The sequence below is a fragment of the Sorex araneus genome, chromosome 9, assembly GCF_027595985.1.
Source record: "Sorex araneus isolate mSorAra2 chromosome 9, mSorAra2.pri, whole genome shotgun sequence".
Classification (NCBI taxonomy): domain Eukaryota; kingdom Metazoa; phylum Chordata; class Mammalia; order Eulipotyphla; family Soricidae; genus Sorex; species Sorex araneus.
In genome coordinates this window covers 52,984,524-53,056,336 of record NC_073310.1, presented here as the reverse complement: position 1 = coordinate 53,056,336, position 71,813 = coordinate 52,984,524, and the positions used below count along the sequence as shown (strand labels likewise).

The window sequence follows — 71,813 nt, the reverse complement described above, 5'->3', positions numbered from 1 at the left end:
TGCCCGCTGGAGCAAATCATGAACAATGGCCGACAGTGCTACAGTGCTGACCTTAACAGACATATATTATATATATATACAATGAACACACATTTCCAAGCTTCCGTCCCAGGAGGGAGCCTGTGGGAAAAAGCAACTCCACCGACCCAGTGCTTCAGAAATCTCGCCTGGGCGGGAAGTCAGACCTACTATTGAGGCCCCAGGAGGGATGCGGAGGGGAGCCCCAAATCAGCCCGGCGGGTGGGCGGTGGAGCAAGCCGGCGGTGGGGCTGCAGCTCCAGCCGGCCGGCGGGAGCGTCCGGGCGGGGCGCGGGGCGGGGCCAAGTGCCGGGCGGAGCCGAGCGCGGGGAGGGCAGGGCGGGGCCGGGGCGGGGCCAAGTGCCGGGCGGAGCCGAGCGCGGGGAGGGCCGGGGCGGGGCCGGGGCGGGGCCGGGGCGGGGCCGAGCGCCAGCTCGGCTGCGCCTGGGTCGGGGCCGAGGGCCTGGGAGCGGCGCGGAGCTCCCTGGCGCCTCTGCACCATTACTTTCAATTACCGAAATTGGTGCCTCGCTCGCGCCTCGGCTCCCCGCACCCCCACCCGGGGAGCCCTCGCGGGGTCTCGCTCTTCTGCCTCGCTCGCACTCGGTTCTGATGCGTCCACCTCGGCCCGCCCGTCCCAGCCTCGGGATGGAGCTGGGGGCTTCTCCCAGCCTTCGACCATCTCGGAGCGACGCTGATCCCCGTTGGGTGCAAAAGGGCGCTCGGGCTGCGGCTGCTTTTCCTCTTTTCCATGGAAACTAAGGGGGACCTGCATTAGCACGTGCTTTATAGTTTGGGTATAAATTATATATGGAATAAATAAATATATCTGAGATAGATAGGTATCATATATCTATATAAAAAAGTAGTTCTAATTTTCTCAAAAGTTCCTGGATATGCTCATATGGAAGATTCACTCACATCTAATATCCTTCTCCCTGGCTTTTTATTTTCCTACTCTTGTAAGACTTTCGCATCTTAAGAGAAACAAGAAGACTTGTCTCAGCAGACATTAACCCTGACAAAAATATAGAAACTCAGGACTTCTTTTTCCTGAGTTGTCTACATTCTGCAGGGTCTGAACTCGCTTATTTCCAGAAAACACGTCGGAACACTGCAGGATGCCTTAAAGAACTTGGAAAGAAAAGGAGTGTCAGTGCCTCCCCACCCCCGCCCCAACCAGACTCACTCACTCACTTCCTCCACTTCCTACAAGCTTTTGCTACAAGGAGGCAGGAGAGGAGTGCTGGAGGGAGCGCGTGTTGAAGCAGGAGTCTCTTCCATAATCCTTGGATCAACGGTTCTACAATGCAGGTCTCCAGAGTCCAGCACATCCATAATCAAGCTGGAGTTGGATGGGTAATACTTTCCTTGTGACTGCAAATAAGCAGCTTCAGAATTCAGAATTCCTTGGAAAATGCTACTGAATGGGAGATGGGTCAGAGGAATACTGTCACTGTGTGGAAGAATCTTCTTGGGTTTCCAGAAGACCGAATACATGAATTATGGCCTTCACTAGCAGCTAAATTTCTTGCCTAATGAGGAGTTAGCCGACCAATTTGTCTAGGCTGATTCTTGGACTATCACCAGTCCTGCGAGCTAACCTTTGTTGGCACAATTCATGCTGTATTTAGAGAGATAGCATCATCCTAGCCAGGCTGGATTGGCCTAGTTATCATCTGTGCCTCAAATCTTCAGCTCCAGGGAGAAGAAAATCTGGAAACCAACTAGGAAGTCCTGACTAGCTTGAATATATTCAGATGATTAAAAAATACACTTAACCAAAATCTTTCCTTCCTCCCTCCCTTCCTTCCTTCCTTCCTTCCTTCCTTCCTTCCTTCCTTCCTTCCTTCCTTCCTTCCTTCCTTCCTTCCTTCCTTCCTTCCTTCCTTCCTTCCCTTTCTTCCTCTCTTCTTCCCTCCCTCCCTCCCTTCCTTCCTTCCTTCCTTCCCTTTCTTCCTCCCTCCCTCCCTCCCTCCCTCCCTCCCTCCCTCCCTCCCTCCCTCCCTCCCTCCCTCCCTCCCTTCCTTCCTTCCTTCCTTCCTTCCTTCCTTCCTTCCTTCCTTCCTTCCTTCCTTCCTTCCTTCCTTCCTTCCTTCCTTCCTTCCTTCTCACACCCAGGAGCACTCAGGGCTTACTCCTGGCTCTGAGATCAGGGATCACTCCTCCAGGCACCCAGGGGACCACGTATGGTGCCTGGAAATGAACCTGGGTCAGCCACATGCAAGGCAAATGCCCAACCCACTGTACTGTTGTTTCGGCTTCTAAAATCTTGGTTTCTAGAGAAAATTGTTGAACATTTTGGTAGCAAATTACAGTAAACAAATCGTGAGATCGGCTTCCAGTTTCTATTGTCTTGGAAGTAGTTCAACCACTGACCATCTTTGTCCTCATTTAAATGTTTGTTTTATTATGAAGTGCTAGGGATCAAACCCAGGGCCTGAAGCGTGCAAGGTATGAGCTTTACCACTGAGCCACATCTCCAGCCTGCTTTGCCCTCATTTTATGGAAGAGGACACTGAAAAAATTTGATTTGCCCTGGATAATGCCCTGGCTAATGGGAATGGGATAGGAATACAGTCTCCTCTTTATCTAGGGCTTCCATATCTCTACAACTCCCTTTCCCATTCAAATTTGCTCATTCCCATTAATTCTTTAAAAACTAAAATTTATCCAGGTCTATACCATGAAAGATACCAAAGGGGACAGAGAGGATGGGGATAGTTTTTTTATCTTAAAGCGTTTACAATTTCCTTAAGGAGCCAAATAGAAAAGGAAAGTGGGGATCAATGCCACTCCTTGGGGTACTCCTGGCTCTGCACTCAGAAATTACTCCTAGTGGTGCTCGGGGAACAATATGCAGTGCCAGGGATTGAACCTGGGTTGGTTGTATGCAAGGGAAGCGCCCTACCTGCTGGACTATCTCTCTGGTTCCTGAGTTTCTTTTTTAATGTGAACTTCCAAAGGACACTAGATTATACCATTTCCTTCCTTATTAGCCTGTAAGCGGGAGAGTAAGAGATGAGTTATGTACAAAAATGTAAGTAAAATTCTGTAGAGAAGCAATTTTCCCTAAGAGTTTAAATTGAATTAAAAGTGTTGCCTGTTCTCTCAACTATCAATATGGCCTCGTAATTGACATATTATCCCTAAACCAATTTTGATTCTCCACATTGATCGAGACACTCTTCTTCACTTAGTTGAGGAGTCCATGCCTACTCCCAAACCATTAGAGTACAGATTTGTTTCTCTTGAACCTAATTTCTAGCCATTTAAATGTTCTGCCCATTAAACTATAATAAAAACAAAAGAGTTGACATCATTGTCTGAAGAATGAAAGGCTCACAAATTTGTATTCTGAGCTGTTCTGTTTGTTTATTTGGGGGCTCACATTGCGTGGTTACTCTAGGGTTTACTCTTTGTTTGGGAAGCTTTCTCCCAAAAGTACTCAGGAACCATGAATTCCGGGGATCAAACTCAGGGTCTCCCACATGCAGAACATGGGCCCAGCCATTGGAGCTATCCCTCCATCCCTGAACTGAGTTTGGAAAGGAAAACGTGTACATTGTGGAAAGCTAAAATGAATACAAAGAGATTGGGGATGTAGCACAGGGGTAGAACATTTGCCATAAACGTGTGAGGCCCTGGGTTTGATCCTTGGTGCAGAAAAATAATTTTCCTTTTGAGTAAAGAAAATACAAGTACCATAGTTTAGTTACTTTGGGTTAAATATAGAAGAAAAAATGGAAAGGGAACTCATTCAGGTTACTGCACTAACTTTCAGATGACTGGAAATTAATTTGACTTACAATTTCACTACTCTGAACTTCTTTGTCATTCTCTCCCCCACCCTCTTTCTCTCTCTCCCCCACCCCTCTCTCTCTTTTCGTGGCGGAGTAGGTACTCAGAAGTGCTGCGGGGGCGAGGGATATATATGCAGTGCTTGGATGGTACACAAGATCTACTCTATGCCAGACTGTCATTTTTCTTCCTTTTTTTTGCAGACATGTGGACTATGAATGTGCATGTCTCCTATCATCTCTAGAGATTGATCTCTGTCCAAAGAGCCAGGGAACATTCTCTGAAGTGGTCTGAGAAGACCCTTGGAAAGTGTCTTTAATAGGACTTTCACCAACAACCTCCCCGCCCTTCTTCCATTAGACAAGCATCACCAGGAAGCGCAGTTATTTTCCAGTGCTGTCTGCCTGTTCCTGGCTTCACATTTTTTTACTCTTGGAACAAAGAATTACTTGTAGTCCCATCTTCCTATCCCTGCTCCCCACTCACACCCCCCCTGACCCCTCCTCCCAATCAATTAATTTCCTCTGGGCCTGTAATGATCCGCTTTCAATCCTCATTATTCTTGGGGAGTCGGGCCCCATGTTCCTACTTCTTGGAGATCTTCCGGACTTTTCCTTCTGTGGCTGGTTATCTCTCTTTTCTCTAGACATCCTTACATTGTGCACATAAATCTTCGCCAGGGTCCAACAACACTTTGACTTCCTCTTTAGTTTCCAAAATCTTTTTCATCAGGGACACCGAGCCTGGCCTATATGGACAATTGCAAAATAGTTCAACAAAGCCATTCTGAAAGTTTCCTTTCAGCTAATGATTGACTCTCTAGTTAATTATCAGGGCATCATTACACAAAAAGTATTGTCTGTGTGAAGCCCTTACAATTGTTAACTTGTCAAAGCATTAGTTGCCAGGAAGTTCTAATCGGACTTCTTGCCAGGCTCAGTCCTCCCCATTTGAGAAGTGCCTGCTGTTTATGGGGTGACCAGAGCAGTTTAATTTCCTCTTAAACTTCTACCTTGCTTGTCTCATCTCCATTTTAGATGCAGTTCTGATCCAGTGAAATAACGATCAGAGCATCCGTTTGTGAAACTATTTTTTTCCATGCATATAAACACATTATTTTACAAAGGCAATTTTATTAGCTACATCCTGTAGCTCAGCGGACTTTCAACAACTTTAAATTACAAGGTTCACCTTATTTTTCAGTCTTCCAGACATATATTTTTCCTAGTCTTAAAGATCACTTCTGTACCTTCAGTTTGACTTTACATCTACTACCTTAGTATTAAATGCGCTTTAAAAAAAATTTTTTTTTTCTGTTTTCCTTTGACATTTTATCAGGTAGGGAACCGCTGGCTGATCTTAAAAGGAAATTTTGCAAACGATTGACTTTTCTTAATCTAGGAATTTGGGAGGAGGGGGTAAAAGAGCATGGCCCCAGATAAGAGTTTTAAGCTGAATTTCTCTTTAGAAACAAACAAACAAAACAAACAAACCAGTACCAACAACAACAGCAAACCCTCCAGAACCGCTTTTAGGTACTTCGGGGGGCCCGCAGCCCCGCAAGTCCTAATAAATGAATTAGCATCTTAGGGAGATCACTGCTGAGCTGATATTGATCAGGGTCAGCCTGTGTGTTTGCCTGCGACTGTTTGGGGGGTGGTTAATTGAGTGTCAGTCTCGGCCAGTGTCGTCTCGCTGGCGCCGGGTGCTTTTGGATTTGCTAATTTTCGTTAAGTGTCTCTAGCCGGCTTCGCGTCCCTTGTCTACCCAGGAGAACTAAGCGGCTCCAACTGATCAACAGTCTGTCTGTCTGGGCTTTATTGATCACAGGGCGGGCGGCTGCAGGCCGAGGAGCCGCGCGGGAGGGTGGAGGTGGGGCGCTGGTGTGCAGAGAAAGCTGAAAGCAGACCCCAGCGCCGGACCCTCCCGTTTAGTTCCCTCCTGGACTCCCACTCTCAGCCACACGCGAGACTGCGCCTGGAACGGCCACTCGCGCCCGGGACTCTCGGCGGTTTCCAAGGTCGCCCTCGCTCCTTTCTGCAAAAAAAAAAAAAAAAAAAAAGGAGGCTTGGAGATGGGGGTGGGAGGAGGACACTGCTCCGCGGCAGAGCTGTGAGGGTCACCGAGGCTAATGCCAGCGCCTGACGCACAGGCTGGGGCCCCAGCTAGTCGGTCTCGAAGGTCACGGACGCTCGGGCGTCCGCGAGAGGGAGCGCTGGAGACAGCAGCTGCCGCGCGCCTGCAGCAGCCCCAGACGCCGGCGCCTCTCGGAGCCGCGGGGCAGCTCCCTCCCCGCCGCCGTCTGGGCCCGCCCTCTGGCCGCGGGGTGGGGGGGGTGTGATTGACGGGACGCGAGTGGCCAATCGGACGGCGCCGCCGGGCTCCGGGGCGGGGCGGCGCCGGGCTGGCTGCCGGCGCGGGGCGCTATTTACGGCGCGGCGCGGGGCTGGCCGCGGCGGGCGCAAGCTGGAGCTCGCGCGGGCGCTCCGTGCTCCGTGCATCGTGCTGCGTGCTCCTCGCTCCTCGCTCCTTGCTCCGTGCGCTCGGGCCGCCTTACTCTGCGGCAGAGCGGAGTCGGACCGGTCTCTCCCTCTCTTTCTCGCTCTTTCCTTCTCTCTTTCTCCGCGCTCCCCGCAGCACTCCGGGCACGTCGGCGCGCCCCTGCCAGCCCCGCTCCATGCTCCGGCCGCGGCCCGGCCCCTCGCCGCGCTGCTGCTGCTGCTGCTGAGCTGCGGGCAGCACCCATGCCCTCGGCGCCCCGGGAGTCGTAGGCTGCAGCGGCGCCGCGGCTCCGGGGGGCGTCAATGGATCGCCACTCCAGCTACATCTTCATCTGGCTGCAGCTCGAACTGTGCGCCATGGCGGTGCTGCTCACCAAAGGTGGGTGCCGGCTCCGGGCGCGGGGGGCGCGGGCAGCCGACGCTTTGTTCGCGGCGCCGGGCGAGGCTTCGCCTCCCGCGCGGGAGCCCGCAGGTCGCGACAAGTTGCTTGTTGCTTGTCTTGTGTGTGTGTATGTGTGTGTGTGTGTGCGTGCGTGCGCGCGCGTGCAATAAAGGCTTGTCGTGAACTTTTGAACGTGTGCAGCGAGGGCTGCTCGAGGGCACCGCAAGCCCCAGCTCCTAATTGGACCGTGCTAGGGAGGGTGTGTTGTGTGTGTGTGTGTGTGTGTGTGTGTGTGTGTGTATGTCCAATTGGATCGTGCCTGGAAGGTGTGTATGTGTCCCCAGTTGGATCGTGCCTGGGAGGTGTGTATGTGTGTGTTTGTGTCCCCGTCCGTCCCCGCCAAGGGAACCAGTCTGTCTGCCTGGGGTAGTGTCTTTGTGGGTCTGCGTGCGTGTGTTCCTGTGAACCAGCGAGACCGCCTCCCCGCCGCGTGAGTTTGTAGCTCAAGGGTCCGGAGTGTGGGTCGTTGTCTGTTGCATGTAGCTTACTTGAGGGACTCGGTTCTGTGCCGGGTCCCGCCGCCCCACTCACCTCGTCCTGTGCTACTCAAGGAGATGGGGGGGAGGGGGGAGCAAGTCTGCTGCGGCCGATTTCCCCCTCCCCCCCAGGCGTTCAGGTTGTGGGTTGAAAGAGCGCTAGTACCGGTGGATTTCAAGGTTCCCTCACCTCCCCCCTCCTTGAACTCTGCCTACTGTTCTCTGAACAGATTTTTTTTTCTTTAAGTAGGAAGCATTATTTAGCTTGTGCACCCCCCACTTTTCTCTAATTGCCATGTAGCCCGCATGAGGTTAAAGGATAAGCTAGCCCAGCAAGAATGATGTGCTACAGTATTTATTTATTTTGGAAGGAAGGGTGTAATTAACCCTAAATAACAGCCCTTGCAGCCTGCAGAGGGGAGCCTCCTGGTCCTATCAAAGGCCGGCAGAGCAGGGAGGGACTGAGGCTGACATGAAGTCACAGATACCGAAACTATGTGCCTGATAATGATATAATTAGGGGATCAGAGATTTCTGACTGCTGTGGACTTCAAAAGCTTTAAAAGAAGCCAGTAGACTCTCCTGTAGCCATCTTGACTAAAGCAGACATTTTTGTTTAATCACTACATACAGTTACAAGAAAGGGGGGAACAGAAGAGCATTGTTCACTGTTTCAAAATACCAGTCCCCTTTCTGGCCTTTTGCATGCCATGGGAAGAAACTTTATGAAACGACAGAAATATATTTTTAATACAGTCATACAAAAGTCCATTCTCCTGGCGAAAATGTGGCTCCAATTAAAAAAAAAAGTTGTTAGAACTTTCCTAGTTACCTGTCAAAATTTTATTAAACTGTTTTGGGTCATTGAAAATGTATTATTTTAAATAGGTTCTCATAAACATTTCATCGCTGTTTTACTTATTCTTAGTTTTCTATTTTCTGTGCTTAGGTTGGAGGTTATCAGGCTCAAATGAACCTTTAATCTGTTTTATTTCTACCTTCACTATGGGTATGGAATTGGTCAGACCCCTTAGGATACCATCCTCACCTAAAATGTGCTTTAAGCAAAAAAAAGCCAGCTGGGAAGAGGAGAGAACATTCCTTGCAAAGCCAGCTTCTGACTTGACAGTTTTCTACCAGGGAGCGGAGGTTGGGGTTCTGGGACAGAGAGCCAGATTTTAGGGGCCAAGAGCAAGACCCCTGCGTTGGTATATTGGATAGTGGCCCTGGCCCTGGGGTTGTCCGAGGTCTGGCTTGAGTTGGCTTTTTTTTTTTTTTTTTTTTTTTTTTAGAACTGAAGCACTAGCAGCCTCAGGTGAAAACTGAGCTTACCGTACTGGGGCCTGGAATTTGGACACATAATTAAATGAGACACCTTACTCAGGCTTTCAAAGAGAGGAGGAGGAAGAAAGGTGAGGGTGGAAAGAGTTCTGTAAAGCAGCCGTCTCCGGGTGTTTCATTTTAGAGCAGAGGTCTTAGCCGTCCACAGAACTTCAGATTCAGGCCTCCGGGAGGGAGCTGCATGCCTTAAGTTCAATTAGTAGACGCTTTAGCTCTGGCATGCGACAATGACCGGGGCCCACGGACCAGGAGAGCAAACTAGTTGATAACTCAGACCCACATTATTTCCCTAGAAATTGAGGTTGAAAGCCTCTGATCTTGTATCTTGGAGGAAAACATTAACAGTGACTGGTAACTCACAAAATAAGTTTTATAAAGGAAACATTTAATCACTTCCTGTAGAAAAATTTGAGGTTTCCTTGAGGATTTCTTTCATTCAACCAGCAGAGGATTTTCAGTTTCAATGTTTTCCCCTTTAGATCCCATGTTGAATTACTTGTATAAAACTGGAGAGTGTAGAGGGGGGGTGGTGTGGGGGAGGGGGAAGTTAGTTTTGCAGTTTTGCTCCCCTTCTCCCGCCCCTCGTTTTATGACTTTCCATTTGGGCTGAAAGAAATTGACTTTGGCAAGCAAACCACTAATTGTAAACTGCCTAGTTCCTGTTTTACAATATACTGACTAAAAGCTCCTCTGCATGAAAAGATCTTTATAGGCAAAGTTTGCCTTTTCTAGAGAGGTTGCAAATAGCTGCCCAGTTTCATAGTTTTAAAACCTCCTGACCGGAGCAATTTCTAGATTGTTGTGTTTCTAGTTAATAACTTTATAAGGTGTTAGCTAAAGCTCTTAAATCTTGGCACAGCCCTTTGAGGTAGTAAACAATTCGGTAGTGCCCATCAGATATTTATGCGGACAAAATCAAAAGCCTAGCATTTTTTTACATGGCATATCATCAAGGATTAAAAGAAACAAACAGGGCTGGAGCAATAGCACAGCAGGTAGGGCGTTTGCCTTGCACTCGGCCAACCCGGGTTCGATTCCCAGCATCCCATCTGGTCCCCTGAGCACCGCCAAGGGTGACTCCTGAGTGCAAAGCCAGGAGTAACCCCTGTGCTTCGCCAAGTGTGACCCAAAAAGCAAAATAAATAAATAAATGAATAAGATAAAAGAAATAAACATCAGGCATCTCCCTTCTAGTAGGAGAAATTACCGTGATTGTTATTTTCCCGCAAAACCCCAGAGTACTGTTTTTTCGTGTCTTTGGTTTTTGTTTTTTGTTTTTCTTCCAAGCTGATGCTGCAGAGGCCAAAACGGAATTGTGTTTCTCTGCTACTGGGGTTAAAAATTTAAATTCTGTTTCACCCAACTTGAAATTCACTTCAGCGCTGGCGTGCATTGCTTGAAATTCACTTCAGCACTAGCATGCATTGGCAGGGCTTTCCCAAGGTCCACCTGGTTTGGTGCTGCCAGCACTCACGCGAACCTTCTGAAAGTTGGTGCCTTTGAACTTGAGGTTCTGCAGGCTCCCCTCTTGGCGAGGCTGGAGCCAGCCTCTGAGAGCAGCCGGTGACCGTGCGCTTGTCGTTTCTAGGGGAAATCAGATGTTACTGTGATGCTGCCCACTGTGTGGCTACAGGCTACATGTGTAAGTCGGAGCTCAGCGCCTGCTTCTCGAGACTTCTGGATCCTCACAACACAAACTCCCCGCTCACCCACGGCTGCCTGGACTCCCTGGCGAGCACTGCCGACATCTGCCAAGCCAAAGAGGCGCAAAACCACTCTGGCCCCATTGTGCCCACAGTGGAGTGCTGCCACGAAGACATGTGCAATTACAGAGGGCTGCAGGATGTGCTCTCTCCCCCCAAGGGGGACCCCTCAGGTAGGTCAGAGCCCTCTCGAACCCCAAGGCTTGGCTTGATCTAGAGAGCCTGTGACAGCCACAACTTTGTATGTCTGCTATTGATTTTGCTGCTAATGTGATCGGGGACAGCAGCGGGAGAAGCAAGGCTGGATGTGCAAGCTGCATCTCTGTGGAGTAGCTTTTATGTCTGCCCAAGCATTAGTTGTCTGTCTCCATAATAGGTTTTGCCTTTTTTTTCAACATTTTGAAGACATTAAGAGACCATTTACTAGTGGGTTCTGACAGCCTGTAAACAAATGTTGTTGTAAGCGTCTTTGAATATGTGTGGCAGTGTTTATTTTCGAAACTCTTTGGATTGAACTGTCAGCTGCTTTTTTAATGGAGGGGGGGGGTGCCGGATCGGGGGAGGGGGCACTGGGCACGGTAGAATGGGTTGAGCGTGTGACTCTTGACCCGAGGGGCCCGCTCAGGGTTTTTGCTCATTCTGTTTGCACTCTGGTAGGACAAGGCAACCGGTACCAGCCTGACGGTAGCAGAAACCTCATCACCAAAGTACAGGAGCTGACGTCGTCCAAAGAGCTGTGGTTCCGGGCGGCAGTCATCGCTGTGCCCATCGCCGGGGGGCTGATCCTAGTGTTGCTCATCATGTTAGCCTTGCGGATGCTTCGCAGCGAGAACAAGAGACTGCAGGACCAGCGGCAGCAGATGCTGTCCCGGTTGCACTACAGCTTCCACGGACACCATTCCAAAAAGGGACAGGTAGCCAAGTTGGACTTGGAATGCATGGTGCCCGTGAGCGGGCACGAGAACTGCTGTCTCACCTGTGATAAAATGAGACAAGCAGACCTCAGCCACGATAAGATCCTCTCGCTGGTTCACTGGGGCATGTACAGTGGGCACGGGAAGCTGGAGTTCGTATGACAAAAGTCTTATCTAGAGTGAACCTCTCAGACGCTTGAAGACCTTTGAGTTCTGCTGGACAGGAGCACTTTATCTGAAGCAAAACAAGCTACGGCGTCATCATCTTTGGAGAGACAGACTGACGTCTGCAAACAGAATCTTGGATATTTCTCCCGAAGGATTATTTGCACAGACTTAAATACAGCCTTGTATTATTTGCTTTAAAAATGATTAAAAAACAAAGAGAAGACTCTGCACAACTATCGCCAGGGTTATTTGCATCAGGGGGAGCTAAAGTGGAGTGCCCGAATAAACTAAACTGTGCTCTATGCAAGTTCCTACATTTTGATTTATTGTAAAGATTTTAAAATACACACACATATATATTTTTTGTCTGAAATTCAGCGATGTCTTGTCCTAAATTAAAAATGAAGTGGGAAGTGTAAAAAAACTACATGTTAATTATACAAATTAAGATTTGTTGTTGTTCTTGGTTTGTTCTTGACTCTAGAATTTGCCTTAATTTCCCCCTCCCCCCTTTTCTTTTTTCTTTCAAAAAAGACCAAATTTTGTTTATTCTTTGTATGGAGGATTTCTGAATGTGAACTGCCCGGTGTTCAATGTCTTACACATACCTGTTATTGGGATAATTCTGGGTTGATGGTTTTTTTTTTTCCTTTTGTCTATGAATCAGTCTTATTTATACTGTCAGCTGTGACTGCTCAATTTTCTCAGTTTGCCTTAGCAAGGGTAATCTATTAACCCACTTGCTCTGAAATACTTTTTAAAATGTCTACCTCCAACTTTAAAAAAAGTAGGCTCATTTTTGGTAGTGAGTCCCTACTTTTACTGTTGATAATTTGTTTATTCTCAAACCAGATGAAATATTTTTGACCCAAAGTGAACCATGTTTATTGTATGATTTTCCTAGTATTCAAATCTTAACACAGTATTAAGTTTCATTGAATTAAAAAGTTCAGGAAGGGGCCTGGGTGATAGTACAGCTGGTAGGGCATTCACCTCACACTTGTCTGACTTGGTTTTGTCCCCTGAACCCCTCCAGGGGTGATCCCTGAGGGCAGATCCAGGAGTAATTCCTGAGCATCACAGGGTGCAGCCCCAAACACACAGACACACAAAAAAGTTGCAGAAAAGTTTTCAACAGTGAACCTAAGATACCAGTTGAGATCGAAATAACAGTGCTCTACTTGGTTGATTGATGCTCGAATTAGTATAACAAATGGAAGACTGGCTTTAGTCTAAATCCAGAGAAGTAACAGCGTTTTCCAGTTTCCATGCTTCGTGACTTCTTATGCCTGGTAACTTTACCAGCTTGAATTTAAAGTCTGGCCACATTTTTGTACTTCCCCCACCAAATGGGTCTTTGTTATTTTAAGTGTGAGTATCATTTACCTTGTAGGGTTTTTCCTCCTCAAATCTTTTGTATATTTGAAACTTTTGCTTAAAAATTAACTTATAGGCTAAACTTTGTGTGTAGGGTTTTCCTTAATGAATATTAAAGGATTATTTTCATACTTTCTGATAAATATAAATGGGCACCCTTTAGAGAGACATATTAGCTGAGTTGATGGAAGACTCTGAGTTGAAATCACTCATCTTAAAATGAGTACCTTCATTATTTAAGAGTTGACAGACCACAGCTCCTGACAAATTAGGCTATGGAATAAATAAGCATTTTAATAAATGACAGGATTTGTAGTTTGCTTTTTAAAGTTGACAGTTCTTGCATATCTGCTTTTACTTATAAAAGATAAAAAGTTTGGGTGTCACCCTCTTTGGTAGCTAAAAATAAAATGTTTGGATCTAACTATTTGCACCTGCCTAGAGAAAGACATTGATCAAATTGAAGTTGATGAAATTTCTATTTCTTTGTAGCTCTTATGTCAATTTGCAGTAATTTTGCAGCTTGAAGATAATAAGACACATTTGTGTCTTTTCATTTCATGCAGGTAAGTGATTTTCAAGCATCCAACCTTTTTAATAGGCTCTATGCAGTTCTCTTTATTTGGACTTGCTTTTATTTAGTTCCTGGGCATCTCATTTCTCTCTAACACCTGTTAACTATGAACTCAACAAATTGCTGGAAAGAAAGCAAGCAATAGAGTATAAAACCAGATCCATTAAAACAGAAATCTAGTAGATTCTGCCCAGCAGGAAAGTTGGTTTAGCCTAATGCTACCATCTCAAGAATTACTGGGAATTGAATGCAGTTTCCACGTGGTTCTGCGATTGTTAATCTGCCTCTAGTTCTTGGCTAAAAATTCTCAAGGCTGTTTACACCTCCCTGTTGGAATGTGAGGAGAATTTGTACCACATCCTGGTCCTGCTCTCCAGGATGAGATTTTCTGGGGCTAGGTTCTAGCTAGCTAATAGACAGGTCCCTGTTTCATGCAGTACAATTTCCCCTGTCTTATCCCTCATTCACAGAGGATTTGCACACACTCCTGCCACTGGGATATGCACATCCCTGACCTTTCGACCAAAATATTGCAGGTTTCTCAGCTTTGTTTTTTATTTTTTTCTCAAATTTGATTTTTCACAAAAGTCTAGATTCTGTTTGCTTTCTGGTGATTGGAGGTGTTGCTAAGAATAGAGATAAAATGGCCTTCGTGGAATAACTGCCTACCTGATCGAAGAATGAACTGATATTTCATTTGCTTTTCCCTCCCAGATGTATACTGTTATTTGGAGGCGTTGGTGCAAGGGCCCTAGTTAAACAGGAGCAGCCCTTGTTTGATAATAGTATAGAAACTTGTCCCCTACCAAAGTAATTTTCCATTCTAAGTAGAATTTGCCCAAACTGGAGACAATTGGAATCAAATTTGACATTTTTCCGTATCTACATCCCTATATCTCCTGTCCCTGTGCCAGACTGTCTTAATTGGGTCCCCTCGGAGGAGGGCAGATTGAGTTTCCCTCCTGGTTCCAAGCAGAGCCCCGGCAGCCAAAAACCTCCAGAACCCAGTCACGGCCATACTCAAGGCCACTCTCCATATGCTCGGATGAGCCTCATGCATGAGGGAACTGACAGGAACCCAGGGATGCGGGACCTGGGGCTGAGATCTCCAAGCCGGCTGGGATCAGGACTGGGCCTCTTTCACCCAGATCTCCAGTTTTCCAGTAGCTTGGCAGTCACCCACAAACTGCCCCTGGTGCCATGTAATCTCATCAACAGCCAAGATCCAGAGACTATAAAACAGTTCCCAGAAGAGAGCGATGCAAAAATCTCACATGGCAGAGTCTGGCAAGCTATCTAGACTTGGCATATTTGATATGCTAAAGACAGTAACAATAATGGGCTCATTCCCCTGACCCTGAACGTGACAGGGATGAATGGAGACATTACTGGTGCCCACTTGAGCAAATCGATGAGCAATAGGACGACTGATACAGTGGTACATCCCTTCCATTTTACCCATTGAAAAAAAATTGATCTGTGCTCGATTGTATTTTTTATGCTACTTTCCTTCCCTTATTTTGAAAGGCTCAGACACTTCCTAGAAATTGACTGGTGTGTCTCTAATTTCAGCTGGACTGATTTTATTAAAAACACTGCACCATAGGGGGTTTGACCTTCTAAAATACCAAAGATGTCTGCTTTAGAAAATCACAAAGCTCGACTCTGAAGAATTGTAAATCTGGTTTTAATATGGGTTGATTATAGGCTAAAAGCTTGAAAGCAGTGGCATCTAGTATCATGAGTTTAAAACTAGCCTTTTTTTTGGGGGGGGGGGCAGGACAGCTTTTTCCCCTTATAACCTCTAATTGGTCCTCTTTGTTCCTTAGCCTAAAAGAACCCCAGACCCTTACAAAGTTCCGGGGTGTGATGGCCTGTCCAGGGTAGTTCATTGCCGGAGTTCAAGGACTGCCTTTGTCCCTGCCAACTCTCTGACCCTGGGCAAATGCTTTCAACTCAGTTGCGCTGCCGATAAATGGAGGAATAATAATACTTTATAAGATTACTATTGGGAAGTGTAATAAGCATTTCTACTAATACGCCTGAGAGAAACTGCAGGAGCAGGTGGGTAAGAAAGAGGACTGACTGTAACACCTGCTAAGTCCAGGCCTCAAACGGTAGTTCTTGAATCTGCAAGAGCATCCCAGGAGAGAGCCAGAATGACAGTTAATTATTCATAGAGCATCTTTAAAAATTTTTCTTGTGCTAAGACCCGGTCCAGGACCTAATACATGCAAAGCATTTAACATATCTAAATCACAATAATAGTCCTGTTATATCTTTTGGAATTATTTCTTTGCAGGTTGCTGTAGGGCCTGCTGTATGTATGTATGTGTGTGTGTGTATATATATCTAGTTTTTGTTTTATGCTAACTATTCAAATGAGATGTAGAAATACGACTCCTATGTCACTTTTATTTCCCTTTTCCCACTTTGTTGTGGCATTATGGTTATACATATTGCATGTTTCAGTATTAGAAACCCAATAATGTAGTGTTAAAATAATTGTCTATTTTTATGTCTTTTGAAAAAGCAGAGCAAAAGAATAGTATAGCAAATATATATATTATGGAGTTTGCTTTATTAACTTTATTTATAACTTCTGATCTGGGTTCAATTCCTCTGTCCCTTTCGGAGAGCCCAGCAAGCTACCGAGAGTATCCTGCCCGCACAGCAGAGCCTGGCAAGCTACCTGTGCCATATTCAATATGCCAAAAACAGTAACAACAAGTCTCACAATGGAGACGTTACTGGTGCCCGCTGGAGCAAATCGATGAACAGTGGGATGACAGTGCTACAGTGTTACTAATACACCTGAGCCTCTGCGATGAACTTGCAGTGTTGCTTATTAGCCGGGTGCAGATTGTGCCCTGCCTCCAGCCTTGATTTCCTTCTGTGATTCCCCATGCCCCCCCCTATTTACGCCATTTTCACCGGTGGCCCCTTTGGGATATCTTGGGGATCACAGAAGGCCACAATGGCCCCTGTTGAGAAATGCTACCCAGGAGTAGCCCAGTATTTCTCAAAACTTGAGACTTTTTGCCAGTTCCATATGTAGTGGATATTTGTACTTGACATTTTACCATTTCAGCTGGTTTTGTGTTTAGATCTGCAGGCTAGATTTCACTTTGCGGGGGCCAGTAAGGGTTGGGGTCTGCTACTCAGGGACTGTTCCAGACTCTGCCCAGGGGTCACTCCTGGGGGTACGCACCTATTGTGTGTTTTGGTAATCCAGAGAGTGACACTGTTAGCCTTTTGCCTGTGGATGCCCATCTCCTGAGGGTAGCAAGAGACTCGGATGTTTCAGAGTGACTCCAACTGTTAGTGTCTGAGCCTTACGAAGTAGTTTTCAATTGCAACCTGCCACATAAAATACTTCTAAGCAAACAAACAGTTTGACAAATAATTTGGGGTTATCTTGGTGAGTGAAAACCTAATGAATTTCCTTGGCTAAAGTGAGTTCGCACAGCGGGTAGGGCATTTAACTTTCATGCGGCGGACCCGGGTTCGATTCCTCCATCCCTCTTGGAGAGCCTGGCAAGCTACTGAGAGTATCCCGCCCACCCGGCAGAGCCTGGCAAGCTCCCCTGTGGCATATTCAATATGCCAAAAACAGTAACAACATAACAAGTCTCACAATAGAGACGTTACTGGTGCCCGCTCAAGCAAATCGATGAACAACGGGGACGGGACGACAGTGCTACAGTGCTAAAGTGAGTTTAGTGACTGTGAGTTCCACAATGGGGGGATATATATATTTATATACATTATATCTCATAACTTGTCCTCATCCTGGCAGCAAACTGGGCTGGTAACAGACCTTAAGTGTTAAAGCACAAACCTAGCCCTAAGTTACATCCCTGGCACTACATGGCTTCAAGAGGATGCTAGGTGTGGCCCTGGTGACACTCAGCACTGTACTTCAGGCCAGGCATTAATTCGCCAGGCCTGTACTTCTATGCCAAGCTTTGCTAGTGTGGCCCCAGTAAACTTTTCAAAGACCAGGAATGTGGTTCAGTGGCAGCCCATTTGCCTTTCATAAGTGAGGTCCTGGGTTCGTGATTTCGGGCACCACCAAGAAATAAATAAGCAGAAAGGCAAGTAGTGGAACTGGAGCTAAAAATTCTGAATCAAGTGAAATAAAATAGAATGCTCTTTCACACGTGGACAATCCTTCGTAGTTTGGTATTCCCAACTAGTTCTTGTGAGTCAGCCAGCACAGCACACCTTGTTTTCCTCAGCCTTTGTTGTCCGTGCGATGTTGGGGAGCACTGGTTGTGGTTCTCACTGGGGATCCCAGCTGGAGTGCAGGGCTTCTCAGCGGAGGGCATGGATCAGCTTGCAGGAGGCCTCACCTCTTGCTTTTATCTGTCACACTACCTCTGAGCCACAGCCCTTCGGCCTATACGTGGCTTTGCGGCACAGTGAAAAAAAAAAAAAAAAAGAGCTTGTCTTACTTCTTGGAGGATTGAAAAGAGAAATAGGAAAGCGATAGAAATAAGTACAATCAGAATGAGGCTTACTTCTATCAGCAATTTCCCAGGTGTGTTTCTGACTGGGGGATACTTAGCTATCAAATTACTGAGGAACAAGATCATCTTGGGACTATCTTGGAAGAAGCAGTTAGGGAATACTCCAGGCAGCTCTCAAGACTTTTAGGAGATGCATCTATTCGGGTGGCTGGCTGGCTGGCTGGCCCTTAGGGGCAATTTCAGGTTGAATTAACCTACCTAGATTTTGCAGTCTAGATTGATCTTGGGTTGATTAATGCTGAGTAGAATCCTGGAAAGACCAGCCGATCACTACCACCTGCCAGAGTGTTCCATAGATGCCAGGTCAGCTGAATGATCTTGGTCATGGTGGAGGAATTTTATATTGAACCATTTTCAAGGCAGTGTAATTTGTCAATTTTGGAATTTGTGAAAAGTTAGCAATTTGTTTTCTGACATGTGAAGACTAAGTTAGCGGCAATGAATTAATAAACTTTGAGACTGTTGTGTAAATTCACTCTGAGAGATCTCGCATTACAAACCTAATGGAACAAAAATTGTTTTAGCAGATAAAAGCAAGAGAAATACAGAAAAGCTCTTTATCCCTGATCTCTTCCCCTTGGAATTTCCCTAGGGAACTAACAAGGACCATGGAAAAACACCACAAGTCTTGAAACAATTCCTTACTTTGCAAGTGTTGGTGTCTTTATATTTATTTTATAAAAAACAATTTTATTATTTTTGTTTATTTGTGGGGGTCACACCTGGTGATGCTCGGGAGTTACTCGTGGCTCTGCACTCAGGAATTACTCCTGGCATGCTCAGGGTACGTGTGGGATGCTGGGGATTGAACCTGGATCAGCCACATGCTAGGCAAACATCTACCTGCTTGCTGTACTATCACTCCATCCCGGTGTCTATCATTTTAATGCATAAAATCAAATAACCTAGAGACTAGATGTTAAATCACAATTGCCTTAGTAAATTTCTCACTGGAATTGAAGAATTAAGCTGTGAGTTCCCAAGGGAATGAGGATCAATAAATAACTTTTGTATATTTTCATAATCTGACCCAAGGACGGGTTAAAGCCTCCCTCATCAGGCATCTGAATTTCAAATTATCAGTAACTCATAAGAAGTTGTTCTTTTCTTTGGTTCCTTTTTCCTAACCCATTATTTTACAGATTTATAATTTTTTGCATGGGAAGCCTAAAGGAAAACAAGTCGTTAGTGGAGGGTTGAGGAGAAAATTCAAATGGGCCTGAAAATTAGTGAAAATCAATGAAGCATTGCCAGGGGCAATGAGTGCAGCCCACCTTTGAAATTTGGTGCAAACACCTAACTAGGTTAAGTATTCTCATTTCCACGAGTAGATCACAGCGAACTGAGAGTGACATTTTGACATCAGCATTTAGAAGTATGCAGAATTATTAGCAAGTGGTGTTCCTCTAAAGAATTAGGAACAAGCCACTGAGGGTTTGGTCTAATAGAGAATCTGCACAAAGAAGTGCTATTTTTTTTTTTTTTTTTTAGCGTTTTGTGTCCCACCCGGTGATGCTCAGTGGTTACTCCTGGCTCTGCACTCAGGAATCACTCCTGGCTGTGTCAGGGGACCCTCTGGGATGCCTGGGGTGGAATCCAGGTCAGCGCAGTGCAAGGTAAACACCCTGTCCCTCGTATTAACACTAAGGCTCCAGGATTCCTCTTTTCTTTCAAAGCAGCTCTACTGTGGGGGGATATTTTTTGAAGGCAAACTTGCTGGCAAGAGGAAAACACATTTTCTTGCTGAACCTGGTGGTGGAGGATGAGCAGGGAGCGTGGGAACTGCATCTCTTGGGTTGGCCTCAGCTGGCCAGGCTCGGTGGTCTGGCTCAGAGGCCCACTTGGGGGGAGAGGCTGCCTGCAGGGGCCTAGCTTGCCCATCAGGCTTGCTAAACTTCAGGAGTCCTTTCTCCCCGCCCCACAACTGATGGTGTCCCAGGTTAGGAGTTCAATTTGTCAAGGGACAAGTCAGGACAATAAAAGCCAACCCCCTTAACCATCTTCTCTGACAATGGGAGGTTGTTTGTTGGCATTTGTATGCAAATTCGGGTGATAGCTAACAGGTTGCTTTGAAATGCTCAATTTGTTGATCGGATGTGGGAAGCCAGACCCTTTCTTTGTGGGCGGAAGATTTATAGAGTCCTTTTCTCCTGCTCTCCGCAGTGAAGCAGATCCAGCCCGGGCTCAGGATTTTCATTAACCCAAGTTTGACTGGAGCAGCGGAAATGCTGGGCTGGCCCCACCTCCCCTGGATGGGGTGACCCAAAGGGCAGCGGCTGGTTCCTTTGGTCCTCGTTGCCACGCTAGCAGCAAACAATTGAAATAAAAATCTAATATCAAATAAACTCATCTAAAGATTGTCCAGTAAGTAAATACCCACAGGGTGGAGGTGTGGGGTGGGGTGATATGGGGATTCTGAAACTGCAGAACACCCCTGTAGGCCCAAGCCCCTGACTCTGGGTCTCCTGCTTGGCTCTCTTGGTACAGATTTGTGTGTGACAAAAGTACGTGTTGTATGTGATTACCCTAATGCCTCTCTAGCTATGGGCAGTGAATAGTTTTGACTTTTTTTTTTCTTTTGGGTCACACCCAGCGATGCTCAGGGGTTACTCCTGGCTTGTGCACTCAGGAATTACTCCTGGCAGTGCTCAGGGGACCATACGGGGATGCTGGGAATTGAAGCCAGGTCGGATGCGTGCAAGGCAAACGCCCTACTCTCTGTGCTATTGCTCCAGCCCCTGGTTTTGGCTTCTGATGTGCCTGGGTTCCCATTCAAACTTGGCTTTCTTCCCCCGCCAGAGCAATAGTACAAGGAAAAAAGTGCTTGCCTTGCATATAGCTGACCCGGGTTAGATCCCCAGCACCGTAAGGTCCCCTGAGCCTGCCAGGAGTGATCTCTAAATGCAGAGGCAGGATAAGCCCTGGGCACTGCTGAATGTGGTCCAAAAGCGAAAACAAAAAACTTGGCTTTCTTCCCCTTCCCATTCACTCCCTGCCATGGGTTCTATTTTTAGTTCTTAGATAGAGTGCTTGTAGGGCTCACTGGGGGGTTATACTTCTGGTCACAGTGTTACCCTGCTGTGCTCCAGAGACACACAGGCTGTTGAGGTGCCACAAGTTCCAGAGAGCAGAGCTGGTGAGATCCAACTCATGGCCTCACACTTGCCTGGCAGGAGCTTTGGCAGCTGAGCCATCCTGGGTACCCCAGACTTCGCTTTTTACTGGTGGTTTGACCCTCCAGAGTAATTATCTGTTTCCTTAACTCACTTAACTGGAGGTATGGTATTGCCAGCAGCTGGGCTGTTGGAATCAATGAGGTCATGCAAATCACCAATGCAAAGTTGTAAATGTTAGCTTGTAGCGCTAGGCATTGCTCCTCCATAAAAAAGCTCATACTGCGTGGAGCAAACACACGCAGTGTGATGCTGTAGCCACTTCATAGTCAGGAGCTGTGACCACTGGAGTGGAAGATCCAGTGATTTGTTTTGTTTCCTCTGCACTGAGGAATCACTCCTGGCAGTGTTCAGGGAACCATATGTGGTACCAGAGGTGGAACACGGGTTGGCCACATGTAAGGAAAGTGCCTTACCTACTCTAACCCAGATCCAGTGATGTTTATTTGTGGGTATTTTTATTTAATTATTTTCTTTGGAAGGGACCACACCCAACCATGCTCAGGGATGACTCCTGGCTTTGCCCTCCGGAATTATTCTTGGCGGTGCTCAGGGAACCACATAGGGTGCCAAGGATTAAACTTGGGCTGGCCTTTGCAAGGCAAGAACCCTACCCACTGTTCTATCACTCCGGCCGCTGTTCGTGGGCATTTTCACTCGTTTGTATTTTGCTCAGAACAGTAGTTAAGCATTGAATTTTGCTGTATAAAAATATTGCAATGTTAATACCTCTTGCTGGAAACTGTTACTTATTAGGGGTCATTGTATCAGCACAGAGCAGTTTGAGTTAATACTTCCTCAGTTCAGGAAGGAGAGTTATCTGCTTCCTGTTACCACAAACACCAGGCTTTTGCACATCCTGTTAATGAATATACACCTATTGAATGGTAGTAGTAGTTTGCTCTGCTGACTTAGAAGTTGACAGAGGGTCAAGCCACAGTTCATGGAACACAGGTGCAATCAGCCCTCGGCGCGCTGCCTACTGTCTTGTTCCTTGGGGGTCTGGGTGAGAGACTGAAAAGATCACCCCCACAGGAACACAAGAGAGAATTAACATTTTATGACAGAGCTCCCCTGTAATACATAAACCAAGGGCTGCTAAGAATGCGTGCTTTCTGTTTGGTTTTGACTTTGTGCTTTAGGGTCACCCTCAGCAGTGCTCAGAGGTTACTCTCGATTCGGTGTTTTGGGGGTGGCTGGTCATTTTTTTTTTTTGGTTTTTGGGTCACACCCAGCAATGCACAGGGGTTACTCCTCGCTCTGCACTCAGGAGGCGGTGCTCAGGGGACCATATGGGATGCTGGGAATCGAACCCGGGTCGGCCGCGTGCAAGGCAAACGCCCTACCCGCTGTGCTATTGCTCCAGCCCCGGCTGGTCATTTTTGGCGCTCGTCAGGGATCTGGGCAAAACCAGAAATCAAACCAGGGCCTCCTGTAGGCAAAGCAAGTGCTTCATGAGCTGTCTCCTGGCCCCAGAAATCTATGTTTTAGCAAAAGGAGTTATTGTTAAAACTAAAAAAAGATATGCTCTCGAAGGAACCAAGTGGAGCCCCTGCCAGACCATTCCTGCTACCCACATAGCCTTCTAGAAGGTCCCCTAGGCTTTCCTGGCAGGAGCACTATATCCCCTGGTCGGGGGGGGGAGGGTGTCCTATATAGCAAGTCTCTGTTTAGGGGCGGGCAGGACTCTGGCTCTGGCTGCTACACGCAGAGCACTTGAGGGCCGTCCTGCGTGTTCTGGCCAATTCCTCAAGCAACTGGTAACACCATCCTAGTGGGCAGGAAAATTGTTCGCAGTTGCAGCTATTTTTCTCCTAGCATCTTCTTTTTTTGCCTCAGTGCATTGCTCTAGGGCTTACCATAAAGTTTGTTTTCAGGTTTTGAAAAGAAGAAACAAAATAATCGATGCCACGGCTCTTTACCGATGACTGAGATTTAGTAAACCACACCAGCGTCTAGTTCCATCTTTTTTCTCCACAGCTTAGAAACTGGCCTTGCATGCTAGGGGAAAAGGCAGCTCAGATAGAGAGAAGGGACCACCAAGTAAAGGGTGCTAGGAGGGCCCGTTTGGGATGGGAGATGCGGGCTGAAAGTAGACTATAGACTGAACGTGATGGCCACTTAATACCTCTACTGCAAACCACAACACCCAAATGGAGATAGGGAGCCAAAGGGAATCCCCTGCCACAGAAGCAGCGTGGGGTGGGGGGAGGATGGGGTGGGGGGAGGATGGGGTGGGGGTGATGGGAGGGATGCTGGGACTATTGGTGGTGGAAAATGGGCCCTGGTGGAGGGAGGGGCACTTGACCACTGTATGACTGAAATGCAAGCACGAAAGTTTGTAAGTCTGTAGCTGTACCTCACGGTAATTCACTAATAAAAAATTAAAATAAAAAAAATAGTTCTATCTTTTAAATTTATAAGATGGGAGTCACAAAGCTATTTCTTTCCTCCCTCCTCAAATGTGTGCTGTGGGAATTTGACAGTTCCAGGGAGGCCCTTGGTCTCCTTGGGAAAGGCACTGTGAAAGAGAAATGATTAAAATCCTATCTTGGAATCAAGATAAATTTTTTTCTACATGTTTTTCCACATTTTATTTCTTCTCTACTTTCGGTTCTGTTGCTCTTTCAATATAGGTTCGAAACCATGTCCCTTTAGTCTATTTATAATTAAACTGTAAAGTTCGCTGTAGGAAGACAGAAAAGAACGTACATGACAGTTATGTGCTTAAGGCCATATTTCCATTTTTCAACTAATAAAAGCATTACTCATTTGGAATATTGCTTGTAATTGAATTTACATGTACAATGAACCTCAGACTTCAAATTGGGCTTGAGTGGGCAGAAAGAGAAGAGAGAATAATCCAAACAGTATAATTAACAAAAGTGGTAGCAGCATTGTTTGCACAGTTTGAAACAAACATGCTGATTTTTCTTAGAATGTCCTTAATAAAAAATCAAACAAAGCACAACATAAAATTCAGCCCCCACCCTCAAAAAAAAAAGAAAAAAAGAAAAACAAACTCTTAGAGACAATTCTACTTAAAAATAATTTTAACCTTTGTACTTTTACCCTACTTCAGAGAAATATTATATAACAATGAAATTGTCTTTTTCTTTTGAAAATTTTCTCCAATTAGTTGAAATGTCACAATTAATTGACTGGGCAAGGAACAACAAAATAGAACTGTCATAATGTTTGGTTGACCTACTTCTAAATGTTAATATTTAGATATTGAAAATGTATTATACTTCAAACTTGGGGAAAAAAACTGGTGAAACAATAAAGTGACTTGTCCAAGGCAACACTATGGCAAGAATTTAAGTTGAGGATCATATGGCTAAACCCCATTCTTCCCAATAGAGGCTGAAAATTTGTCGTGAGAGAAATAAAACCAAGTTCACAAAGTTTTACTTTTGAATGAAAACTTTGTAAATAACACTTGACTGAAATAGGGTCTTTGTCTGAAGGCAAAATCTCGCTAAATTCTTAGTAGCTGGCTGGAGAGTAAGTGGGTAGGGCTCTGACCTTGCCTTTGGCCAACGCGGGTTCAATCCCCAGACCCCATATGGTTCCCCAAACCCTACCAGGAGCGATCCCTGAGCTTTGGTGAGAAATAAACCTTGAGCACACCTGGGGGTGGCCCCAACCCCTCCCCCCCGCAGACAAAACTAAAATTTTTGTTTTGTAATATTTATCTCACACACAAAAATCACCACCCCCCCCCCAAAAAAAAAACCCACTCCAATACCCTCACTAAAGCCAAACCACATGATTTCTATCAAGTCTTACCTTATCTCTACCCAGCTTTATTTGGGGGTGGGTTGGGGATTGAGAAGGCATTTCTTCTTTTCAGGTTGAATTCCTAGAGGGAGAAACAGTCTCGAATTTGATATGTTTTTCTGGCAGCTCTGAAGAGATTTATTCTCTTCTCCAAAAGAGCTCTCTTAGGGGGGAGGGGGCTGGAGTGATAGCACAGCGGGTAGGGCATTTGTCTTGCACGAGGCTGACCCGGGTTCGATTCCCAGCATCCCACATGGTCTCCCAAGATGCACCAGGAGTAATTCCTGAGGGCAGAGCCAGGAGTAACCCCTCTGCATCGCCGGATGTGACCAAAAAAAGAAAAAAAAAGAAAATGAACTTTGTTCTCTCTTGAATCCACTGTTGACTTCCCTTGCCTGACTCTTTTTTTTTTTTTTAATTTTATTGATTCACCGTGAGATAGTTACAAGCTTTCATGTTTGGGTTACAATCGCACAATGATCAAACACCCATCCCTCCACTAGTGCACATTCCCCACCACCAATATCCCGGGTATACCCCCCCTTTCCCACTCTCCCCCTGCCTCCACGGCAGACAATATTTCCCATACTCTCTCTTTTGGCAAACAATTTGGACAGTCCTTCAAAAACTAGAAATTGAGCTTCCATGTGACCCCACAATACCACTTCTGGGAATATATCCCGAGGATGCAAAAAAGCACAGTAGAAATGACATCTGTACCTATATGTTCATTGCAGCACTGATCACAATAGCCCAAATGCCCTAGAACAGATGACTGGTTAAAGAAACTTTGGCTCTTGAGGAGAATGAAGAGTGTTACCCAGATCCAACCTCATTGTCTCTCTTATTGCTATGATACCTTCCTAGGAGCCAGAGTCCTGACTATGTGAAAACCAATTAATTCTAATGATTTTACCCCCCATCTAATAAAAAGTTTAAGAGTGAAGCTGTCAAAACAAAAATTCTTTCTTGATTAATTTTTTTCTCTTGGAAACAAGTTTTTCTAGGAAAAAAAATGTGTTGAATTCACTCTTTGACTAGTCTTGATTTTTCATTCTCAGCCAAGAGCAGAGCGATCCTGCTACAATTTCAGTAAATAGTGTCAGGCTCTATTTTGTAGTCATAAAATGTCAAACTTCATGTAAATTGTATTTCTAAAGCCTCAATAGCACTCAGAAACTGTAATTACATCTGGACAGTGTCTTTTTCAGCAAAAGAGAGTCAAACAGCTTTCTTTACGGTCATGCTTTGACAACCTCATTCACTTTACTCATAACACCATGCGAAAGGAATTTCCTTTCAGAACCCAGTCAATGAACACAGCAAAGTGGGGATTTTCTACATGATTGCATTCATGGAAGAGTAGCATTCTATTTCCAGAATAATCAACCAGTTGGCGACATTCAGCTTCTCTGAATGATGAATATTTGAGATTTCAGAATGAAAGCAAGCCGCATGATGGGAATTGTCAGGCATCGATAATGAGCTGAACCATAAAGCTAAACTCTCAGGTTATGTGCATCATTCCACCTGAGTTGAGAGTGGAAAGGGTCTATCAGGATGACTTACATGAAAAACGGTCAATGTTTAACTTTTCCAGGTCTTGCTCCAATCAAGTGTGTGAGGAGAGAGAGAGAGAGAGAGAGAGAGAGAGAGAGAGAGAGAGAGAGAGAGAGAGAGAGAGAGAGAGAGAGAGAGAGAGAGAGTGCTTGAAGAGAGATCTTGATTTGCTAGATTGATACATGAAAAGGTGTTGTGGACAGGGAATGAGAAGAAAGATTAAACAGTTTTAAGACATTCACGACTTACACAGACCTGGCTTGTCATGATTTTTTGTGTCCTGTGATTCTGTGTCCTGTGATTGCTTAAAGGCAGAGGAGGGGAGAAGGAGGCAGGGAGGGCTGAATTGAAAACAAACAAAAAGAATGAGAAAGAAAACAGAAAAGAATATTAAAAGAGGAGGAGAATTACATTTTTCCACCCTTGGGCAGGAAGAAGGGAAACAAATGGAATAGGTTAGCATTTAATTAAGTGGGCCACACAGGAACCTCCAAATTACCCTTCAGGTCTGCTAACCTAGATCATGGGGTGCTCACACCCCCTTACTAAGGAATGCAGGGTCTTGGTTCCTTGTTAGTTCTTTCTGTGTTTCCTACTGAATTGCAGCAAAGTTAAACTCAGAGCCTCCCACCCCTCTCTTCATTTCCCTTAGCCTTGCTGGCAGAACTCAGGGAGAAGGTGACTTAAGCTTATGCAGAGAGGCTGTTTTGCACACATTTGTAAGAGGGAAGCACCAACATTGAGAGTAGCATTTTGATCCATTTACAAAAATTTGACACAGATTTTTATGTCGGTTGAATCTAATTTTAAAATGGGACTTATTCAGATCATTTTTCTCACTTCTCTTTGATTAGTGTTTCATTTCCATTTTGCGTCTTTTTTTTTCTTTTTGGTCACACCCAGAGATGCTCAGGGGTTACTCCTGACTCTGTACTCAGAAATTACTCCTGGTAGTGCTTGGGGGATCATATGGGATGCCAGGGATTGAACCCAGGTCGGCCGTGTGCAAGGCAAACACCCTACACACTGTACTATCACTCTGGCCCCAGTTTTGCATCTTTTGAAAAGACACTCTGTGATAGATTAGGGAGAGGTATCTTCCATCACAGGTAGCTTGGAAGACCAGGGGACAGTGTTTTTCGGGGAAAGGCAAACCATCTCAAACGTAAGTGGGTCTGAAGAAGTGGAGGAGGGCCAGACATTTCTCCTCCTGAAGGGTATGTTCAGAAACAGGGCCCTCTACCTCATGGCATTCTTAAAAGCAAGAATTCTTAAAGCACATTTGCCATGAGTCTCCCTGTACACTTGAAAAAAGTTTATATCTGGAACTATAATTGTACTACATCTGCGGGTCATAGCTTGCAGTGCTCATGGCTTACTCTGACTCTGTGCTCAGGGTCACTTCCGTTGGGGCTTAGGGGACCATATGTAATATTGGGGATTGAACCTGGGTTGGCTGCCTGCAAAGCCAATGCCCTACTTAGCATACTCTGTCTCAAGCCAAATCAACTTTTATTGCTGTTGAATAAAAGCATAGGTCTCCTTGATGAATGGCAAGGGAAATCTTGTGATAGTTTCTGAGTCTTTTTCTTTATTTTTTATTTTGCTTCTAACTGATAACCATTATTTATGGCCTAAAGAGCACAATGCCAAGAATGATATTTTAAATCAGTCTTCACTTTGAACTTTAAAATAAAAATTTTTCTGTCAGGTCAAAAGCAAAACCCTAGCATTTTAACAGCTTCTAGTCTGATGAAAAATTTTAAAAAATGTGTGCTCGTTGGGAAACATGCACACGAAAAGGAGTCTGGGAGAGACCTTCATTTGACCCTGCACCCTATAGAATCCTCAGTTCTGCTAGGAGGGTCCCCTGAGCACAGAGCCAAGAGCAGTCCCTGGGCACTTCTGGTACAGCCCCAAAGCCTCCATCCCTCAATAAAAAAAGATAAGAAATGTTTAACAAAGGAGTTCCAGGCCATTACCCACAGGAAAGTGAAAATCAAAAGCCTAATCATATAGCTTCAGTTGGAAAGATCTTACGCACTAACCCTAACTCTAAATTTTGCCAGATTTTCTCTGATCTGGAGTTCACTCCATGACTTGATATTTCCTCTGTTCCTAGAGCCCTCATTAATTTCATCAGTTAAGGTATCGTGAAGACCAGCGCCTGAAAAGGTGTAGGGAAGTAACTCAGTGATTTTCACGTACCAGTAAAAACTCTTATACCTTCTGTAGAGAGGGGAGGAGACCCGGGGCTTGGGCTGGGGTCAGGAAGCTTTGACGTCACAGGTGTGCCTTGTGAAATGACTGGTAATCTAGAGGATGGAGGCCCAGCAGGTCTGACCTGCCTGCATTCTACTTTTTTTGGTGAACGTGTGTTTGGAGCCACAAGCGGAGGTGTTCAGTGGCTATTCATGGCTCGGAAGTGACTCCTGATAGTGCTCCTGGACTCCTGATGGGGGACCATATATTATGGCAGGGATTGAACTGGGGTTGACAGGATGCATGGCAAACACCTAAACCTCTGAACTCTCTCTCCGGCCGCCACCCTCTGGCCTTGCATTCTTGCCAACATACTTCAGGCGGGCAACTTCCAGTGGTCAAGCGGTCATCCAGTTCTGACTGGAGCTCCAGCCACGGGCTGCATGCACAAAAATCAGTGGAGGAAGGGAAAGTTAGCAAGGATGGTGGGTTCAGATTTCAGTTCTCCTGAGGGAACCAACAGCAGCTGACTGGAATGTGAGGGATGCTGTCTCCCGAGCACACTTGTCTGTACACACACACACACACACACATACACACACACAAGGAATTTGCTTACAGGATTTTAGTGACTGAGAATTCCACAGTCTATGTAGCACTGTAGCACTGTCATCCTGTTGCTCATCGATTTGCTCGAGTGGGCACCAGTAACGTTTCCATTGTGAGACTTGTTGTTAGTGTTTTTGGCATATCGAATATGCCACAGGTAGCTTGCCAGGCTCTGCCATGCGGCGGGATACTCTCGGTAGCTTCCCGGGCTCTCTGAGCGGGACGGAGGAATCGAACCTGGGTTGGCAGTGTGCAAGGCAAATGCCCTACCTGCTGTGCTATCGCTCCAGCCCCACAGTCTATAAACTAGAAAATATAGATGTCAATGAAATAAGTCCGAGCTCAAGGTCAGATGACCAAGTTCACAAAAATTTGAGCAGAAGAGCAAGTCCAAGGTCAAAGAAATAGGACAGGGTTGGGGGAGGGTCTGGAGCAATAATATAGTGGATAGGGCCCTTGCCTTGCAAGGGGCCAACTTGGGTTTGATCCCTGATACCACATATAGTTCCCCGAGCTCCTGCAGGAGTGGTTCCTGAGCACAGAGCCAGGAGTAAGCCCTGAGTACCACAGGGTGTGGGCCACCTTCCCCCCAAAAGAGAGAGCAAGTTCACCTTCATTCTACCTTTCTGTTCTATTTTTGACTTCAACAGTTTGGATCTTACCTGCCCACGTTGAAGCAAGCAATCTGCCGAACTCAGTTCAATTCTAATGCGAATTTCATCTGGAAACACAACCATGACATACGCAGAAGCAGAAATAATGTGTAACCAAATATCTCTACGCCTTATGACCTCGTCAAGTTGACACATAAACTTAACCCTCCACAAGGTCAAAATAAATTCCAGGATCTAATTACTGTGAGGGGCACCTCAGAGGAGTCTTGTCAGATCTGGAACAGAAGCAAGAAGCCAGCAGAGAGAGGCCTGCTCATCTAGACAAATGGAAGCTAGACAAATGCAACATGGGGTACCAAGGTGTTTCTGGACTCAGTTTAATTATTAGTATTATGCTGTTGTTGTTGTTCCAGGCAGGGGGTGGGGGAGGTTTGGGCCCCATCAGGCAGTATTCAGGGATCATGAGTCTGCTTAGGAGCGACCCAGGATGGTGCTGAGGGGACCATGTGTACTGGGAGTCAAACCAGAATTGTGGCCGCAGCTGCATGCAAAACATGTGCCTTACCTACTATACTATCTCTTTAGCCTTCAACATTCTATTTTACATTTAGCACTGTAGCACTGTCATAGCACTATCGTCCCATGTTCATCGATTTGCTTGAGCGGGCACCAGTGAGAGACTTGTTATTACTGTTTTTGGCATATCGAATATGCCACGGAGAGCTTGCCAGGCTCTGCCGTGCTGGTGGGATACTCTGGGTAGCTTGCCGGGCTCTCCGAGAGGGACGGAGGAATCAAACCCGGGTCTGCCATGTGCAAGGCAAACACCCTACACGCTAAAAAATATATATTTTAGGCCAGATTCAGCTGTGGTAAGGGCTTACACCTGGCTCTGTGCTCAGGGACCACGCCAGGGAACCGTATGTGGTACCAGGAAGTGAACCCTGGGTCAGCCACATGCTAGGAAAACACCCTTCCCCGAACTATTGCTTCAGCACCAATCTTTCAGTATTTAATTCTTGACACAAATATCTGTACCAGGAAAGATTCAAAACACCTAACACAGGTTGAAGCACATGCATTGAGTGCAGCAGCCTTGGGTTCCAGCTCTGTGACTGTGCATGGTCCACTAAGCATTGCCCAAGCATTAGCAGAGGTGGCTCTTCAGCACCAAATCAAAACCAAAACAAAGAAATAAAAATGATTGAATGAGTTCATCAGTCATTTCCGGAGACTCCTGGTTGACGTCCCTTGCAGGACCTTCTGCATGTCTTGTTCTATCTTCTTGTCTGAGCTTCCTGTCCACAGCTTTGATGAATATAACTGAAGACCTTCATGATGACGTTTGATTCTCCTGTGTTTTGGCCTTGTTCTCTTGCAGACAGCACACACGCACACACACACACACACACACACACACACACACACAGACACGCAGACACGCAGACACGCAGACCCAGGAATCTGTAAACATGAAGGAGAGTCAAGGGGTGGGTGGGTGTGTGCTTCTGGCTTTGTTTTCCTTTTTCTGGTGGAGGAGTATGGGCCATACCTCTCAGGGCTCACACCTATCTCTGTGCTCAGAAATCAGTCCTGGTAGTGTTCAGATATGACAACGCTACAGAATGAGCCCTGGTTGGCCACAGGCAAGACCTGTTGTATGATCTCTTTGGCCATTTGTTGCACAGTTGCAGAGCTACCACACCAATCCCTCCACTGTTGTCCAACAGTCCCTTAGATGTCTCGGTTCTGTCTGATCGTGTCTCAGGGATTGTCTAGTCCTTTTTGTTTGCTTATTTGTTTATACTCTGCAAATGCAAGAGATCATCTGGTATTCATCTTTCACCTTCTGACTCACTTCACTTAGCAAGATTTTTTTTTATTAATGAAGGGCATTATTAAATGCCTGAGGCTTCTAAAATCTCAGGGTTTGGATGAATGGAGATGTTACTGAGACCGCTTGAGAAATTCGACGATCAACGGGATGATGATGATGATGATGATGATTAATGAAGGGCTTTATTTTTCTCCCCATAATAGCTGAACATTTTATTTTATTTTTTTTCTTTAAAATTTTTTTAATGAGGGGCTGGAACGATAACACAGTGGGTAGGGCATTTGTCTTGCACGTGGCCGACCCGGGTTTGATTCCCAGCATCCCATATGGTCCCCTGAGCACCGCCAGAGGTAATTCCTAAGTGCAGAGCCAGGATTGACCCCTGTGCATCGCTGGGTGTGACCCAAAAAGCAAAAATAAAAAAAAATTTTTAATGAAACACTGTGAGATACAATTACAGACTTACACACTTTCGTGATTATGTTTCAGTCATACAATGGTCGAGTGCCCATCCCTCCACCAGTGCCCATTCTCCACCACCAATGTTCCCAGTGTCCTCCCAGCCAGCCCCCTTCCCCCCTCCTCCCACCTCTGTGGCAGGCACATTCCCTTTTACTCCCTCTCTCCTTTTGGGTGCTGTGGTTTTATGTTGGAAGGGGAGTTGGAAGAGAGAGGCAAAGCATTTGGGCAACTTTTGGAAGGTACTCTGAAGAGTCCTTATTTTTTCACTGATGGATCAAGTCTTGGGTGGAAGAATGTCTTCTTCTTCTTTTTTTTTAAATTTTTATTAGTGAATCAATGTGAGGTACAGTTACAGACTTACAGACTTTCGTGCTTGTGTTTCAGTCATATAATGGTCAGTGCCCATCCCTCTACCAGTGCCCATTTTCCACCACCAATGGTCCCAGCATCCCTCTCACCACCCCAAACCCTGTCCTTCCCCCCCACCCTGCCTCTGTGGCAGGGCATTCCCTTTTGCTCTCTTTCTCCTTTTGGGTGTTGTGGTTTGCGGTAGAGGTATTAAGTGGCCATCACTCAAGTGCCTGAGAAGGAGAATAGATGACTGGTTAAAGAAACTTTGGTACATCTACACAATGGAATATGATGCAGCTGTTAGAAAAGATGAAGTCATGAAATTTGCATATAGGTGGATCAACATGGAAAATATCATGCTAAGTGAAGTGAGTCAGAAAGAGAGGGACAGACAGAGAAAGATTGCACCCATCTGTGGAATATAAAGTAACAGAATGGGAGACTAACACCCAAGGACAGTAGAGATAAGGACCAGGAAGATTACTCCACAGCTTAGAAGCCGGCCTTGCATGCTGGGGAAAAGGCAGTTCAGATAGAGAAGGGACCACCAAGTAAAGGGTGCTAGGAAGGATGTCTTCTTTAAACCTCTGCACATAGCATACAGGCTAAGCTGGTCGGGATGAACCGAGGAAGCAGTTAGGGGCAGTTTATGTGGCAAGGAGCAGGCAGGTCTCAGGAGTCAGGTCTGCTGACATCTGCTTGAATGCTCTGCTTTACCTCTTCCAAGGCCATATCTGAGGGCCAGAGAGATAGTACAGTGGGAAAGGTACTTTGCATGCAGCTGACCCCCCTTGGCACCCCATAATGGTCCCCTAAGCACCAGCAGGAGTGATCCCCGAATGCAGAGTTAAGAGTAAGTCAGGAGCACAGGTGGGTGCAGTCCCCAAACAAAACAAGCTATTATCTGATATCTCAGATAGGTAAGAAATAAATCCTTGCACTAAGTATCTGTTCAACAAGAGTATTTTTGCTGTCTCAGGGTAATACTGACTATTACTATCACTACATAGTTTGAGGCAGAATTTGTACCTCTTTTTCAACACATCCTAGATTTGAAGCAACATTCTTCTCTTTTGGAGGGGAGAGGGACAGGTTTGGGCCACACCTGGTGATGCTCAGGGGCTGTTCCTGCCTCTGTGCTCAGGAGTGACTCCTGGCAGTGAGCTGGGGACTGTAGGCAGTGTAGGGGACTGAACCTGGCTTGCCACCAAAGCCACTACATGCAGGACAAGTGCCTTAGCTCCTGTCCTCTCATTCCAGACCACTGATTTTCATCTCTAGCCTTTTGTGGAGAAACTCAACTACCGATTTTCTTTCCCTTCCTCCCCCATAAAAGTCAGAGAAATAATATAGTGGGTAGGGTATTTGCCTTACACATCACTGACCTGGGTTCAATCCCTGGCATCCCATATGGTCCCCCACGCACCACCAGGGCTAATTCCTGAGGGCAGATCCAGGAGTAACCCCTGAGCATTGCTGGGGGGTGGCCCAATACAACAATAATGGCAAAAACAGTTGAAGCACTGACTCATCTGATGCTGAGGAACTTTGTAAAGAGAATTATTCTGGGTCCCTTTGGCACAGGAAATACCTTAGAATCTTAGAAACTCGGCCTTAGAATCCTGTTCTATAGGAGCCCCCAGTGGTAGGGAATGGAGACGAGGTCGGTGCATTCCCTTGGAGTAACTAGGCATGAACGGTCCTCCGCAGCCTGGTTACTCGGGACACTAATCAGTCCATAAAAATGGAATGACGTCAACTCTCAGTGTAGTTCACCTTTAAAATGTAACCACCCTTTAGATATATTGAAAGGACAGGAATATTTTCATGGGTTTGTGACTATAGATGGAATGCTCGCTAAAGATACCATTCAATGTAGGAATGACTTCGGGACATATAAAGCAAGTCTCCTAAAAGCTGTATGCAGGAAAGACTGAAGCCACCCCCAACATATAGTCATCCATTTCATCCTTTTTTGGTCTAAAAGATCTACTATAATATCAAACTTGACTCTTGTTCTCAGTACCACAAGACAGACAGATGGAACTGTTTTTTAATTGAATCACCTTCAGATACACAGTTATAAAACTGTTCATGATTGGATTTTGGTCAATGTTCCAACACTCGTACCTCTACCTGTGTATATTTCCCACCACCAATGTCCCCAGTTTCCTTCCCGCCACCCCACCGCATCCAGCCAACCTCTGTGGCAGGCACTTTTCTTCTCTCTCTGTCTCTCTCTCTGTCTCTCTCTGTCTGTCTCTCTGTCTCTGTCTCTCTCTCTCCCCACACACACTCTTCCTTTTGGGCATTATGGTTTGTAATACAGGTACTGAGAGATATTCCTGCTTGTTCTTTTACCTACTTTTAGCACTCAGTTCTTATCTAGAGTGATCATTTCCAAATGTCTTTATCATAGTGGTCCCATCTCTATCCCAATTGCCTTCTCCCCGCCAGCACTTGAGACAGGCTTCCAACCAATTCTCCTGGCCCTTGTGTCTACTGTCCTTGGGTTTTAGCCTCATATTATTGTTATTTTTATATCCCAAATGAGTGCAATCATTCTATGTCTGTCCCTCTCCTTTTGACTCATTTCACTCAGCATGATACTTTCCATGTCTGTCATTTATAAGCGAATTTCATGACTTCATTTTTTTTTTTTTGGTTTTTGGGTCACACCGGGCGATGCACAAGGGTTACTCCTGGCTCTTCACTCAGGAATTACCCCTGGTGGTGCTCAGGGGACCATATGGGATGCTGGGATTAGAACCCAGGTCGGCCACGTGCAAGGCAAACGCCCTACCCGCTGTGCTATCGTTCCAGCCCCCCTCATGACTTCATTTTTCTCGATGGCAGCTTAGTATGAATATTTTAATCCTTCCTCTTAAAGTCTTCTTGGATTGCAATACCATCGTGAAATGTGGAGCCTGATGTTTTGCTGGATTCTGAAGCTTCTTCATCCTCTTTAAAGGAGTGGCCTGATTGTCTTAAAGGTTGGCCATTTTTCACTTTTATTCTTTAGGAGACAATGCTGGAAGGACCTCAGGGTTATTCCTCACCAGACTGTCTGCTGTCCTCAACTAGAGGGACAAATTCAGTCTGTTGAATTTCCTTAAGAATCCATTTTATTCAATTTAAAGAACCAATTTTTATTTTGCTTTCTCCGTTTTGGTTTTGGTTTTTGTTTCTTGTTTTGGGAGCCACACCAGTGGTTCTCAGAGATTAATCCTAATTCTGCACTAAAGGATCACTCCTTTCAGAGCTCAAGGGACCTAGGGGTGCTGTGGAATGAGCCCAGGTTGGCTATGTGCAACACAGTCGCCCTACCAGCTGTACTATCTCTCCAGCTTCTTTTGTCCTTTTTGGGAATGAAATATCTTCTTTTATTAGATAATTTTTCTGGGAAATATCTTCTTGAGATAAAATGAAATGTTTGCCAAAAAAAAAAAGAGAGAGAGAAAAGACAACTTTCTTTGTAAGATTTTGCTGTAAAATCCAAGAATCTCCGAGCTAATGCTTCAGTGTCATTACTGCCTTGCATTTGAGTTCCAGAGCTGGGCTGCCACTAGTCTGTGAGGTTGCTGAGGTTGTTGAGAGTGGTGTCAGCTCCAGGCATCTGCCCTCAAGAAGGGTTGTTTTCCCCCCAGCAAGTTCTTCCTCAGAAGTTTCTTCAAGAAGCGTTCACTAAGTGGACAAAGGACATCTGTGGTTCCAGTGCTCAGAGGTGAGAAAGGTTGTTAGAGATACTCTCTACCCCCACCCTTTGCAGGAGCAGTATGGCCTGATTTCATGGCAATGGTTCACATCCAAGGGGGCTGCAAGTGCATGATGCAAATGTGTCGTCCACCAGCCTGCCGTAACCCCATGCACAAACCCTCCACTTCTGTCTGTGGACCCCGTCTTTCTCTCTCAAACTAGAGCTAGGCTTCACACACGCAGAGAAGTGCTTCCTACTGAGCCTGGTCCCTCACTCTCCAGTTTCCTGCTTTTTCTCCTCCTACCAGGAACAAGTTCCCTAAAACACGTTCTCCTAAATCTGTATTGGTGATTTACCAATTTGTGGTTTACCCTTTGTAAAAAGACATTGCAGATCATTGACTGTTTGATTCTAGAAAGGTCCTAAATTACTTGTTCTACATTTTGTCAGTCTGACTCTTTTGTTGCTTATTGGGTTTAATATTGTTCTTGAAAATAGTTCATATGATATTTTGTATAACTTCTTTACTAAAAGTTTTGTTATAAGCTGTATTTAAAAATTGCAGAGCAAGCTAATCCATTAACACCATTCTTTCCTTTTTTTCCATTTTCCCCTCCTTGGCCCCTCCCTGTCATGCCCAGGGACTGCTGCTGCCTTGACCCCTGGGGCTCTCCTTGTAATGCTCTGGGAACCATGTGGTGACAGAGTTTGAACCTGAAGGTCTCGCATGTGCAGTGAATGCACCGGCCTTTTGAGCTATCTCCCTGGCCCTATATAGGTTCATTATTTTCTTCTTTGAAAGCCATTCAAGATCTGGAATTCTGATTGGGGCTGGGAGTGGGGAAAAGATAAGTTTAGGCCCTGAGAAGTTGAGAATGGAGCATAAGAAACACAGCTGAGTGGGCTGCTTAGACAGGGAGGGGGAGGCGGAAGGACAGGGTTGATACAAGATCTAGCACTTTGGGGTGTGATGTGTGTTAGTGAGCCACTCTGACATTCTGCTCATGGCCCTAGATATGATGATGCCATCTCAGATCAGACAGGAAATTCTCTGAGGTCTCAACAGAATTTCTAGAAGACCTGTTTACTCCTGGAAGATCTCTTGGTCCCCATTCAAATCCCAGAGGAACAAGAAAAGGGTTCTGGAGGAAAGAAACTGAAATTGCTTTGTAAAAGTTAAGAGCCTTGGGGCTGGAGAGATAGCACAGCGGGTAGGGCGTTTGCCTTGCACGCGGCCGACCCGGGTTCGAATCCCAGCATCCCATATGGTCCCCTGAGCACAGCCAGGGGTAATTCCTGAGTGCAGAGCCAGGAGTAACCCCTGTGCATTGCCAGGTGTGACCCAAAAAGAAAAAAAAAAAAAAAGTTAAGAGCCTGGAGAGGAGCTCCCAGGGATTGGGCTGAGGCCTTTAAGAGGGGACCTTAGGACCCTCCCATGTTCTCTCCTGCCTCCTTTTGATGCTACTACTTAGCACATCTTTATTCTGGAATGATTGGCAGAAGCCAGGCAGAATCTGTGTATACAGAGCCTGCGGCTGTAGGGGGCAAAATCCAGAGGAGCCCGTGGGAGAGAGCTTGCAGCATCATACAGTGGAGACGTCTGAGGCCAGCCACACTCCCAAGGGAGCAAATTGCTACTGATTACAAAGTTTGGGCAAATGTAGAGCAAGTCTTTGGCCAGGATCTTCTTAGCAATCTTTGAATGGACAAACTGAATTCCACTTGATGTCTGTGATGTTGGGAGGCAGATGTCTCCCAGAAAGTGCTGAATACTGAAGTTGGGGCCTTGTTCTAATCCTTAACCTAATTCCCCAGCCCTAATATCTGTGGACTATTTTTTTCTCTTTTTGGGTCACACACAGCAATGCTCAGGGGTTACTCCTGGCTCTGCACTCAGGAATTACTCCTGGCGGTGCTTGGGGGACCATATGGGATGCTGGGAATTGAACCCAGGTTGGCCTCATGCAAGGCAAACACCCTACCTGCTGTACAATTGCTCCAACCCCATGTCTGTGGATTTTTTGTTCTTTTGAGCCACAACCTGTTACACATTCCTCACGGGGTACTTGGGAGTAATTCCCATCGATTTAGGGTGTCCTGTGCAGAGCTAGGGATGGAATGAGGGGGCTTCTGCATACAAAGTATGTAGTTTAGCCTTTTGAGTCATAATAATGTCTTAGGCACCAGGCAAGGACAAAAGATCCAGTAAATCCCCACTTCATGGCCAGGGTTGATTCGTGGTAACTGTGACTTGAAGGGAAATGGCAATTTTATCAGAGGTTAATTGATAGAGGAAAGTGACGTTGATGTGGTGTCTTCCTGTGGTACAAAACATCCTTACACTGTACATAAAGACTCCATACAGTCCTAATACAAAACCATCATTTTCTATTTATTCATCCAATCTATTTATTCTGTTTTTGGGTGGAGCATAACCAAAATCTCTTTGGGGGTGGATGCAGGGTAGAAGGAGGGTACTGTCCCTGACAGAACATCTTTTCATCACAGTGCCACTCACATCCACACTCTGCGACAATTTAGACATGTCCACAAGCTTCAGCTTTTGCTTTATAATTTGGGGGCCACACCCACCAGTACTCAGGGCTTACTCCTGTACTCAATATTCTATACTCAAGAATCACTCCTGACAGGGCTCAGGGGATCATATGGAGTCCTGGAGGATTGAACCCAGGTCAGCCCAGCAAGGCAAGTACCTACCCGACTTGGGACCGACTACTTAGAGAAATCTTTGCAGATATGTGGAGAATGTGCACATCCCACCAAGTGATCCCAGATAGGAATAGATGTTTCAATATTCTTGTCAGCATGCTAGTGAGAGAGTACAGCAGGTAGGGCACTTGCCTTGCCTGCGGCTGACCCTGGGTTCAATCCCTAGCATCCCAGATGGCCATCTAAGCACTCCCTAATTACTCCCCCAAGTAATTTCTGAGGCAGAGTCAGGAGTAACCCCTGAGCATCGTAAGCTGTGGCCCAGAAACTTAAAAAAAAATTCTCATGAGCATTAGAACAGAATGCCATTGAAGAAATGAAGTTGTTCATCAGCCTGCTGTACTTACTAATTTTCAGCTTGCAGAGTGCAAGACCCTCATGACCCTGTTGCTCTTATCACTCTGACTGCCAGGCCAGTAATCTCCCTCTGGCTTATTCTAGATAGAAGTCATTTTTTCCTCATTTATTTTTATTATTTTTTTTTTTAATTTTTTTTTTTTTTTTGCTTTTTGGGTCACACCTGGCGATGCACAGGGGTTACTCCTGGCTCTGCACTCAGGAATCACCCCTGATCGTGCTCAGGGGACCATATGGGATGCTGGGATTCGAACCCGGGTCGGCTGCGTGCAAGGCAAACGCCCTACCCGCTGTGCTATCGCTCCAGCCCCTCCTCATTTATTTTTAAAGGAAAGCTACTTAGAAGAGACTCATCGAAAGGTCATCAAACCTCTTGTTTATTTACTGCTTTTAAAGATTTAATTCTCTATCAATAGACATGAAACTCCAACACAGAGAGAGAGAGACTCTTGCTTTTCTTGTCACCCAAAGGGGTGAGAAGGTACCCTATAGGTTTAAGGGAAAGGGTAGTTTTCCTTTAAGTGGAAGTAAGTAAGTATGTGGGAATAGGATTTAATCCTTTACAGTTCCCAAAGGGTTAGTCACCCCCCACCCCCGCCTTTATTTATTTTTTTTTTTTGTAAAGTTGAAACCCTTCAGGAATGGTCCAAGATCCTAATGCTGTTCTTATCTATAGTTTTCTTTGGAAGCTATTCAGCAATAGATATAGATGTCCAGACGGGGCCAGCCCGTCCTAGAGAGCTATATATGGGCCACTGCTGCTAGCTGGTATCTCACCATATGGCTTCTCTGGATCCTTTTTCTTTATCCAAGTTGAAACATTTTTTTTATCCCCAAACTTGACCTTAAACATTCACATTCTTCCATTCCCAGAACACTACCCTACCCCACCCTGTACCTCAAAGAGCCAAGTTCAAGGACATCAATTCAATTTCGATACATTTTGCACCAAGCACATTCTGGTTTTTGATGGTTCTTCACCTTTCCATTGAAGGTGGGGATAGTAGCATAGACTGGCAGACCATCCTAGCAGGGATGCTTCCCACTGCTCCAGGCTAGTAGTTAGGACTCAGCAGCTAAGATAGTGTTTCACCAAAGCCCACTTATCTAAGTGGGGGTGCATCTAATGGAAGCATTTAGTCTTTGGTATGGGCTTGTACTTAACAGCCTCCAAATGGTGGTTCTTTCTAGTTTTATTAAAGGGGCCGGATCCTTCTCATAAGTTTTCCATTAATGGGATTATAAATTGATATAATTTTAAATCCAAGAATGCAGAACTGGTATGTGGTAAACATAAACATGTGTTTGGTGTTAGATGTAAACTAGTGTAGCCAAAGTGGGCAAGTGTTGTAAACTTCAAACATAAAACAGATGTAAGGTAATTAGAGGCATGAAAGTGTTGACAACAGCAGTGAACTGTAGCAATGAAATGAATTGTTAGTTTAGGCAGGAATCGCTGTGGCCCTGGCGGATTTATCACGTTTCTAGCTGCTGTATGAACTTGATGTTACCCTTCTTGAGGAGAACACAAGAATTGCTTTTTTTTTTTTCATTCAAAGGCAGGAAGTACAACTTGGAAGCATAGGAACTACAGTACTCTTCCTAATCCTGAAAACATGCACAGGCATTGTCTATTGTAAAACTGACTAACCAGTGGGGCAATCATTTTTTAAATGGTATTCCAGCTCTTCGCTAAGCTGAGGAACAAACTCTTAGCCCCTACAGAAAAAGCTGGTTGGATTGTAAGTCAAGTCCATATGATTCCCTTCTTCCTAGCCTCGTGGGATGGTCTGTTTATACTGCGTAATATGATAAAATGGGATAACGGCAGAGTTTAAGGAGTGCCTGCAGCCTCAGAGAAAGTTTCACAGCTGAGTAAGACTGAAGTGAAAGATGCCCTTGCTATAATTCTCTGATGTCCAGAGAGTAAAAACTGTGGTGTGTGTGTGTGTGTGTGTGTGTGTGTGTGTGTAGATCAAACTTACCACTATATAAGGGCTCTATTGCTGAGATACATCCTAGGTCCCTTCAGAAAGTAAGATTTTTCCTGTTTTGTTTTTTTTTCTTCTGTACTCAGTGGTGCTCAGGGCTTATTCCTGGCTTACTCAGGGGACACTCCTTGCAGTGCTTGGGGTACCACATGGGATGCTGGAGTTCGAACCTGGATTGGCCGCAAGCAAGTCAAATCGTCTACCCACTGTATTATCATTCCAGCCCCAGGATGATATATTAAACAAAAAGTTATAGTGTGTGTTGAAGGAAGAGCAAAGGGAGTTTCATTGTCAGGTGTTAGTTGAGTGTTAGTTAACACACTTTTGTATATACCACTTGTATCACTTGTCATCCCGTTGACCTTTGATTTGCTCGAGCGGGTGCCAGTAATATCTCCATTTGTCCCTGTTGTGTGCTAGTGTAGCCCAATGATACTTTTGTATATAGGATTTTTTTTGTAATGATACATCACTAGATAACTATTGGCCTATTGTTACTTACTTTCAGGAGTCAGAAAATTATTTTTGTTTTTCTTTTGGCAGGAGTTAGTGCCTAGGAGGCCTGTGGTTCTCTGCTGCCTGGTCCTGCTGTTTATTGTGAGGGCCTGAGGATGTGATACTACTTGGGGCCGTGGATTATGTGGGCCACCCCAGCAGTGCTCAGGGACCTCTGGGGCACCCTGCATCAGAGCTATGCCGATACTCAGGACACCAAGTAGTACCAGGGATGAAAGCAAGGTCCGCTGCATGCAAGGCATGCACCAGAACCCCCGTGTTAGACCCCAAAGGATCATTTTAATAATTTTGATTTAGTAGAGCCCAAATCAAGCCAACTCTAATGTCTTCAAGTATACCCCAAAGGGGAGTTTTAAGAATCAGGCATCCTCACTGCTGACAAAGAGCATCGTTTCTCTTCATGCCAATCAGTGTAAACATGTGCCCTCAGTATGCATGTCCCTCTCTTAAGGACTCTGAAATAAGACAGTTGCTTAGTGTTGAAGGTGAAGATGAGCCTGCATGAGCTAAGGCGGGAGTAAATGACGGATAGAGTCAACTTGTTATTGGCTGAACGGAGACCAACAACCAGGGAGGCATGAAGTGAGAACCACCTTCTATTTCAGACCCACCCCTTATGGGGGTGTCACTAAAGTGGCCCTTGTCTCTTTGATAACACAGGGATTTAGGGTTAGGCAGCTGCCACATCCAACCACAGACCCTCCCCTCCTCACTTAAGGCATGCCTTTATTTAACCCCACTGACTGCTTCATGACCACGGCTCCTTTCTCTGATGGTAGCTTCTGACTCTAAATGAGGGCAGCTTTTCCTCTTAGGAACATTTCCTTCATATTTTTCAGTGACTCACAGTTGTCAGTGACTCATGTAAAGGTGCATTGCACTGTAACTCATGAGTTAAATGAGTTGGTGTTTAGGAAAGGGGGAAGCACCTTCCTAAAATGGACATAAACCATATTTGTCCCATTTGCCTCCTGAGTTTTTCCATAAGATGGTAAATATGAAAATGTTTTGTTAATCTCATAGTGATGATGTGTCCCTACTGCTGTCTTTGTTCGAAGTGATCTTCTCTACTCTTCTATCTACCAGGCCACCTGCTACCCAGCCATCAGAGCCCAATTAAAATGTCCTCTTTCTGGGGCTGGAGCGATAGCTCAGTCGGTAGGGCAGTTGCCTTGCATGAGGCTGGGTTCAATTCCCAGCATCCCATATGGTCCCCTGAGCACCGCCAGGAGTAATTCCTGAGTGCATGAGCCAGGAGTAACCCCTGTGCAACGCTGGGTATAACCCTTCAAAAAAAAAATGTCCTCTTTCTGCCAAATGTCTTTTTCATTTGGTTTTGTTTGGGGGTCATGGGCAGTGCTCAAGGCTTACTCCTGGCTATGTGCTCAGGAGTTACTCCTGATGGTACTCCAAGGACAATATGCAGCTTCAGGGATTGCAACAGCATCAGCCACATCTGAGGCAAGAGTCTTACCTCAGTGCTCTCAGGCCCTGACAAATGTCTTGGCTGTGCAGAATGATATTTTTGCCTGGACTTTCAGAACTTCCTGTTCTGTCTCTACTGTATTATCTTGTATTATCACACTGTATTATCTTGTTCCTCGACATGGTCTCTTTCATGTTGGAATGGGAACTCCTTGAATACGGGGGTACTTTGTGACCCACCTTCCAGTGTCAGCATTGCTGGCCACAGGGGATGCTCAGTGAGACACCAAGGGAAAAGACACTGAGCTACCTCTGAGTGAAGTGTGTAGACGACTAAACTCTGGGAATGACACATCCCTTCATTATTGTTTTCTAAAGATGATGATGGAACAAGCCTCACTATAAAATGATCTGGTCCAGGCTCTTTGGGCTAAATCTCTTTCCAAGTTTCCCCTAAGCCTGGAAGACGCTTATCTCATATTGTACTTAAGTTAGATGATATGTCACTGTCACTGTCATACAGTTGCTCATCGATTTGTTCGAATGGGCACCAGTAACATCTCTCATTGAGAGACTTATTGTTACTGTTTTTTTGGCATATCCAATATGCACGGGTAGCTTGCCAGGCTCTGCCGAGTGGGCTCGATACTCTCGGTAGCTTGCCGGGCTCTCCGAGAGGGGCGGAGGAATCGAACACGGGTTGACTGAGTGAAAGGCGAAAGCCCAACCGCTGTGCTACCGCTCCAGCCCAGATGATATGTAGAAGGACTAAATCAACTATGAAGCACCAGGCAACTTCTAGGACTCATTCTCTGTGGGCCTTCCTCCTGATTCCATGGTGAAGCGGTAAAAGTCTATAATCATGGCATAAATGTCTTTATATCCCCTTCAATATAGAAAACATTATTGATGATCAATACATATGTGTTGAAAAAATCTTGTATTGATCATCAGTCATGTTTTTCACATTGAAGGCCAGCAAGAGAGAGGACAGTAATTCAGGCATGTGTGTTGCATGCTGTAAAACCTAATTTGATCCCTAGCATTGCATATGTTTCCCTAGGCACTTCTGGGTGTGATCACAAAACCAGAAAATCATCATTACATTTTTTTCTTCACCAGCCACTCTGAAGCTTGGGGATCTGAGAATAAACCCAGGCCCTTATCTTTTTTTTTAAAAAAAAATATATATATACATATTTATTTATTTATTTATTTATTTATTATTATTTTTTTTTTGCAGACAAAATCTTGTTTAAGTCAATGATCAATAGCAACGGAGGCCCTCTGTACAGACAGGTAAAGCTGTCTTGTTCCTTGTACTGTTTACTTCTTGGTCTCTTCCTCCTTGGACAGAGTCTTGGTGGTTTCTTCCTTCTTCGCCTGGAGCCTTTCCTCACGGCGCTTGCGTGCTTCCTTGGTCTTAGCCCTGCGGGCCTCAGCCTGGCCAGCCGGGAGCTTCTTGCGGGCCTTGTCTGCCTCCAGCCTGTGGATATGCTCCCTGAGGATTCTCTTGTTTTTGCACACGGTCCCCTTCACTTTAGGTACGAGCTGTGATGCATATGGCGGTCCATCTTCTTTGATTCCCGGTATCTTCTGAGTAGCCGGCGCAGAATCCTCATCCTCCTCCTCCAAGTGACCTTTTCTGGCATTCGGGCATTGGCAGCACCTTTGCGCTTACCGATGCCCATATGCCGACCCTTGCGGCGCGCCCATGTGTTTTTCCGGCACCGAGCCCGGGAATGGACCGTCACAGGCTTCCGGGTGATCAGCCCCTCTTTGATCAGCTTCCGGATCTGCTGACGCGAGTCGGCGTTGGCGATCTCACTGGTCTCCTTGGGGTCCAGCCAGACCATCTTGCCGGAGCGCAGCACGCTGGAGGCGAGCCTCTTCTGAAGCCTGAGCATAGCGGCCAAAGGCTATGTTTATTTATTTTAATATTTTTTAAATTGAGTCATTGTGACAGACATACTCACAAAGCTGTTCATGATCAGGTTTCAGCCATACAGACATACAATGACCCAATACCCATCCCTCCACCAGTATCCATTTCCCACCAGCAATGGCTCCAGTCTTTCTCCCTCCATGCTACGCCCCACCCCCTCCCAGCCTGCCTCTGTGGTAGGCACTTTCCTTCTCTCCTTTCCCCCCAACCCCCTTCCCCATCCTTCCTTTCTCTTTCCTTCAGGCACTATGGTCTGCAACACAGATACTGAGAGGTTATCCTGTTTGTTCCTCTCCCTACTTTCAGCACGCAGTTCCTATCCAGAGTGATCATTTCCAACTATCTTTGTCACAATGGCCCCTTCTCTACCCAATTGCCTTCTGCCCCAGTACTTGAGGCAGGCTTCCAACTGTCGCCCAATCATCCTCGTCAGGCCCTTATCTTGCCCTATACTCTTCCTACGTCACTGATCCTCTTCTGGATGCTTGTCATGGGAGACTTCAAACAGCAGAGCTATTCTGACCACCTCAGTGTTCGTGGAGGCCGGGCTAGGACCTCTTGACTGCATGTGCCACGTAAGTGTCAAAGTCACTGAACCATCTTCCAGGCTCTTCTCCATTCCCTGGCCACCATGACGTAGGAGAGCAGTACCTAATGTATCTCAGTCTGTTCCAGGCCCCTTTCTGAATTTTCCTCTTTGTCAATCAAAAGATGAGTAGGATTTCACATTGGAGCAGAGCTGTGGGTACAACCTTTGGTAACTGTTGGTAGCTGGGAAGTCATTAGACGATTTATGCTCTCCCTTCTGACATCTGCTTTAAAATTATCAACATTTACTTCTGTTTGGGCTGTTGGGATCGCACCTGGCCATGCTCAGAGGTCACTCCTGTCCAACTCTGCACTCAGGGATCATTCCTGACTGTGCTTGGGTGACCACATGGGGTGCCAGGGATTGAACCCTGGTCAGTCACATGTAACCCAGTATATTCTTTCTCTGGCCCAAGCATTTACTTTTTTAAAAGAGTTTTTATTAGAAATGCCTCTGCCATTGACTCCAATTGTCAAAAAGGCTGGGAAGCAAACTTTTAAAATTTCTGGGTTTTACTATTCCTTGATGAACATTATCTTTTGCTCTTTTACTGCATTTAAAGTGAAAATAATGAGAAACCTACAAATAGATATAATATTGCCCTTGTTGTAACAGATGATTTAAAATATAGTTTTGGAGATGACATGGATATAAAATGTAACTTGTAATATAAATCTATGTTTGACTTGTAGGCATGTCACCTTGCTCCATGGATGTATACTTATTTAATGCCAGATAAGTGAAGTTTTCTGTGATCTCAGAGAAAGAAAACTCTTTGAGGGAAAGAAACATTGCTTAGATTCTACAGTTTTTGATTTGTTTTTGTTTTTGTGGTCCACATCTGGTGGTGCTCAGGGCTTACTTTAGGCTCTGTGCTGAGGGATTACTCCAGACCACCTCAAGGGACCACATAGCAGGTTCTGGGGATGGAGCCCAGATTGACTTCGTGTAACGCAAGTGCCCTACCTGCTGTACGATCTCTCCAGCTCCTCCTTAGGTTCTAATAACAGCATCCGAGGGCTTTGCCAGAGGTTCATTATTTAAACATGTGTAACATGTCTTTCAGGGTCAGCGGAGTGAGAGTCAGCTGGTTACTGGCGTTGGCATCGCTGGGAAGGCCGAGAAGAGAGAGGCTTCTAAAATCTCAAGGATAGGATGAATGTAGCGGTTACTGAGACCGCTCGATCAACTTGACGATCAACGGAATTTCGTGATTTGTGATAACATGTCTAATTGGAAAAATTTAATTTTTCATTTTTGGGGGCCACACCTGGCTCTGTGTTCAGGGATAAGTCCTGTTGGTGCTCATGGGCCCATATGTATAGCCAAGGGTCTAAGCCAGGATCAGCTGCATGCAACCCAACTGTTCCGCCAACCCCAACACTATGCATATGTTTATTTTGGAATATAGGAAAGGCCGAAGGGTTGCAGTGCTGCACAGCAGGAAGAGTGTTTGCCTTGCCTATGGCTGACCTGAGTTTGATCCCCAACACTCCACATAACTGGAGTTACATGCATTAATATTATAAGAGATCATGATATATCATTGTCACTGTCATCCCGTTGCTCATCCATTTGCTCGAGTAGGCATCAGTAGCGTCTCTATTGTGAGACTTGTTGCTACTGTTTCTGGCATATCGAGTACGCCACGGGTAGTTTGCCAGGCTCTGCTGTGCAGGCGAGATACTCTTGGTAGCTTTCTGGGCTCTCCGAGAGGAATGGAGGAATCAAACCCGGGTTGGCCGCGTGCAAGACAAATGCCCTACCCACTATGCTATCGCTCAGCCCATAATGTATCATATGTGGTTATATGTACTCTATGAACCTGCCAGGAGTGATTCTTGAGTGCAGAGCCAGGAGCAAGCTCTGAGCACTCCCAGACGTAGTCCCAAGTGAAACAAAGCTGCTGAGTTAAACGTTCCGAGTTTAAAATCTCCCTTGTAAGTGGACCTTGGCATATCTTTTACTCTCTCTAACTTTGAGTTTTCTTTTCTGTGAAATGTGAGCAAGAATGGTTTTGTCAGTACTAAATAAGGAAGGGACAGGGTCTGGACTCACTGCCCGACGTTTAAGTGTGACTATCCAACTTCCCACACCCTGGGAGCTTCAAATACCATCTCCCCTGGCACCCCTGGAGCAGGCACGATGCCCGTTTCTAGGAGGCACTGACACCAGTGACTCTTGGCACAGTGTTGTCTCTGTGAGTAGGTGCTCAGGGGAAAATTCATTTAGTCTTTAATTGGATGGTGCAAAGTAGACACTTTACCTACCTGAAGTACTTAGAACGAGTGCTTCTTAGCAGAAAGGGAATACTGCACGCATGGTTGCTGTTCTTGTGTTTTCCCCTATGAGAATGGGGTGGATTGTGTGTGTGTGTGTGTGTGTGTACATGCGTGTATATGTGTGTATGCACTTGTGCATGTTTGTGCATGTGTATGTGTGTGAATGCATGTGTGTGCATGCATGTGTGCGTGCGTGTGTGTGTGTGTGTGTGTGTGTGTGTGTGTGTGTGTGCATGTGTGTGACTGTCTGGGGCAGGGCTGTCATTATCGTGTAGTGGCAGTTTTCCTAGTGTTCCTGAGTCAGGCCCACAGACGCTGGGAAGCAGCAGCTCCCTTATAATTAACTGTTTGGCTGCTGAGCTGAGGGAGACTTTGAAAGACACCCAGGTGACAGAGGGGTGCCTTTGGGCCCAGACTGTGGAATTACCCTGAGTCAAGAGCTAAATGGCCTCGCCGCACATCTACTCATTTTCTTTTAAATTACATGTGATTAGGAATATAATTACCATTCCTTACTCTTCCCCCCAAAACACTATTTTTCTTTGCTGGTATAGATGGTGCTTTGCCCAGAAGAAGGGTACTAAGATTACTCCTTACTCTTTCCCCCAAAAACACTATTTTTCTTTGCTGGTATAGATAGTGTTTTGCCCAGGAGAAGGGTACTAATGTTGTGCTGGGGAGAGTCTTGGGGTGGGTGTGTGTGTGTGTGTGTGTGTGTGTGTGTGTGTGTGTGTGTGTGTGTGTGTGTGTGTGTGTGTGTGTGCGCGTGCGTGCTCCTGCATGCAGGGTTTGGGAGAGTTGATGAAGATATGCACCAGGAGAGAAGGCAGGCAGACCAGAGTTTGGAAGTTCAAAAGCAAAATCCAGGGACAGGAGTGGTAATTAGAAAATATATGAAAAATGCTTTGATTATTGAAATCATACCTGCCCGGAGTTCCTGGGAGAGCCAGTAATGCTACGTGTAACTGACATTAGAACTGCAAAGCTTAGCGGTGGATTTTTTTTTTTTAATTTTTGCGTTGTCTATCCCTCTAATTACAGTCCAAATGATTTATAAAAAAAAAAAAAAAAAAGGATCGGAGAACAACAGATGATCCCAAATTGCCGTGTTTAAAGGAAGCAGGGGGTGTCTGTTTGCGGAGGCTCTCTCGGTAATGAGAGACAGGGCTGGGAGCTGTTTAGACAAACTCCTAAAACGGGCTCAGCGCTCCGGAGCCGACCCGGCTCCCAAATGCCAGGTTTGGCGGGGCCGGGGCCGCGTCTGCCGGCAGGGCGGCAGGGCGGCGGCGGCCGCGGGAGGAAGCTCGGGGCTGTGTTTTGAATTAACGATTCAGGCTCATTTTGAGTACCAGTGGGAGGCTATTTCGGAAAGCCCTCGCAGGCCGCTCGGCCCTGATGTGGCCAACTCAGCCTCGGCGCAGACGGTCTGGAAATAGAAGCGTCTCCGCGGCGCGAGGGCAGCGGCGGGCGGCCGGGGGCTCCCCCGAGAGACGCCCCGTGCCACCTCCCGCCCCCCAGGGCCCCCCGCAGCCCTCGGCGATAACCGTGGCTGCAGGAGGGTGTCCGCGGGGGGCCCCCGCAGTGGCCGAGCAGCTCCCAGGGGTGTCTGCGAGCGCGCCCCGCGGTCTCTGCAGCCGCATTGATTTCCTAATTAAAAAACAAACAAACTAAACCGCCCCAACGCTCCCTCTTCGGCCCAAACCAGCCCACCACCTCCTCTGGCCCAGGCCAAAGGGCTTTTGCATGAAAACCCCCGGGGGATTTTTATTTTCAGAGCCCGGAAGTGACTTTTTTTTTCAAAACTCGAAATTTCTTGAAAAAGAATTCAAAAATTCTTAAAAATTAATCCAGCTTTTTTTTTTCTTTGCATGTTTTTTTTTTTTTTGAGGGGTGGGGGTGAGGGTGGCGGGGCATCCTCCGAGGTGCTCAGGGCTTACTCCGGACACTGCATTCAGGGATCACTCCCGGGCGGCTCAGGGGACTATGGGGGGTGCCTGCAAGGCAGACCTCTCACCGCTCTGCTGTCTCCTTGGCTCCCCGTGTTTTTGTGTTTTGTTTGTGATGACCCATGCGTGGATGGGTTCCTTATTTGCAAAAATCTTGAATGTTTTTAACTTGCCCTGGGTGAGGGGAGGAAGAGCAGATGACGTCCATCCATACAAGCTGGCCACTAAATAAATTTTCCAAGTTGATGAACTTGGCCACATTCCTACAAGTTTAGGTTTTCTTTTGATGCTTACAGAATGAATTTTCCGCCATGTAAACCATATCCGTGTGTTATTTATTTATTCATTAGATTGTTTGGGCCATTGAAATGTTTTCATTTACTTATTTTGGTTTGCAGGCCACAGCCACAGCACTCAGGGCTTACTCTTGGTTCTGTGCTCAAGGATCACTCCTCAGCAGTGCTCAGGTGACCATACCTGGTTCCCTGGGATCAAACTGGGTTCCAGTTCCACCACTCACAGTGAGAGGGCCTCCACCCATGCAGCAACTATCTCTCTGGCCCCAACCAACTAAATATCAAATCCCTATGCAATCAAATCCCTATGGATTATTAATATGCATCCTTAACTTTGAGGAGGTAAGACATAAATTCTTTCTTTTCCCCCTGTATGAAACAATGCTTTGTGTAGTTATGTGGTGTCAGCCTTTGCCAAGGCAATATTTAACATGGTAGCTTCCTACTTTCTTTAATTTTCTTGTAAAACTTAAAAGCACTTACACTTCATGCACTTACTTTTAGTTTATGGATGGTCTAGATTGAGTGCTTGGCTTGACTGCACTGGTGCCAGCGGAAATGAGATTCAAATAGCCTGCTCATTGCAATGACTTTTTTTTGGAGTGGGGCTGAGTCTCCCAAATGGTGCTTTGGAGGTCCAGGGGGGTCTCTGGGTAATTCTTGGTTACCAGGCCTTCAGTTCAATGCTAGGACTCCAGGATGTGGTGCTCTACTTGAGCCCTGGAATGCTGGAGATAATCTGGGATACCTGAGCAGTGAGTGGGACCTCCAGGGTCATACCTGGCACTGTTGGGGGGCTTCCAGGGCGATAGATTGAAATTCTTGGGGGACCATGTGGTTCTGGGTATTGAACAGAGGTGGCTGCATGCAAGGCATATATGCCTTTACCTCTGTATTATATTTCTGAGCTCAGCACCTAATTATGTACGCATTTGGGGGTTACACCTGGCAGCAGGACTTATTCCTGATTTTGCACTCAGAGATCACTCCTGGCAGGGCTTGGGGGACCATATGGAGTCCAGGTATCAAACCAAAGTCAGTTGATTGCAAGGACGCTCTTTTACCCACTGTACTATCTCTCAACCCCCATCACAGTATATATTTTTAATAATGTATCATGATTTACAATAGAATTAATATAAATTTTGTTGTCATACAATGATATAGCACTACAACCACCAGCCGAGTACAAATATCCCTCCACCATCATCCCTAGGCCCTTCTAGTCCCCTCGGCCCCTAATCCCCCAGCAGACTCAGTTCTATCGGCAGAGTATCAGGACGGTGCTCATTAGTCATTGTCTATTCCCATACTTTATCTCTTTCTACTCTGCATCTCAATGAGATTATATGGTATTTGTCTTCCTTCTGACTCAGTTTAGCATGAGACCTTCTAATTCCATCCAAACTGCAGTGAACAGCACAATTTCACCTTTTTCATAGCTGGGTAGTATTCCATTGTCTATATAGTTTTCTTGTTTACTTGTTTTGATTTTTGGCCCACACCTGGCAGTGCTCACGGTATACTCCTAGCTCTGAGCTCAAGGATTACTCCTGGTGGTGCTCAGGGGACCACATGCAGTGCCAGGGATTGAATGAGGGTTGATAGCATATGTGGTAAGTGCCTTAACCCCAGTACTATCTCTCCAACTCACCATTGTATATACATATATATATACACATATGTATATATATGTATATATGTATGCATAGATTTTACAATTTCTTTATCCATTAGTCTGTTTTTGGGCATTTGGGTTATTTCAATCTTGGCAATAGTAAATCACACTGCAATGAACTTAGATTTGCGTTTATCTTTTTGAGTTAATGTTTTGTGCTTTGGGATAGAGGCTAAGGCACTACAGGGTCATATGCAGGTTCCAGCTTTCTTTTTCTGAGAAGTCTCCATACTATTTTCCACAGAGGGCGAACCATATAAAAGTCCCACCAGCAGTGACTGAGGCTTCTTTTCGACCACAACCCCACCAGCACTGGTTGTTTCTGGACTTTTTCAAAGAGGCTTCTCTGACTGGTCTGAGCTGAGATTTCCTTGTTGTTTCGATATGGGTGGCATATCCTATGTTTGGTTTTGCTTTTGGGTCTCCTGCCTAGGGATGCTCACTTGTTACTCCTGCTCTGTGCTCAGGAATTATTCCTGGCAGTGCTCAGGGGCCCATACGGAATACTGGGAATCAAATCCAGGTTGGCTCATGCAAGGCTAGTGACCTCCCCATTGTTGTGTGGCTCCAGCCCCAGGTGGCATTTACTTCTATGCTTATTTCCTCTCACCTGTGCTGCCAGTGTGGGCCTGCTCAGGATCTGAGGGTATATGGCTGAGACATGGGTCTGTTTATTATGCTACTGTATATAGTAGCAGCTTTTCATAAAGTAAGGTTTTGTCATCAGATTGACAGTGTCTCAAACACTAGACTTAGACTCTATGCAAGAAAGAATTTAGTGGAGCTGCAGGTTAGGTCATTAAATATTCACCAGGGGAGAAAAAGGAAGCCTGTGGGATAGTAGGTAGAATTATCTCCTAAAAGTAGACAGAGATCAAATCGTTGCATTTTTCTAAAATACAAATTAATGGTTGGAGAGAATGTACAAGGCATTTGCCTTGCACACGGCTGACCCCAGTTCCATCTCTGGATATACGCACAGTGCCTCGAGGAGTGATTGCTAGGAGAGACCCCCTGAGTTCAGAGCCAGGATTGAGCCCTGAGGACCACTGAGTGTGCTATCAAACAAACAAACAAACAAAAATAGAATAAAAATAAGATGAATTTGATTTACATATTTAATTTTTATATTTTATTTATTTATTTTTTGCTTTTTGGGTCACACCCAGCAATACACAGGGGTTACTCCTTGCTCTGCACTCAGGAATTACTCCTGGCAGTGCTTAGGGGACCATATGGGATGCCTGGAATCAAACCCGGATTGGCTGAGTGCAAAGCAAACACCCTACCCACTGGACTGTACCTCCAGCCCCTACGTATTTAATTTTTAAGACTGAGTATAAGATTTTCTCTCCTCCTTAACTTCCTTTCAATCCAAATGAACAAGGGCCAGAGTGATAGTACAGTGGGTAAGGAGCTCACCTTGCATGCCGCTGACCTGGGTTTGACCCCCAGCATCCCATATGGTTCCCCAAGCACTGCCAAAAGTAATTCCTGAGTGCAGAGCCAGGAGTAACCCCTGAACATTTTGTGCCCTCCCAACAACAATAATACCCCCTCACCGAAAAGGCAGTAAATAAACTAAATGAATAACAATAGTTCTTTAAATGATGGTTAGAAGTAAACCAATTGAGATAATGATTTAGAAACATGGATTTGGGACATTTGAGAATCTGACAAAATGCATCAAAGATGCTTCTGTTATGTGATCAATTTCAGGCAGGGTCCTATGTGGGAAAGCATAAGCCTTCTTCTGTTTCATGTACATAGGGTTGAAATATTTTTAGGGGGTGAACTACCTTTCATTATGTGACAACTGCTCTTACCCTAGGTTGTATGTTTTAGAGGGTCAAAATTGATCCTTTCCTAGGTTCCATCCTTTCCTCTCCTTCTGATACACTGTTCTTCCATGAAGACCACTTAGGTGGCTTAACCACACATAGACCACTTCACCACTTCAGTGACTTAAATGGCATTGTGACATTTGCTTTTTGGGTCACACCCAGCAATGCACAGGGGTTACTCCTGGCTCTGTACTCAGGAATTACTCCTGGAAGTGCTTAGGGAATCCTATGGGATGCTGGGAATGTCACCATCCCACAGGACTTCCCTAAGAAATCTGAACTCTTTTTTTTTTTTAATAGAACGTATTATGGCAAAAAAGTGGGCTCCAGACTGGAGATATGGCTTCATTATAGAGCATGTGACTTATAGTGCCTATGGTCCCTTTCCCTTCCCCCCACCCCCAGATAGGTAAATCCATCTAAAAGCAGTTCAGCGACTGGGAGATGGCTCAGGGGTTAAAGCATCTCAGTAGTATGAGACTCTGATTTTGATCTGTGGTGCCACAATCCTGGTTGCTTCATCATCTGTGATCCCTGGTGCTGCTAGTGATTTCCAGTCACACAATAGCCAGGGATGTGTGATCACCACCACTGAAGTATGTGGCACTTGGTGACATGTATGTGAGCAATACAAGTCAATGGGTACAAACCTCTAGCAAGCATCACAACCATTTGTGTGTGTGCATGTGCGTGTGTGTGTGTGTGTGTATCTATATGTGTCTGTGTGCTCCCCTAGTCATTATGGCATCAAAAGAAGGAAGGGGAAGAATGAAATGAGTGAGATTAAAAAAGATTAAAAAGGTGTTCTGAAGAAATGTTTGTGGACTGTGATCGTTTGTCCTTTTGCAGGTTTTGGGCAATTAAATAAAAAAAAAATACCACGGAGGATGCCTAGAGAAAAACGGGCATCAGGGGGCAATTGTTGAAGGGGTTAGTTCTATAGGAAATGATTCTCCCTCTGCACATACTGCAGTTGGAGTTGGAGGACAATTTCAGTTTTTTTTTTTTAATTTCCCAGGGCAGCATATTAATATGAAGATATTTGGAAACCTTTACTACAAAACATGATTTAAGAAATAATGAAACAATAAACAAGAATCTGGTACTAATACTCTGTGGGTTTTAAATTTTATGCCATTAAAAGATGTAAGGATTAGTAATTTCATGTATTCTACAAAGTAGAACATGCCTTAGGATACATGGATAAATGATTCATGTGGGACTCCAACATCTGACATGAAACACTCGGGCACACAGATTGAGTCCCTGGTGTTCTATTATGATAATACCTCATTAATTCAAACCTCACAAAGCCAGCTTTGGGGATGAATCAGGTTGGAAAGACGCGGGCTCAAGCTGACGTTTGCATATTTGAAAGCCTTTGCTGAGAAAGCAAAGAACTGCCCACAGTGTAGGGGAAAAAAAAGAGCAAAGAAAACATAGTGGGGTTTGAGAGGCACCAGATAGAAGAAAACCTTGGGGAGGGGCGAGCTGTCATTTATGGTGCCTCCATGTCACACCAGGTTTGCTGTGGAATCCGGTACCAGTTGGTTAACCTGTTGGATGGTGTAGACAGGATGTGAGAACTGTCTTGTAAAATATCTACTCTCCAGAGTGTCTGAATTCACAAAGACTTTTCTTTGCCTTTTCATCTTTTCTTTTTTCCTTTCGTTTTTGTTTTTTTTGGCACACACAGAACGGTGCTCAGAGGTTACTCCTGCTCAATGCTCGGGGGTTACTTCAGGCTCAGTGCTGGGGGCTTGCTCCCTGGTGCTCCAGGATGCACGCAGTGCTGGGCATAGATGCTGGGGGCCCCGCACACAGAGCATGAGCTCCAGTCCTTTGAGTTAACTCCCTGACCTTAATTTTCCACCTTGAATAAAAGTCATAGCTGGAATAAAACAATGTCAAGAGATTTTTGGATAAAGCCAACGAAGGCAAAGTGTTTTAAAATCTTGGTTGGTGGAATCAAAGGTTTTGTTTCTTGAGTTAGACCCACCACAGCTGCTAGAGACACCCCAGGCCCGGAGCTTCAACTTGTCCACAGACAAATTTGCAAAATCCGAGAGCACTTACTTGCCTTTGCAAATGTCTTCTCTGATGGAGGAGAGCGTGAGGCTGATGAACATGGCTGGGACATTATGGATTGAGTGTGTTGATGAATTTATTCATCAGTCAGCCAAAAGTTTCTCTGATCTGGCCAGAGGAAGAGAAAAGAGAACCTCTCCCCTGCCACCCCCACTCCCAACATCTCATGACACATGATCTGGTGTTCTGGCTCCCTGAACATTTGCCTCATCTTCCCAGAGGTCCTTTGTCATAGCGTCAGTGCTTCTTCTCAAGAGATGTAAGCACTCAGTGAAAAGCTGTGCAGAAAGACACACAAGTCTCTGAGCTGTCTCCTTGGGGCTGACTTCACACTGAAAAACCTCAATGGCTTGTGGAATTCAGTGTGCCTCATAGCACATAGGGAAGCCAGACATTGGGTTCCAGCAACACTTCTGAAATTCATCGCCCGTTTCTTCCTCCTCCAATGGCATAAGTGGGATCCAGATGCTCTTCAAGGAATAGGTGTCAGTTTTACTGCTTTCTTTTGCAATGGCTGAATTTCATGAGGAAGCACCCTGTCCTGTCATCTGCACCCACAGACCTTTTCAGTGACTTGATTGCACCAATACCTGCTCTCGAAGAGAAAGAAATGCTTCTGCAGAACAATTACCTTGCTCACTAGTCTAATCGTATGCCAACATTGCAGTAACACCTGCCAAAGGAAAAAACCTCTGGTGATCCGGGATTAAGTAACATTAATATTATTTTTTTTCTAGGATTGTCCCGAAGACCAGTGATAATAAGGATTTATGCATGTGGGCAACGTCTGTAGAAGATAACACTCAAATACAATCGGTGTGTGTAGAAAGTAGAGGGGAAACTATCATTTTAACAAGAGCCAAATTGGGGGAGGACATGAATATTAATACCTCATATTTACAGAACACATTATAGCTGATGAGATTTGTCATCTCCCCCAAATTCCATGCCCTCCCTATCTGTCAGGACTCTTGGGTGGATATCCTCAGTCCGTTTTTCTGGATGAAAAAACTAGTTGAGAAATATTAAGTGACTCAGCTTTTGAGTAGGAGAACCGGGCTTAAAATGTAGGTATCCTAATCCTGATTTCAGCGTTATTCTATTCTATTATGTTAGAACGGGTTGGTGTGGCTTTATGGGCTTCTGGTTAAGACTTTCAAAATAATACTTGCATCCTAGAATGAAGCCCAAAGCGACTCTGCTCCCAGAGGCTTTCCCCTTAAAGATTTCTCTGGAATGTTTTCTGGCCTCAATAAGGAATATCTCAACATGTACATTTGAAAAACAAAACAAAACAAAACAAAACCAAAACACAAAGAGCCAAGGCCGGAAGCAGGATTAGGTAGTCACTCTAGGGTAGAGCTGGTTGAGGTGATGTGTGTCAGGAACCTTGGGTGGCCTCTGTTGGAGAGCGGGTGCCCTGCTCAGAAAGGAGGGAGGATCTGAGGCTTGCAACAATATGAGGACATCCAAGAATGTGGGTTTTGAGTCAAAATTGAAACTTTTCCTTACATTCTGACTCACAGGGGATTAGAAAATAGAGGATGGATTAGACGAAAATGCTTCAGTTAAGAATTTAATCCTGTTAGGCAACAGTAAGTCACTTTTCTTACAGGCTCGCTTGCCAAAAAAAAGGAGAAAGAAAAAAAATAACAACAGTGCACCCCAAGTTTGTGAGATAATTGTTTCTGAAGAGCTGCTGGCCTAAGGCCTCTTGAATGCTACATTTTCTTCCAGTTTCAAGTTTTTCTCTTGGGACAGGGTGGGTCAACTGGGTATCTGTGTTGATGAGGCTGGATTTGGGAGAGATGTAAGAACCCTTAAGTAAGGGATTCTGACTCCCATATTTGATGTCAGAATTCAATTATTCAGGGAAATAAGACAGAAAATGAAACCAAATTGTTAAACCAATTTCTCTTTGCAGAATTGAAATCTGATTCAAAGACTCTTGCCCTTCTTTCTATTGTTATAAGATTCTTATTAAAGGATAAGGATTTGATTTGCGATCTGTTTTATTTTATCCTTTCAGTTGTATGTTAAATGCTCCTTTGTGAGGTAAATTAATTATTGGCATGAAAGAGCCAGAGGTACATGTATTATTTGAGTGACTTTTGACACCAGAAATTTAATAAAAATTGTCATTACATGGCTACAACATTTGTCTTAACAAATATATAGGGTCTTCTATAGCAAAAAGTCTGAGGATAGATTTCAGGAAACAAAATCAAAAGCTATCAGTCCAATTTTAAACCCAAAGAAAATGCTGGAGGCCTGTGCTTGAATCCCTGTTATCTATCCTGCAACGTTCATTTCTGCACAGTTGCACCAAATCTTATGTATGATACATTTTTCAAGCTGTTGGGAATCTAGTTACAGAAACAAGACAAATGATCTAGTGCATCTAGTGCATAAAAATTGTATTTAGCAATAGGAAACAAAGAAAGTTCAAGATAACAACCAATGAACCATGTCACGATCCATTTGTTCTTTTGTCATTGTCCTGTTTTATTGGACAGAGATTATGAGAGGATTTCCCTTGGATCTATAAATGAACATGCTTTCCCAAATGGTACTATGATTACTATTTACTCCAGGTGATGATAAATTTTATAGGTCAGGAAAGACCAGAGAGCTGAAAAGCCATCATTTCTGGATGTATCTGGGAGTGTTTGTTGAAGAGGCTAATGTTCGAATGGATAGGTGGATGAAAAGCATTTGCACTTATGGTATGAATAGGCATCTTCTTTGAGAACCAAAAAAATACAGAAAGACAGAGCAATAGAGAATTTTCTCTTGGCTCTGGAAGTGTCATCCATCTCCATCTGCGTTCAGACATCACTGCCATTGGGTTTCAGGTCTTTGGGTTTAGTCTTTTTTTTCTTTTTGGGTCATACCTGGTGATGCGAAGGAGTTACTCCTGGCTTTGCACTCAGGAATTACTCCTGGCGGTGCGCAGGGGACCATATGGGATGCTGGGATTCGAACCCGGGTTGGTCACATGCAAGGCAAACGCCCTACCCTCTATGCTATTGCTCCAGCCCCTATCTTTGGGTTTAGTCTTGAACAATTCCTAGACTTCCTGTTTCTAAATAGCAGATCATGGGAGTTCTCAGTTTCCACTGTCAGGTAAGCTAATTCCTCATAAGAAACTTTCTATAGGTCTTTACATATGTCCTATTGGTTCTATTTCTCTAGAGAACCCTAATATACTCAGTTAACAAGAAATATATAATGGTGTTAAACCATGATGTGGAAGGGACTAATAATTACTGAGTAAATTTTTCCAGCTGAACATTAACATGATAAACGAAGATTGCACAAGTTGTGGTTAAAAAAATGGTTTCCCAATTTTACAACTTGTATGTAACTTTAGATCTTTATGTGCTCAAATTAGCAAGAAACTAGGTTTTTTATTAAGCAAATGTTCTTGCATTCCCAGTGAGTCAAACTTGTTGGGGATCCCAATCTCATATACCCATGGATTTTCTGTCATACGGGGCCACCATTCTGGTTGTATTTGCCTCTTGCTAGGTGAGCTCTCTTGAGAATGACAGATTTTACAATCATTGGTATAAAGACTGGTTGGTCCAGAGGCTGGTGGCACCCAACATGGTACTATTGCTGGTGTTTCTCTGGGTGCACCTGTATTGAGATAGTTCTCAGAGCACCTAGAATCCATGAACTTCTCCCCCAAAGTTAGTAGAAATTGGACTGAGTACCCTTCTGAATTACCTTTAACTAAACAGGGAAGAAAATAGGGAGAAAGCCTAGAGATGTATTGCTTAGATGCCCAAAGTATAACTCAGACACTCATCTCAGTTGTAATGGAGCTTTTGGTATTTCATCCTTCCTTCCTTCCTTCCTTCCTTCCTTCCTTCCTTCCTTCCTTCCTTCCTTCCTTCCTTCCTTCCTTCCTTCCTTCCTTCCTTCCTTCCTTCCTTCCTTCCTTCCTTCCTTCCTTCCTTCCTTCCTTCCTTCCTTCCTTCTTTCCTTCTATCATCCATTTACTTGTCCAATCACATTATTTTATTTCCCAAGCACCTCAAATGTGCCAGAAATGATTCTAGATTCTGGGGAGCTGGAGGGACAGAGAACTTACAGACCTAGTATTTTCTTTAAGGAGAGTGGTAGAAGAATAGTGGTAAGATAGATGTTATGTCTAAGTCTCTGGAAGAAAAATAAACAGGGAAGATGGTAGACTGAGTATGTGTGTGTGGAAAGGCAAGCTAGTTCTCTGAAACAGATGCTCAAGAAAGGTGTCACTGAAAAACTGGTATTGAGGAAACAGTTCCAGATAGGAGTTACGAGAGCAAAGAATAGCGTATTCTTATGGAATAGGAGTGTAAAAAGATACTGATATTCACAGCTTAGTGACTGCAGAGAAGAGTAGGGGCTACAGTCACTCCGTGGGATGTTTTGAGTATGTGTGTGTGCCCACGGTAGAAGATGAAGAAAGAAGAGAAGGAGGAGGGGAAGAAGGAGAAGATGATCACTACTGATGCTCAGGGATTACTCTGGCTCTGCATTCAGGAGTCACTCCTGGTGATGCCCAGGAGACCATATAGGTGTCCGGGATCAAATCCAGGTCTGCCACATGTAAGACAGGCAACTTACCCATTGTACTATCACTCTGGTCCCTCATTTTGCTTCTTTTCCCCTGAGTTAGAAACTTTATTTCCAGTTTTCTTTTATTTCACACTGTGTTTCTCACAAAACTTTGCTTTGGTTGTGAATTCTAGTTTCCCATGGCTTCACTAGATTTGCTTATCTGCTCTCTTTTCTGCCCATTTTCCTGTCACCAATGTGTCTGGGTGAGGCCATGGTTGAGAGCTATAAACCCAGTGAAAAAGCTCATCCTTGTTGCTAAGCCCTTGATCAGAGACAAGTTGAGGCCAGAGATAAAGTCTACAGAGGTAAGGCATTGCCTTGCATGTGGCTGACCCAGGCTTGATTTCCAGCACTTCATGTGCTCCGCTATGTAGAGAGTGACCCCAAGATCGTCACAATATCTGATCTCAGCCCCAAATAAAATTATTTATTTAAAAAGTTAGGACAGTGGGTAGGACATTTGCCTTGCATGTGGCCAACCTGAGTTTGATTCCTCTATCCCTCTTGGAGAGCCCGGCAAACTATCGAGAGTATCCTGCCTGCATGGCAGAGCCTGGCAAGCTACCCGTGGCATATTTGATATGCCAAAAACAGTAACAAGTCTCACAAGAGATATTACTGGTGCCCACTCGAGCAAATGGATGAGCAAGGGTATGACAGTGCTACAGTGCTACCAAATCAAAGATCTTTCTTAATAATGCTCTTATTTTATTTTTTAAATTTAATTTTATTTTTATAAAGTTGTTCACAATAATTGATTACATTTAATATTTTTTTTCTTTTTGGGTCACACCCAGCTATGCACAGGGGTCACTCCTGGCTCATACACTCAGGAATTACTCTTGGTGGTGCTTGGGAGACCATATAGGATGCTGGGAATCGAACCCAGGTTGGCCGCGTGCAAGGCAAACGCCTTACCCACTGTACTATCATTCTAGCCCTTACATTTAATATTTTAACACCAATCCCACCACCATTACAACTTCCCACTACCATATTTCGAATGTTTCTATCCCAAGCCCTAAACCCTGCTTCCAAAGCCTCCAAATAAATGCAATTTATTTTGTATTGCTTCTTATGAATAATCTGCTAAAAATGATCCAAAAGAGTTTCTTAGAGGACAGTGTGTGAAGACTGTTGTATTTCCCCCAGAAGACATTAAGCCCTTCTATAAGAGATTAGTAACATATCGTTAAAGATTGAGACTTTTGTGCACATATATACACATATATATCTGTATATATGTATATGTATACACATATGTATGTATATATATGCATATATATATATATATATATGCCCCTAAGATTGGTTGCCTTCTACTTTAAACCCCATCAAATGTGCAACTTTTGGTCCGGGAATGAATTCACTCCTCGGCCAGAGCATGTGGAGAGCGGCTATGAGCTCTGGCGGTTTTCAGTTGCCAGGGCTGTCTTCATTGGGGCAGGGAAAGGCCTTCCCCTCCCCCTCCAGGTTGCCCCCTCCAGGTTGCCCCCACAGCCTGGCGTGGGGTCTGGAAGCATCTCTTTAGCATATTGTTCTGTGCTCTCTTCTGAGAGATTTATTGTCGAGTCTCTATGCTCTTATTTTCTATGAAGGATTCTAGGATTCTCAGGGATCTTATCCTATTCTCCTGAACAACCAGGTTATGGTTGATGCTTTCAAGCCCATCAGGTGTATTTTAATGATTTTGAATTGCAAAGAGAAGAGATCCATTTTCCTTCAAGAGCTCTTCCTATTTATATGTGACAAATAGGCAAATGGGCAGAAGAATTCAACCAACTCTACCAAGTAGCACTCAGAGATCAAATCCCACTGGATTGGGGGTATTACTGTCAACACCCTCTTAACACCCATTTATCTTATTGCAATAGAATATTTCATTAAGCTTCATGATGATGATTTTGCAAGGTAGCAATATTTTTCCCCACTTTCACACACACACAAAGAGCTCAGGAAAGTAAAATATAAGACTTTACATACAGGAGCTGAATTTCTAACTTTTTGAGAATCGTCCATATTGTTTTCCAAAAGGGCTGAACCAGTCGGCATTCCCACCAGCAGTGAAGGAGAGTCCCTTTCTCCCCACATCCACGCCAACACCGGTTGCTTTTGTTTTTTGGGATGTGGGCCAGTCTCTGTGGTGTGAGATGATATCTCATTGTTGTTTTGATCTGCATCTCTCTGATAATTAGTGATGTTGAACATTTTCTCATGTGCCTCTCAGCCATTCGGATTTCTTCTTTGGAAAAGTTTCTATTCATTTCATCACCCCATTTTTTGATTGGGTTGGCAGTTTTCTTCTTGTGGAGTTCAACCAGTGCATTGTATATCCTTGTTATCAACCCTTTATTGAGCTCCCATTTGACCCAACAATACCACTCCTGGGAATATATCCTGGAGAGGCAAAAAGTATAGTAGAGATGACATCTGCATTTCCATGTTCATTGCCGCTCTGTTTACAATAGCCACAATATGGAAAAAACCAGAGTGCCCAAAAACAGATGATTGGCTAAAGAAACTCTGGTATATTTACACAATGGAATACTACGTAGCTGTCAGAAAACATGAAGTCATGAAATTTGCATATAAGTGGATCAACATGGAAAGTATCATGCTGAGTGAAATGAGTCAGAAAGAAAGAGACAGACATAGAAAGATCGCACTCATATGTGGAATATAAAGTAGCTGAGAGGTACAAGCTTACAATGTTGCGATTCCTGGCAGACATTTCTCTGGACTTAGTTACTAAAATACTAAAATACAGAAATCCAAAACTATGCTACTGCTAGTGCGGCCTCCTGACCTCATATCTCTTCATTCTCAGCAATGGAAAACAAATTACCAAATGCTTTCTTTTCAGCAGGTCGACTTTAGGGGGGAGAAACTCCAAATCAATAATAGTGAATTTTTTTGTTTAAATATTGAATGTAATCAAAGTAAAGTGAAAGTAAAGTGAAATTTACCAGTTACACATGCGGGGTGGGGGGCTGGGGAGGTGGGGGGGAGGGGGTGGTATATCGTGATTCTTGGTGGTGGAATATGTGCACTGGTGAAGGGATGGGTGTTTGAGCATTGTATAACTGAGACTTTAACCTGAAAGCTTTGTAACTTTCCACATGGTGAATCAATAAAAGAATTAAAAAAAAAAACTCATGGCCCGCTCAGGATGGGAGATGTGTGCTGAAAGTAGACTATAGAAAAAAAAAAAGAATTTACATACAGGAATAATAACAAGTGTCAGAGTTGGGACTCAGACCTGCTTTGAATATACACCTGGTCTTCTTTTTATTTATTTATTTATTTTTTGTTTGCGGGCCATGCCTGGTGATACTCAGAGGTACTCTTGGCTCTGTGTTCAATAATTACTCCTGCCAGTGCTCAGGGACCATATGGGATGCTGGGGATTGACCCCAGGTTAGTTGCATGCAAGGCAAATACCCTACCCATTGGACTATTGCTCTATACACCTGATCTTCTGTACTCTGTGACTGGACCAAGGGTTCCAACATTAGTGCTTCAGTTCTGCTGCTGCATCAGGAAGTGATACATCCTTTCTGAACTGCCTTTCAAGATAATCAACGTCCAGCCATTCAAGCATCAACATTTTGAAAACTATTTTAAAGGTAACTATTTCCAGTATGAAATATATATTTTTCTATCTTCTTAAACAGAGGACATTGAATAGTCTTTACTTTTGTTTGATGATTCATACCCTCTTTGTGAACAGCAATTATTATATAATTCCATAAGATAGGGAGTTTAAGTATCTTGCCCCAGGATAGACAGCTGTTAAGTGGGAAAACCTTTCAAACACAGGCCGTCTGGCTCCAAAGCCAACGTTCTTAGCAACCAGAGATTACTGTGGGCTGGAAATGACTCTGCCCTTTACGATTGGCTGGTTTGGTAAAGAGCAAGAGGCAGGGCCTGAAACCAGCACACGTAATCATAGCCAAGGGGGAGAGGAGGGTCACTATGAGTGATGTTTCAAAGCAGAGAAATGCTGGATTATAGCTGAGGTCCACAAAGAATTGAATGCTAGGGTTAGAGTTGTGTCTTATAATAGAACAAAAGGTTGGTGAGGGCTGGGGGTTAGTGGCTAGTAACAGGTGGAGAGATGGTATAGGAGCTAAAGCTCTTGTCTTGCACTCAACCAAGCTCTTGTCTTGCACTCAACTCCTACCACCATATACTGTCCCTCAGTCACTGCCAAGAGTGATCCTTGAGCAGAGCCAGGAGGAAGTCCTGAACATCCCTGGGTGTGATCCCCCCAAACCCAAACAGCAAACAACAATAACAAACAACCCTGAACTCAAAGCAAACCACTCAGAAAGTGAATATGGGGGCAGAGGAGTGGGGTGGGGGAATAGGACAGGGAAGGGAACATTATAATGGTGGAGAAAAGGCAACCAAGGGGAGGGAGTGCCTGGAGGTGGTAAAATATTTTCATACAACTCCATCAGTAACATACTATAAGCCACAGAGCCAAAGGCATTTAAAAAATTGCCTTTCATGAGGCAGATTAGTGGATGGGAGGGGAATAGAGGCTTTGGTGGAAGGAAGTGGACACTGGGGAAGAGATTGGTGTTGAAATATTATATACCTGAAAGCTAGTGATGAACACCTTTGTAATCCATGGTGACTAAATACAAATGAATAAATAAATAGAATAATTTCTAAAAATGTGACTCTCATGGAATCTATGACTATAAACTTGAAATAAAGTGTTTCTTAGGAGGACTCCTAAGAGTAAATAACTCCTGTCCCATTCAGTTTCTAAAAATAACCCCACACTCAAAAAGGCAGATGGAATCACAATACTGTATTATGGTTAAAAGCTAATCTAGAAGCCCGAACCTATTCTGGGATATAAATGGACATGCAAAGTCATTTCCAAATTCATCATATTTACTTACATTTTTTTCCTTTTTGGATCACACCTGGCAATGCACAGGGGTTACTCCTGGCTCATGCACTCAGGAATAACTCCTGGTGGTGCTTGGAGGACCCTATGGGATGCTGGGAATCGAACCCGGGTCGGCTGCATGAAAGGCAAACGCCCTACCCGCTGTGCTATGGCACTAGCCCTCATACTTACTTACATTTTGAAGTAAGGGTGAAGCAGGGCCCAGGTGAAAGTGTGTCAAGGACCAGAGAAATCTAAGTACCTGGGGTGGAGTAAAAAAATACCTAGTGTGTTTTCTCCATCTTCTTTAGGACAGATAAGTCAGAAGTGAAGAAAGGGCCAAACAATAATACAGCTGGTAGGGCATTTACCCTTCATATGGCTGAGCCAGGTTTGATCCCCAGCATTCCATGTGGTCCCCTGAGCCCCACCAGGAGTAAGCCCTGAGCACTGCCAGGTGTGGCCCCAAATCAGACAAAACAGAAAAGAATAAAGGACAGAAATGACTTTTTTTAACTTTTTGGGTCACACCTGGCGTTGCACAGAGGTTACTCCTGGCTCATGTGCTCAGGAATTACTCCTTGGCAGTGCTCGGGGGACCATATGGACTGGGAATTGAACCCGGGTTTGCCACGTGCAAGGCAAACACCCTGTCTACTATGCTATTACTCCAACCCAGAAATGACATTAATGAGGATCTTTTTGCACAAAAGGTAATAGCAGAAGTCTCTCCAACATGATGGTGAATTAATTTTTTTTTTTGTAGCTTTTTGGGTCACACCCAGTGATGCTCAGGGGATACTCTTGACTTTGCACTCAGGAATTACTCCTGTCGGTGCTCGGGGGACCATCTGGGATGCTGGGAATTGAACCCGGGTTGGCTGCGTACAAGGCACACACCCTACCCACTGTACTATTGCTCCAGCTCCTGATGGTGAATTAATTTTAATTGTACATTTGGCAACTTTTCAGCCATCCCATGTTCACCATGATTTGGTAAAATTGTCAATCCCATCCTGATAGTATTTATCAGGCAATGCTAGTGGAAGAAATAGGAATAAAGCTGAAACATTAGTGGGGGTTAAATTTAAATAAGTAGAGAGAATAATAATCTTATTTCAGCTCTGGTCTAGGCCTTCATGAGATCCAATCTAATCACTATTAATAATGGAACTGGATGTCAGTTGAAGCCAAACTCTTAACCACTATTTTATCTTTTAGGGCAAGATTGCTTAACAGCCAGCTAGCTCTGCAATAAAAATGCTTGGGGCAAAGAACATATGGAGAGTCTTTAAGTAGCTGAGAGTTTCAATGATAGGTGAATAGAGGGTAAGTTTAGAGGGAGTTGGCAAAATGAATAAATGAGAAAAGGAGGCTGGGATGATATTATAGCGGGTAGGGCATTTGTCTTGCATGTGCCTGACATAGGTTCAATCCCCAGCACCCCATATGGTCCTCTGAGCATTGCCAGCAGTAGTAATTCCTAAGCGCAGAGCCAGGAATAAGCCCTGAGCATCTCAGGGTGTGGCCCAAACCCTAGGTGCCCCCAAATGATGAGTAAAGTCTCTCCTGGCTTTGTCATTAAAACTACTTAAGGAATAGAATTTTGAGTACTTCCCTCTCCCCTTCCCCCCCCACCTCCAATTGCTCCTCTTTATCCTTGAGTAGAAGCCCCAGAGGCAGAACTTAATCCTTAGCTGTGCTGGGAGGTTTACTTGGAGGTCATGAACAGGATCTGAGGCTCTTTCCTGCTACAGGTACCCTCAGTTAGAGTCTTCCCAGGAAGCCCCCAAGTCCCTCACTCCTGCAGAGGCAGCCAAGGGGGTGGAGGTCGCAGGGGCACATAGGTCAGCACCAGCGCCACTCCCTTGTAGCCCCTTGTGATTTGGTTGCACCGTGTGCCACAGGTCTGGCATCTGAATAGGTAAGAGACTGTCTTGGACCAGGTATGTGTAACCAGAAAGGAGAATGGTATAGTTCTAGGTGATTCTTGCATCCTTAAAAGAGTAGAAAACTTCTGGCAGATTCTGTGACCGAGGCCATGGACAGAGTTGTTTTTTTTTTTTTTTTTGATGTCTGCTGCCAGCTTCTTTGAAGATAAATTTAGAGAAGAATGGAAGTTTCTCTGAGAGATGAATTTAGAGAAGGGGATTCTGGAGAGGAATCTTATTGCTATAGCAATAGTTATCCTACAGCCTGAAGATTTCCAGGAAAGGCAGTGGGCACAGAAGGCAGGAGGCAGTAGGGGATCTGGGAAGCCAAGCTTGAGCTCGTGGTGTTTCTCTGTGGGGTCCGAAAGGTGATTTTTACCAAGAATTGTGGCTGCTAGACTGGGTCTCCACCTCAGGGATTCCCAGAGTCCAAGAAGATTCAACTGATACTTGGGAAAGCCCACCTGATGATCTCTTTTTTGCCCAGCCCTTCACTGGGGTCCTTAGCTACTGGAACTGCTCCCAAGAGAGGTCAGAGGGCAGCCAGGAAAGGAAGGAAGGAAGAGCATCAGGCAAGTGTGGCCATGAGGAAAGACCTATAGAAGGCGAGAATCTGAACTTGAACCTGCGCTAAAGAGCTGCTTAGGCCTGACAGCTCCACAGCCCAGTCCTACTGTCTGTCAGACATGGCCGTCACTGGGAATTCCCTGGAAAATTACCAGCAGGTAAGTGAATGATGGAAGAACAGATCGGAATAAAGCAAACCAGAGGCTGCCAAACTCTTAGGGTGAGTTGGCTCAGACAGGCAGCAAGTCCAGGAGAACACTGGTTGTGAGAGTATTTCTTTCTTCAGCACTTAAAAAGGATTTTTAAAAATTAATATGTAAAAGAAACAAAAGCAACAAAAGCAACTTCTGTTTTTCTTTTTCTTTTTGGGTCATACCTGGCGACGCACAGGGATTACTCCTGGCTCTGCACTCAGGAATTACTCCTGGCAGTGCTCAGGGGACCATATGGGATGCTGGGAATCGAACCCGGGTTGGCCGTGTGCAAGGCAAACGCCCTACCTACTGTTCTATCACTCTAGCTCTCAAAAGCAACTTCTGGGGGCTCTATTTCATTAATCCCTAGTTCCTCATTTATGCTTTGGAGGCAGCTGGAATCATTCATTCACTGGATATTTCCTGAGCACCGACTTGCTCCAAGTAATGTGCTAGCTCCTGAACAGGGTTGAATAAAGCAGGTGTGGATTCTAGCCAGCTGGGCGAGACTTCCCCCTCCCCTCCCCTCCTCCCTCCCCTCCCCCCTTCCCTTCCCCCTCCCCTCCTCCTCTCCCTTCCCCCTCCCCTTCCCCTCCCCTCTCCCTCCTCCTCCTCCTCCTCCTCCTCCTCCTCTTTCCTCTTCTTCCTCCTCTTTCCTCTTCTTCCTCTTCTTCTTCTTCTTCTTCTTCTTCTTCTTCTTCTTCTTCTTCTTCTTCTTCTTCTTCTTCTTCTTCTTCTTCTTCTTCTTCTTCTTCTTCTTCTTCTTCTTCTTCTTCTTCTTCTTCTTCTTCTTCTTCTTCTTCTTCTTCTTCTTCTTCTTCTTCTTCTTCTTCTTCTTCTTCTCTTCCTCCTCCTCCTCCCCCTCCCTCCCTCTTCCCATCTCCCTTCCCCGCATCCCCTTTCTTCTCCTTCCCCTCCCCACCTTGGACATTGGGGTTTACAATACAGATACTGAAAGGTTATCAGGTACATCCCTTTACTGACTTTCAACACTCAGGGGATGGGAACTTTGGGTCACATAGAATCAGCATAGTCTCTGGAGGGCCCAGAGACTGAACTTCGGCCCCATGGGGAGACAATCAGGTGCAGGTGATCATGCCCCAGTAATAACTCAGGACCCTTAAGTTCTAATGAGCTTCCCTGGTTGATGATACGCGATGTGTATTATCATGTACATTGCTGGAGAAGTATTTCCCACACTTCCACTGGCAGAGGACTCATAGGAGAGTCAGAAATGGCCCCAAACTTTGATTTTCTTGACTGATTCCATCTGTTCCCTTTTGTTCAGCATAAGAAACTAGACCCATGAGTAAAAGCTGTGTCAGTGAGTTAGTTCTGTGAGTCCTTCAATGCAGTATTGAACCGAAACTGGTCTTGGGCTCATGATTGGTGTCAGAAGGTGGGTGTTCTTTCGACTAGCCCTAACTTGACAGGCTGATCTTAGATTATTCTCCTTAGGAGTGTGGGTCTGTGGAAAGCTTGTGTGAATAGAGCAGTGATGTGATGTAATGTGTTGTAGCACAATTGTACAAACCTCTGTGTTGACAATGGTTTTGAGTGAGGGTGGGAGGGATCGAGAGTAGAGGCGATGAGAACATTTAGTCGGTTATTAAAATAGAGTATAGGAACTAATGACAGTGGTTTGGACCAGGCTAGCAAGAGGAATCACATTTGGGTATACTGGAAAGTAATAGGATCTGGAATCAAGTGTAGGTCCGTTGGAAGGTAGAGCCAATTGGTTTTGGAATCATGCTTGGATATATTGGAAGGGAGAGCTAAGAAGATTTGCCAGTGCACTGAACTGAGAGGAAGGGGAGTTAGGGCTGGAGAGAGCAGGTGGCCCTTATATAGAAAAGGCTGATGGGGGAAGAACATGAAGTGTGAAGAATGTGTGAAGAATGGAATAATACCAGAAGGGTTTAGGAAGTTCCCACACCGTACAGTTGTTCAATGTCTTCATCGATTATTTTATTCCAAAGATACTACCTTTCCTGGGAAAAGGGGGGGAATATATAATGCAAAATATGTACCTGCATATATACCTGTGTAAACATCTAGAAAATGTTTCATCTACTTTAAAGTCAGAGCTCTCGTGGGGCTGGAGCAATAGCACAGCGGGTAGGGCGTTTGCCTTGCAAGCGGCTGGCCCGGGTTGATTCCCAGAATCCCATATGAGTGCCGCCAGGGGTGATTCCTGAGTTCAGAGCCAGGAGTAACCCCTGTACATCGCCAGATGTGACCCAAAAAGCAAAATAAAATAAAATCAGAGCTCTCACTTCCATTCCAGTAACAATGATTTATCTCCACAGGTGCTAAGAGACTGACCTGGAATTTTGACAGAGTCTCCAGAGAGTATCCAGGAGTCAGTTGCTCTAATACCTGCCTGGTCTGAGATATCAAGGATCCTGACTCTTCGGAGACCTTCTCTACCTGATGCCACAGCTCCAGATGTAAGGGGACAGAAAGAAGCTGTATGGACAACAAAGTCGAAGGAATAGAGTGCTATTGAGGTTGATGATAGATAAACAAAATACACTAGAAAAAGCAAAAGCAACATTTCTACTTGACAAATGACATATAGGTAATATTGTATCATGGTGATAAATACCAACACACATAGGTATTGTTCTATAAATATCTTGGTCCCATATGATCTCCTTGGCCACTAGCCAAACTCAGAGTTGGACAGTCTCTCTGTGAAGGATCCTTAGTCGGTGACATAGCTGCGCTCCATGTTCCTTCAGTGTGTAGCTGTTGACAGGAGGAGAAATAATGGTGTGATCAAAGGAAGCAAAGTGGCCGAGTGAGTTAGGGGAGGTCTAAGGTCAGAATAGGCAATGGGCACATTATATATGATATGATGACAGCAAGGTAGCTTGAATGCAGCGCGGATATAACTGCAGGGAGAAAGGAAAGGAGGAGGATGGGAAGCCTTGAATGTAAGCCCCAGGTCCTCTTAATTTTTATTAAGTAAAGGTAAATAAAAATGAAATGAAAAGATAGGATTTGCAAGTTCTACGCTGGCATGCAGCAATGAGGTGAAGTGGATATTTCAGAATGTGTTGTCAAGTTTCTATTTCCATTGTTTAAAATATGCAAAAGTTGAGAGATTCATGTGGCATTCTGCTCAGCATCTCCTTAGGAAGAAGTATGATAGGATCAGATGCTTCTTTAGTCAACGATAAGAACTGAAGTGTTTGGGGCCAGAGCAATAGTACAGAGAGGAGGGCGTTTGCCTTGCACGTGACCGACCCAGGTTCAGTCTTCAGCATCCCATATGGTCCCCCAAGCACTGCCAGGAATTATTCCTGAGTGAAGAGCCAGGAGTAACCCATGAGCATCGCTGGGTGTGACCAAAAACAAACAAACAAACAAACAAACAAACAAACAAAACCTGAAGTGCCTTACGAATTCTATTCTTCGAAGTAATAACCGTAAGAAAGTTAAATTGCATAGTGCAAGTGGGCAATTAAAGGATGCAGAAGGAATAAAGCTACAACAGAAGAGACAGGTTAGCATGCCCTGGGAGAAGCAGCCCATCTGGGGACCAGGGGAACGATGAAGGATGCCTGTGGATTCTGTTCTCGTCTTTCCCTGTACACCCCACCACTGTTGTACTTTCTTTTTCTCTGCCTTCCTCTCCTTTCTTCTGGCTTTTTCCTTTTTACATTTTTCTTTTCTTTTTTCTTTCTTCTCATCCTCATTTACTCATTTCTTCTTTCTTTGCACCCCCAAGAGTAGAGCCACTAAGTTTTAGCATCTTGAGAGCACTTACAATTTGGAGA

At 45.0% G+C, this 71,813-nt stretch overlaps 1 protein-coding gene and 1 pseudogene across 1 annotated transcript; one reads left to right on the top strand and one right to left on the bottom strand.

Moving 5' to 3' along the window:
• Window positions 1–6,264: 6,264 nt before the first annotated feature.
• On the top strand, window positions 6,265–11,819 carry BAMBI (BMP and activin membrane bound inhibitor). Its single transcript, XM_004605387.2, has 3 exons — window positions 6,265–6,699; window positions 10,168–10,455; window positions 10,940–11,819. The coding sequence occupies exons 1-3, from the start codon at window positions 6,624–6,626 to the stop codon at window positions 11,356–11,358; spliced, it is 783 nt and encodes a 260-aa protein (XP_004605444.1). The 5' UTR covers window positions 6,265–6,623; the 3' UTR covers window positions 11,359–11,819.
• Window positions 11,820–44,437: 32,618 nt separating this feature from the next.
• LOC129407119 (60S ribosomal protein L19-like) lies at window positions 44,438–45,061 on the bottom strand (annotated as a pseudogene).
• Window positions 45,062–71,813: the final 26,752 nt, after the last annotated feature.

Coding starts and splice junctions, on each gene's coding strand:
- BAMBI (XM_004605387.2), top strand. CDS start 6,624: ATGGATCGCCACTCCAGCTACATCTTCATCTGGCTGCAGCTCGAACTG. Junction 6,700..10,167: donor GGCGGTGCTGCTCACCAAAG/GTGGGTGCCGGC, acceptor TGTCGTTTCTAG/GGGAAATCAGATGTTACTGT. Junction 10,456..10,939: donor CCCCAAGGGGGACCCCTCAG/GTAGGTCAGAGC, acceptor GCACTCTGGTAG/GACAAGGCAACCGGTACCAG.